General features: G+C 33.9%; 3 protein-coding genes across 4 annotated transcripts; 2 read left to right on the forward strand and 1 right to left on the reverse strand.

Moving 5' to 3' along the window:
- Window positions 1–11790: 11790 nt before the first annotated feature.
- LOC115708055 (uncharacterized) lies at window positions 11791–13005 on the forward strand. Its single transcript, XM_030636229.2, has one exon. It carries the CDS (start codon window positions 11907–11909, stop codon window positions 12498–12500), a length of 594 nt encoding a protein of 197 aa, XP_030492089.2. The 5' UTR covers window positions 11791–11906; the 3' UTR covers window positions 12501–13005.
- Window positions 13006–17821: 4816 nt separating this feature from the next.
- On the forward strand, window positions 17822–19078 carry LOC133033100 (uncharacterized). Its single transcript, XM_061107701.1, has one exon. The coding sequence runs from the start codon at window positions 17822–17824 to the stop codon at window positions 19076–19078; it is 1257 nt and encodes a 418-aa protein (XP_060963684.1).
- Window positions 19079–50738: 31660 nt separating this feature from the next.
- LOC133033162 (uncharacterized) lies at window positions 50739–56302 on the reverse strand. Of its 2 annotated transcripts, XM_061107780.1 has the most exons (22): window positions 55951–56302; window positions 55462–55541; window positions 55270–55356; window positions 55123–55173; window positions 54910–55027; window positions 54736–54792; window positions 54383–54447; window positions 54107–54190; window positions 53737–53787; window positions 53550–53612; window positions 53406–53452; window positions 53021–53090; window positions 52868–52930; window positions 52618–52707; window positions 52490–52528; window positions 52205–52354; window positions 52012–52092; window positions 51829–51914; window positions 51664–51712; window positions 51490–51570; window positions 51295–51388; window positions 50739–51133 (listed from the first exon to the last, which is right to left on the reverse strand). In XM_061107780.1, exons 1-22 carry the CDS (start codon window positions 56066–56068, stop codon window positions 51069–51071), a joined length of 1689 nt encoding a protein of 562 aa, XP_060963763.1. In that variant the 5' UTR covers window positions 56069–56302; the 3' UTR covers window positions 50739–51068. The 2 variants fall into 2 exon arrangements, with proteins under 2 accessions (XP_060963763.1, XP_060963762.1); XM_061107779.1 differs by having other exon boundaries at window positions 51054–51388; window positions 55951–56228.
- Window positions 56303–60948: the final 4646 nt, after the last annotated feature.

The following is a 60948-nucleotide window of genomic DNA, read 5'->3' on the forward strand; positions in this document are numbered from 1 at the left end:
TAGTAATAATCTTAAATATAAATATTAAGGAAATTAATTTAAGTTGAATTAAATAAATAATTAGCAACTTAAAAATTTCCTTTGAAAATATATTTATTGGGTTTCGAAAAAATTAAGTATATATTAAAAATATACAATTTTCGAAAATAATAAAAAAGAAATAAAAAAGAAATACTTCAAGCAAAAATATCACCTATCTAGATTTTCTTTTGACTAGTTAATTCAATTTCTAATAATATATATATATATTTTAAATTAATCAATTAAATGAAAAAATCATTGACTTGAGTTGGTCCAAGAATTAAAATAAATAATTAATTTACAACTCAATCTATTTTTCAAGATAAAAAAAAAATCGAAAATGTTGCATAATTAAAATGCAAATTTTGAAATTGATTAATAAAATAAAGAAAAATATATATATTGAAAATTATTTAAATTTAAGTTGAAAAATTAAATTTCAACCTAAAAATAATTTTCTATTTAATTAAGTGTCATGAAAAATCAATAAATATTTAAGTATCATGATGAAAATCAACTAAGATATTTAGATTCTTCAAGTTAATTAAATGTATTAAATTCAAGAAATAATAATTAAGTGTAGAGAATGCTTAATTATTAATTTCTATTTAATACTAGGAAAAATATACTTAATAAAATTGTACCAAAATTAATTATTTAAATAATTAATTTCACAAAGTATAATATTTTCCTATTTAAATATTAGAAATAATAAGTAGTCTAGAAATTACTATCTAGAAAATATCTTATTTGACTAAGTATCTTTTCAAAAATTTGAAAAAATATCTAATTTAAGTTAGATAGAAAAAATCTAAAACTTAAATATTTTCAAATTTAGATTTAATTAAATATCAAAAATTAAGTTGTAACCACTTAATTTGAAGATATCTTTTTAAAGTTAATATTTTAAAGGATATTAACCAAAAAAAATATCTAAAATATTTCATTTTAAGTTAATATTTGAAAAGATATTAACTTAAAAAATATCTTAAAAATCTTTAATAACTAATGCCTAGGATTCCTCAACTTGATTTAAAATTTAAATAAAATATTCAAATTTAAGTTAGATAAGAAAAATCAGTTGATACAACTAATTTATAACTTAAATAGGAATATTTAATTTAAATAAGCTCAAGAAAGAATCTTAGTTAGTTAAAATTCTATATTTAATTAAATACAAGAAAAATACAAATAGTTTGTCTAGAAATAATATCTAAACTAAAAGTGTTTTTCTTAAAATTAACTTTAAAATATTAAAATGAAAATAAATTTTCATATATTTTAAAAGTTAATTATGTTGCTAATTCAATTTTATTAGGTCAAACTAATATAATTAACTTAGTACAGTTATTTAAATCAGGCAAATGGGCCTTCACAATTGGGGTAGTTCATGTGAGGGGGTGCTGGGTTTAGTATGTCGTACCCACTTCTATGGCTCCCAACTCTCACACAAGGCCCAAAAGAGAGGAATTTAACCTTAAGATAAATAACTGTTATTAATTGAATAGGTCCAATAACTAAATGGACCTAAATAAAATCTATCATGGTGTGACATTTTATTTAGCAACAACCTATATGTATCTATATTAAAACAAAATAAACATATAGGCTCACACAGGCACACTTTGGATGGATCCTATCATGTTGCTAGTTCATACACAGATGAAAGAAGATTGTAAAATTTACCTGTTACAAATTATTAACTTGACCAAGGGAGCCATCAGATCATTAGATCTGGCAAAAAGTAACCATGGCTATTTGCAATCAAGTAACAATAGGTTTTGAAAAACTTACACACAAGCTAAAACCACATACTCCTGCAACAAGGTTAGCTGGATAGTTGGAAGTAGGATTTAATTAATTTTAAATAAATAATTTCGAAAAATAAATAATTAAATAAAAAAAATTTAATTTTTCGAAAAAATAAAAATAAAAAAAAATATTTTTTTTAATTTCGGAAATAATAAAAAAAATATTTGAATTTCGAAAATTAAAAAAAAATATTTAAAATTAAACCTACTTTTTGAAAAATTAAGTTTCAACCAACCTAAATATCATTTCAAAATTTGCTAACTACTTTTAAAAATTAAATGTTATTTTAAAAATAAAAATTAAATAAAAATTAGAAAAGATAAATGAAATATCTTATCAGATTTTAAATTTAATTTAAATAAATAAAATAACAAAATTTAAAAGTTAGGAAAATATCTTACATCTATTTAAAATTACATGATTATAAATATCTTATTTTAAATTTAAATAAGGTCAAAATATCAAAAAAAAAGATTGATTTTTTTTAAAAAAAAAAATATATATTTATAAAATCTGACCTTAAATTTAAAAATAAGATAAGATATAATCAAATTTAAAAATAAGATAGATTTTTAAGCAAAAAGATAGATACTAATTCTATTCAAATTTAAATTACACTAATATCTTGAATTAAAATTAAAAAATATTAAATTAATTCAAAATGATAATTAGAATTGAATTAGGAATAGTAACAGTATATATACAAAACTATACAAAAAATCGGAAGTTAATTCCATGAAAAAGTATGAAAAATCGAAGAAAAACGAAAAAATTGTGAACTGTGCGGACAGATTTGCGATCGCAGGAAAATTTCAGCACAGCCCCGATTTTTTCAAATCTTCAAAAATTCATAACTAATTCAAATAAAATCGAAATTGAGTTATGTAAAAGGCTAACTTGCTTAATTTTTTCCATACTATCCAATAAAAATAATTCCAGAGACAGAATCACAATTATTTTTCACGAAAATTTACAAACATCAATCAATCATCAAATAACACTCAATACAACATGATACCATCCAAAAACAAACAAACAATCGTTTTAAAGTCCAAATTTCATGTAAGTAAATCAATTACCATGGCTCTGAGGCCAGTTGTTGGAAATTATTTTACCAGGATCTTAGATCTACTCACAAGTATGTTGTTTAAACATCCTAAATATGAACTTTCTAAAACGATAAAGTAAACACATATAAAGTTAAGGAAACCTTACATTGATGCAGCGGAATTAATGTCTCCTTCCACTCAGATCTCTAACCCTTGATTCCTTTCTGTAGCAGAGTATAATCAAGATCTGAGCCCGAATGTCCTTCTTCTTCAAGTTTGATCCTTCACAGTCTTCCAATCTATGATTGAGTTACTGCTTGCTGTGTGTGGGCACTTACTCTTTCACTAGGGTCACGAAAAAGATGAAGGAGAAAAGAGGGAGGTATTTCGGCCAGGTATAGAAAGTGGGGAAGGCTCAGTTTTTCTGAAGAGAGAAATTTCTGTCAGATTACTAATGAAAGCATGTTATGTGACTGAGCCATCACTTTCTATTTATAGGCAACTACTAGGTTTAGGTTAGGATTTATTTGGCATTAAAATAATGAAAATATTAATTTGAAAAACCTCATCTAAGTGGCCGGCCATATGGTGTTTAATGGGCCTCACTTGATTTTGCAGTTTTATCAAATTTTTATCTCTATTTTCTCAAAAAAGCCAATTTTCCAATTCTAACCTTTTAAATGCCAAAACTAATTATTTAATAACTAAAATAGATTATTAAATAATATTGTCATTTAATTTAATTATTAATTAAACATAAAAAGTCCATTAATAAATAAATAAACCTAGAAACTCTTTTCTTTACAATTTCACCCCTGCTTAGTGAAAATTCATAAAATTAGACATAGTCTAACTTTAGAATTATAATTGATCAATCACGAATCAATTAATGAGTCTTACAAGCAGAATGTTCTCAACTAGAATGGGGACCATGGATCTATATGCTGAGCTTCCAATAAGTGAACCAAATTTACCAAGTAAATTCCTACTTATTAATTCTTCGTTGAATCCACTCTTAGAACTTAGAATTGCACTCTCAGACTTATATAGAGCATATTGTATGTTCCACGATATCAATATACTATCTCATTTAACCATTGTTATAATCTTATTGTGATTTAAAGATCCTCTATATAGATGATCTACATCGAGATGGGATTTCTTTACCGTTCTCACCCCTCAATGTATTTTGCCCCTTAAAACACTTAGCTACCTGTAAATGGTGTTTAGTGATCTAATAATTAGTCAGTTAAACAAGAGCTCATCCATTTACTTCTATTTGCTAAGCTCGAAGGGAATCATCACTTGACTTCTATACACCAGTAGAAGCTATAGATTCCATATTTATGTTCAGCACTCCCACTCAATCATACTATCATGTTCCCAAAATATACGTATCACCCTGACCCAAAAGTAGGCTTAACTAATAAATCAAAGAACATGAATAGCACTCCTGAGTTGAGCCTAAGCATATCAGGATTTAGATTCTTTTAATCTTAAGATCAACTACTGATATTGACTTGGAAAGATATGTATAACGGTAAGTTTGTAATATCTTAACTTAGTTGCAATATCGGTCCAGTCCAATGTATACTTCATACATTCGAAACTAGTATACTTTACTAATGTCCTGGAAAGAACATAACACTTACTCCAAGTGTAAGTACACATCATCGTTGATTATCACATTAGTGTAAATCCAATAACACTGATGAAACAGGGACCAAAACTTTTGATTCATATGATCACAATCACATTCCACTGTGTTGACGATACTGTAATTGTGAATAAACATATGATCTGGATTTAACTGATTTTGTGTGTATGAATGTAATAAACATATTAAACATATTAAACCATTAGCATGTAAAATTCATGCAAACATCAATCACTTCGAATTTCTTATATTGATAACTAATCAGATTGTAAAGAGTTTTATTTAGGGCATAAAACCCAACAGTTTGCACACAAAATCTCTTATCTTTGTATTCTCTCAATCTTGATTTATCTCCTCTTCCATTGAAAAGGAATAAGCTTTTGATTGTTAGAGATTTTATAACAATGAAAGAAAATCAAGATTTATTACAACTCTATTGTAAAATTATACAAGGACTAAAATAAGAGATTGATTAAATATATGTTACAATACATATATATACACTATATATTATATATATATGAAAGGTAGAAGAGAAGATTACAACACATGTAATATAATATATGTATATATATAACAAGAGAATAATATATATATAAACACTCACTCACAACCTTGAGTGTAGATTAGTGGGGATCACCATGACTTGAACAAGGTATTACACCTTTGTCCAAAAGCTTATTTCCCCCTATCTCTAAGCACTAAGGGAACTCTCATGGAAATAGCTTTGGGAATTATCAAGCCTTTTAGGGTTTTCTAGCAAAGTGCTTAGTGTTTAGATGATCACTCTCAGGATTCAAAATACCACCTCATTTCTCTCCCATAAATGAGTATTACATTTTGTAACAACTATATCATCATAATTTTGAAATCCTTAAACCAAATTGTGTAACAACCCTTTTATTACACTAATAATGTGTGATCAACACAAGAGTTACAAATGACAACAAATTGTAACTCCTCTCCAAGTTACTATGTAGGTTACAAAAGTGTAGGTTAAATTATAGGTTACACATTTATTTACCATACACTTAATATATATTATTCACATAATATTATATATTACCACATTTTAATCTACATATTATTATATTAAAAATAACATAACAAAGTATAGATTTCATCTAATTTGTGCACAACATTCTAGTTCAAGAATTAACACTTAAAGGAAACTAGCATTCGATCCGTTAGGAAAGTCAGGATTCTATAGTGTGAGGGTGGGCTAACTAAAATTTGTACTAAAATTTAAAATAACATTTTATTTTTTTTAAAAAAAAAAAATATGTATTACATTTTTTACTCGTTTCTATACTCGAAATTCAGCTGTACTTCAGAGAGTGACACGTGTCGAACTAATGAAATATGAACCACCAGATATAATAACGATTATGCCATTAAATACAAAATGGAATAACTCATTAAATATAGAATTAATAGAGTATATTCATAACTCACTGACTAAATAGTCTTCGGGGAGACAAGGATACACAAACTACTAATTTGTGTGTTGACGAGAAACTATCCTGCCTAAGAAGGCATAATCCCGAGGGAACTACGGACAATGCATAGTGAGACATATACCTCGCAACATGTAGGGAAGTATTGACGAGGCGAATTGGTTGTTGAAATACTTAGCGTATAATCCAATATTATATAACTAAGTGTAATAGCTTGGGAGCGCAGAGGACATGATTATCCAGCCTGCAAGACCTAATGGTCAAAGAGCAGTTCTGAAGTTTGCTCAATACACTGGTGCTCATGCCAGTGCTGGAAGGCATATGAATAAACCAAGTCATATGTACAAAGCGAGATGCCTCTAGCAAGACGCTCCTGCCCCACGTCATTGTCCACTACCTTAAAGATAAGAATAACAGCGAAATTTTAGCTCTACACGTGTTAAAATAGAACGTGGTCAAAGCTCACGTTTCGCGAAAATAGTTATGTGAGATTAATTCTTTATGGATCTTATTATCCAAAAGTATCCTAATTTTATTTTCTTATGTAAGATTATTTGTAGTAAAGAGGTTATCGAGAGATTCAGGGCACGTATTGGTTATGAGGAGTGATATTGCAATGTTCTAAAAGGCTATTGAGAAGGATATGGTACTTGTTCATTCAAAAAAAAAAAGCCACATAGATGTGGCTATTTCAGTTAGGATTCTGGCAGCTTTGAGGCTAATAGGCTTATATGGTGAGCTGAATAGGAGGTTTAGACGGGATACTTGGGATTTGGTTCTTACTTTGAAGAATCATTCTTCTCTTCCGTGTTGTATTATTGGAGATCTAAATAATGTGGGGAGTAATGATGAGAAGAACGGAGGAAAAGCATGCCCTAACTAGTTATTGGATGGATTTCGTGGTATGTTAAATGACTGTGAGTTGATTGATTTTAAGGTGAGTGGGTATCATTTTACTTGGAAATGTGTTCGGGGTATGGATGCATGGATTGAGGCTTGCCTTGATAAGGCTCTTATCATGCACTTTTGGATAGATATTTCCAAGGAAGCTCATTAGGTTAATCTTGAGTTGTTAGTGTCAGATCATTGTCCAATTTTTTCAGAACCGTGTTTTTAACTATTTAATCAGTGTGTTAAGCAATTTAAATTTGAAAACTTATGGGCACGGGAGCCATGTGTGAGTAGCTAGTGAGAGGTGTTTGGGAGGGTAACATGGAGGATGACATCTTTGAGAAGATTTCTAAGTGTGGGGCAGTTTCGGTGATTGGGGTAATAATATTACTAGTTGTTTTAAGGAGCGGCTGTTGAAATGTAATAGAAGGTTAAGGCAGCTTCATCAAAAAATTGATGATGATTCACAAAAGTTGTATGAGGAAGAGCAACATAAGTTTGTGAGATTCTGACTCAAAAAGAACTTTTTTGGAAGCAAAGGGTGAAGCAATTTTGGTTGAAAAAGGGTGATAAAAATAATTGTTATTTTCATGCGGTGGCGAGTGCTTGTAAATAGTAAAATTAAATTTTTAAGCTGCAGGATGATAGTGAAGCTTGATTTACTTGGGATGATGGCTTTCTTCAGTTAGTAAAAGACTATTTTCATGGTCTTTTTACTGCTTTTGGAAGCTGAGTGGGGTAATATGCTTGATGATATTGAAGCTTCTATCCCAGTTTCTCAAAATAATGATCTAGTTTGACTTGTTTTGAATGAGGAAGTTTGCAAGGCATTGTTTCAAATACATTTGGACAAGGCTCTGAGTCCTGATAGGATGAGTTTGAGATTTCATTAGAAACTTTGGCATATTATGTGTGCATGTGGTGAATTTGGTCTAACAGGTTTTCTCTTTGGGAAATTTTCCACTTGGTATTAATGATACTAATATTGTCCTCATTTCGAACAATAAGAATCCTATGAAGATGGGTGATTTAAGGCCAATTTATTCGTGTAATGTGGTTTATGAGATTGTTTCTAAAGTTATGGCCAACATATTTAAAGTGGTATTGCCAAAGGTAAGTTTTGACACTCAAAGTGTTTTTTTATACCATGTCATTTAATTTATGATAATATCATGGTGTCATTTAAGATTATGCACTACATGGAGCAGAAGGTTTCTAAGAAGGAGGGGGTCATGGCTTTAACGCTTAATATGAGTAAATCGTATGACAAGGTGGAGTGGAGTTATCTTAGACTCATGCTTCAAAAACTTGGTTTTTCATAACATTGGATGCAGCTAGAATCTGGTTGATTTTCAACGGCGAGGTATTAGGTTGTTCATAAGATTGAGCCTATTGTTCCTTTTCGTGAGATTAGGCAAGGACCCTTTATCTCTTACCTGTTTTTGATTTATGCTGAAGGTTTCTCGGTGTTACTTAGACGATATGAGTGGAACAAATTAATAAAGAGGTGTTGTATGGCTAGGGGTGCCCCTTTTTTCATTTGTTGTTCATCAATGATAGTTATCTTTTTGTCCAAGCTAATACAGGATGGGCTCAAAGGGTGATGGAGATGCTATATAGTTTTGAGAGGATGTCATGACAAAAGATTAATGTGACTAAATCTACTACTTTCTTTAGTAGAAATGTGAGTGGTGCCATCCGAAAGGTTATTTGTGCAATTTTAAATATCAATAAAGCTGGCGAGAATAGCATGTACTTGGGTCTTCCAAGCACAATTGGTAGAAATAAATACAATTGGTAGAAATAAATCTGTTGTCTTGGGTTTCTTGAAAAAGAAGATGTGAAAAGCGTATACAAAATTAGGATGGTAAACTTTTGTCTCATGCTAGCAAGGAGATTTTGGTTCACAATGTGGCTCAAAGCCTTCCAACTTATTCCATGAGCATTTTCCTTCTTTCTGTGGGAATGTGTCATGATTTGGAAAAGCTTATGGCTAATTTTTTGTGGAAGTCGTCTACGAATTACTATTAGGGCATTTCTTGGTTGAGTTGGGAGAGGATGTCGCATAGCAAGGAGGTTGTGGGAATGATTTTTTTAATCTATTCGTGATTTCAACCTTTCCATGTTGGGTAAAAAAGTTGGTATTTTTTGACTAAGTCTGACTCGTTAGTTTTTAGGGTGCACAAGACCCAGAATTTTAAAAATAAGAACTTTCTTTCGGCACAGCTTGGTAATAATCTAAGTTATATTTGGAGAAGTCTCATTGAAGTGCAAGATTTGGTTTGTAAGGGGGCGAGAAAGGGTATTGGTAATGGAGAGGAGAGCCTTTTATTTCATGAACTGTGGCATCCTAATGGTTAAATTTTGAGTCTAGTTAGTTTAGATCCTGGTCTGGATAATGCAAATTAAGGTTACTAGTCTTTTAATGGTGGGTGAGAAATCTTGGAATGTTGGTGTTATTAAGGATTTGTTTGATGAGAATGAGGTGGCTAGTATTCTTGGTATTCCTCTATCTAATTTGTTTGAGGAATTCCTGGCATTAAGAGTACTTTTAAATTATTATAGGCAGACCGTGAGGATGGTAATGTTTTGCCATTTTGGAAGAAGTTTTGGAAGCTAAGAATTCCTCCTAAAGCAAAAAAAAAATTGTGTGGAGAGCGGTTAGTGGGTGTATCCCGGCAAGAGTTCAATTGAACACTATACATGTGGATATTTATTTGTCACGCCTGGTTTGTCATGAGACAAGTGAATCAATTTTTCATTGCTTAGTTTCTTGTGATTTTGCTCGCAATTATTGGTGGGTAGCTATTTTGGCTATGATTTCGTTGGATGCAGGACCGTTTGGGGACTAGTTTTTTTCAATTTTTTTCTCGGCTGGGTGAGGAACAAAGTGCTCAAGCGTTGATGTTGGCGTGGAGGAATTTGGTTTGTGCAGAATCAACTCTTGTGGAAGGGTAAGGAAAGTTGGGTGAAGTTTGTTGTCAATATGGCTCGTATCACTCTTGATCAATGAGAGAAAGCTCAAGAAAGAAATTCGTTTCCATTGGTTGATACTTGGTATCTTTCGAATGTGTTCTTCAGAGTCTAATTTTTCTTCTGATATTATTGTCATTATTAAGGTCGAGTTTATTTGATTAAATGAAATTTTCAGTTAAAGAAAAACATGAGTCATCGATCTGAGTGGTATCCAAGTCACTCCATGCACTATATACATATATAAGTCTATAGCACATCATTATTAATAATACACATAATATTAATTTTTTTCTGCCATAAACCCTAACTTCGTCAACTCCCCAAATTCATAAAAGAAAAGAAAAAGTTAAATAAAAATACTCATTTTTAATTTTATATAATGAGATATATTTATTAATTAATTTCTACAACATCAAATTCGTATAATTTTTTTAGTATTTTATAAACAGATTTCAAAAATATTGGATACAATGATATTATGAAGATAATTAATTCATAAAGAAATATACATACAATTTTATATGACAGATCATCAAACAAGGTTTCAGAAAATTCCAAAATTATTAACGTGAACTTTTAGAGCTCCATATTATATTTCGATCTACTTATCAATAAGAGCCTTTTACAATACTCAAACTGTAATTATAAACAAGGATGCAGCCAAACCTCATATATATAATTATTTGGCTTTGCCTATACGGAACCAAAAGACAAAGTGAGAATCGGTGATCTATAATTAATTACGGAAATGAAAACTAAGAGCGTTGATTTCGTGTGTGAGTATATATATGTTTTATATGGAACCTTCCTTGATTTTGAATACTGAGCTTGATTATATATGTACAAACATTTTTTAAATACCCAAATTGACCTTTTCAAATAGCCAGACTGTTTGATAGGATTCCTACACTTTATTATAACACCATTCTTTATTATTGTTTTTGGGAATAATGAAGAGATGATGGTGTTGGGAGGCTACCCATTTTGGTATTTTATTGCTATTATACACGAATATGTTATTGTTCAATCATTATGAAAAATAAAGCTAGCTTCGTAATAGTGAGGAAGAGATTTAGAAAAGAAAATTAATTATGCAAAAAGCCATTCCACTTTTCTTTTCTGGATACTGAAATTCCTGGCGTACCTTTTTTGTTGCTCTTTTATTTTTTTCTTAAAAAAATGTAATAATTAATGGTAATTCAAAATATAAACGGTGTATTCATATAGTGTTAAGCAAATATATATTCATATTATTGTATGTTCACATCAATATAAATTTATTATCTTACAAAAAAAAAATATATAGATAGTGTAAGATTGATAATTTATATAATAGTATTATTAGAAACTTGCCAAAGAAAAATATATTTTTTAAAAAATTATTACTATTGTTTTTTTTTTTTAATTAAAAACTTATTTATTACTATGTAAAGATATGCACCTTCCTCCACATGTTCCCCAATTAAAACAAAGCTTAAGCTCCCCAACTACCCACTTGACTCAACTCAACTAATTACTAAAATCACTTTCAAACATATTATGATAAATGTTTTTTGTGTCATTAATCTTGAACAAATTTTCACCTAGAAAAAGAAAAAAATATTTAAAAAAACACATTTAGGTTGGTACAACAGAAATAACATAGAGAAATAAGGGGTAATAAGGGAATTAAGTCAAACTCCACAGCACAGCTTTTGCAATAATATTACTCTTACTCGAACCCGCGTACACGGTACAGCCCTATGTCCTCTGTCCTCTTCTGGTGGACCCCACTCCACCTGAGTTCACACACCTTAAACAACAATGCACCAACCAACCCACGCTACCCTTCTCTCTCTCTCTCTCTCTCTCTCTCTCTAAAACAAAGATAGGAGAGAGAAAACCATGCGTTACACAACATTTCCAACTCATATATAAACCCTACTCCCACACCCACCACTTTCAAAAATCACAAACTGTCTCTCATTCTCAATCTCATTCCTTTTCTCTGTCGTTTTTAATCTTTCACTGTCGTTTTGTTTTAGTACTACTACTCACATTACAATGCCGAGGAAAAGTAATGACGTGGCAGGGCGAGCTTGGAACATCCTCCGTTTAGCGCTGTTATGGGCGAGGAAAGGCGGAGTGTTTAAACGGCGTTTGATGACGGAGCTCCGTTTGTTACCGAAACTCATGAAGAGTATCGGCCACGACACTCCCAAGGACAGAATCCGTTACGGCGAGCGCCAGCTATCGTTCGATAAGACCCCGATTTTCCCGGCCATAAAGATTAACGGATCTTCGTCGATGAGACACTTCCACATCCCTTGCCTGAACCCGCCCACAGTAGATTTCGACTACGACTTTGACGGTCAAGACGACGACGTTTATTACGGAGGCTATTGTAAAAATAACAGTAATAATGATGATAAAGAAAATGATGGTGGTAGAAAGAGTTTTCTGATCAAGGGTGGAGATGGTGATGTTAATAATGATGATAATGAATTTGTACCGTACGATCAGGAAGAGAATATTGATACGAAGGCAGAGGAGTTCATAACGAAGTTTTATCAACAGATGAAAATGCAAAGACAGATTTCTTATTTGCAGTACAACAATGAGACTATTACCACAACTCCCAGAAGAAGCATTTGTTAAGTTTTTATTGTTACTAATATTATTTTTGGGTTGAGGAGGGTATTATTGTTATGTTTTTATTATTATTGCGGCATTTTGTAGATATACTTCATTATTATTATTTTTAATAATAATGATAAAAATGTAGAGAGAATAAATAATGTTTTTTTTTTTTATGTTCAATCGAGTTTATGTTTCGTAAAGATCAAAGTCTCCAACAGAAGAAATTATGATAGAAAAAGGTTATGATTTGGTTGGTTAATTTGGTGTTGGATTGGAATTGGAATTGCACTGACATTATTTTGTTTTTGGTTGGGACGTTAAATTTGACAGCTCATATAATAATATATAATATGTTATTTGAAATGTTAATAGGATGGTCACCTTCCAATTTAATATAAAATGTTACTCATTTTAATTTAATAAAATAAGTAAATAGCATTATAAATACTTATAATTTTATGTTTATGTTTGTAAGTGGCATAAATCAAATATTTATTTTTAACAGCATAAATACTCATTATTTGTAAAACTGTAATTTTATCAGTACAAATTTTGTTTATGATTTATTAAAAGAACATTTAGAAGTAACTGATACTACATTTCTATCTAGACCCAATGATAAAGAATTTAGGCATTATTATATGTGGTTTGTTTAAGACAATAAGAGAGTCTCACAAAATTAGAGAAAAACTATAATTTTACAAACATTAGGTACTTATACCACTAAAAATAAACATTGAGTTTATGCCGCTTACAAACATAAAACTTTGAGTACTTATGTCATTATTTACCCTAATAAATAATATAAAAAACTACTAATAACTACTTATAGACTCCGTTTGACACAATTCTTCAAAAAACTAAAAGTTGTGATAAAAAAAGTATATGTTAAACAGTTCAAAAACTGCTTATTAAAGAATTTATGGAGAAACTATAGTTAAAGGCTAAAACTGATACAACCTAACTTTTAAAAAAAAAATGGTTAAAAAAACTCTATCATAAATTTATTTAAACTAAAAATATATATTTACTTATTTAATATATATTAAAAAATTTAAAATAAAAGAATTATAATAAAATAAAGAATATTTAAATATCTTATTTTTTTTATTGGGCTTTTTTAGTTTTAACCAAAAAAAAGTAACAATATTACAAAAATACTTCCAGCTGGCCAAACAAACAAATATATAGCCCAAATAAAAAAAATTATACAAATATCACTTATACACACCTTAAACCCAGGATCCATGCTTTTGGGCAACTATCGCGCAACCATTGCGCAACTACGCAGCCACCCAGCGCAACTAAAACGAAAATTCAACCAGAAAGAGAACCACCATTAATTTCGGCGACTTTACCTGAAACAACGACCAGAATCAATTAAAACAGGTGCTGTTTTAAATTCATAAAAAAAATGTAGAAAAACTACTGCGAAACTAAAATTCAACCGAAAATCTAATTTAATTTACATAAAACTAATGTCCTGACTTCAATTTTTAGATCCATGAAAGGCAGATCTCAAAAAGTTGAACTGCAGTTCCAAAACAATCCAACTCAAGTATAATCCAAAAAAAATTACATCAATACAATAGTAAAATGTTTATCCTTGCGTATTTTTGTTGTTCTCCAAATTTCTGATGGTGAATTTGTTCATATTAAATCATAAAGAGACATGTAGATAGAGTTACGTATGTGGAAATACTGTTCTGATTTTTAATAATTCACAATAGTTGCATTACAGTTGTATAAATATTTTGCTAACAGTTATTTCGTCTGATTGAAACATTCGTCTGATGCAATCTTCGGCCAACCACCCAGAAACTTTCGTCTAATTAAAACTTTCGTCTGATGCAACCTTCGCCCAACCACCTAGCAACCACCCTTCAACCATCGTCTGATTAAAACTTTCGTCTAATGCAACCACGCAGCAACCACCCTGCAACTATCGTCTGATTGTGTAAGTGATAGTGTAAGTGGTATTTTGGTAATTAAAATCACATAAAAAGTATAAATATTATCTTTACTTTATGGAAGTATTTTTGTAAATATAGTGTCAATTTATATTTTCTATGTAATAATTCCTTTTTTATTTTGTCTTAAAAATATTTTACATTTTATATTTTTAATATTAACATTCTACATCAACCTAGAGAATTTTATATATTTGAGTTTCTAATTTTTTTTACATGTGATAAAAATATAATTTAAATTATTATAATTTATTTTTATCAAATGCATATTAAAAATTTATATAGCATAAGTTTTTATATAACAAATTAAATTATAACATTATCATTATCATTATAATAGAATCTTAACAACTAACATCACTTTGATATTTATAATTTACCAAACACTCTCACTACAACATTTTTAGTCTATAGCGGCGGACCCCCTCCGCCGCTAATAACAGGGGTATTAGCGGCGGAGAGTGGGGTCCGCCGCCAGGGGCGGACCCACATTGTAGCGAGGGGGGGCAGTCGCCCCCCCTGAAAAAAAAAATCGAGAAAAAAATGTATATGTATTTTAATTAGTTACAACATATATTTGTATTAAAAGATGATATTTATAGACATAATAGTAACCTTGGTGTAATGGTTAAGGTAGTTGGTAAATAGGTTAGAGGGTAAAGGTTTAAACCCCACTAACTACACTTTATATTATCTTTTTAAATTTATTTACGCCCCCCCTCACTTTAAATTCTGGGTCCGCCACTGTCCGCCGCTAATGTTGGCCGTTTTTTTTTTTTTTTTGAAAACATATTAGCGGCGGGCAGTCCGCCGCAACTGCTCCGCCGCTAATACTAATAGCGGCGGACCCGCCGCTATTGCTCCGCCGCTATTAGTATTAGCGGCGGAGCCCGCCGCTAATAGTCCGCGGCTAATGAGTGAGCGGGAAAATTCCCGCCCGTTACATTTGAAAGTATTAGCGGCGGGGTATTAGCGGCGGACCCCACCGCTAATAGTAATCAGTTTTTTTTAAAAAAAATAAATAAATAAATTAATTATTATTAGCGGCGGGGTCCGCCGCTAATATGCCTATATAAACCCCATCAAACCCATTTTTACCATTTTTCGTTTTCTCTCAAAAAAAATCAAACCCTATAAACTATTTTCCCTCCGCCTCCCCCAACCGCATCAGCCCACTCCGAAGCCTCCGCCTGCCCAAACCGCCTCCGGCCGACCACCCTTGCTCTGCCACTGCCGCCTCCGAAGCCTCTGTTTTAAGGTATTTATATTATATAGATTTATATTTTTTATAACTTTGTTATAATTTTAGATTTGTATAATTTAATTTTTTGTTTTATGTTTGAAATTTTTTTCGAAATATTAGGAATTATAATGTATAATGTATATATTGTTTTTAAAATTTCGTATTGTGTGTATATATATAAATTTGTGTAATTTTTAGGTTATATAAATTGCAATATATTAGGTGTTTTAGAATGTGTATATATATAAATCTGTGTAGTTTTTAGTATATATAATTTGTAATATAATTATTAGTATATATATATAAAGGAATAATATATATTGTGTATATATATAATAATCTGTATTTGTGTATATATATAATAATCTGTATTTGTGTATATATGTTAACTGTGTATATATATATTTGATTTGGGTATTTTTTGATTTATTTGTGTATATATTTTCACTGTATATATATATTTTTGATTTGGGTATTTATTGTTTTATTTGAGTGTTTTTACTTCACTGTATATATATATAATTTTGATATATATTGTTTTATTTTGGTTTATATATACACTGTGGATATATATATGATTTTTGGTTATATTTTTGAAATATAATGTATTATTTGTATATTATATATATAATAATGTTATTTTTGTTTATATAAGTATATATTATATATATATTATTTTAGTAATATTATATAAGCTAAAAGAGTATATTTTGTATAGTTTATATAAATATTTTATTGTTGTATTTTTTTTTTATACATTTTTAAATTATTTTGTGGAATTGAAATTATTTATTAATGTTTATTTGTTGTTGTTATATTATAATTTGTATTTGATGTAATTAATTTTGTTTAGTATATTAAATATGAATTATCATGATAATATAGTGAGAATAGTGAAAAAATTATCAAATATAATTTTAGGATGTAAGTTTTGTAATTTCACATATTTTAAATAAAGAAAAATAAAAACAATGAAAAAAATAAAAAAGTATAATAAAAATGAAAAAGTTAAATAAAATGAATTTTTTAATTTTAATATAAATTGTAATTGAATTAATTAACTTTTATGTTTGGTATTAAGAGAAAACATGTTAATGGAATTTTATTTTGTGATAATTTTATTATTTTAAAAAATTAAGATTAATAATGGAATTAAAAAATTATAATTTAATATAAATTTATTTTATAAAAATAAAGTTTTAATTTTATAAATTAAATATTTCTCAAAAATAAAAAAATTTAAAAATTCAATAAAAAATTGAACTTTTAATTTTATAAATTAAATAAAAAAAATTAGTTTAAATTATAATATATTATATAAATTTTTAAATAATATATTTTTTTAAAATAAATAATTCATAAAAAAGAGATTAATTATTTTTTTTAATTTAAAGTTATTGGTAATTAAATGAATAAAGTTTTTTTAAATAAATTAGTTTAAACTATAATAAGTTATTACTTTTTTTTATATAAATTAATAAATAACATAAAAATTAAAATTTTTTTAAAGAGTAATTTGTTCATTTTTTTAATTTAAGTTGTAAATATTAATGAATAAAATTTTTATTTAAATGTGTAATTCATAAAATATTCATAAAATTTTATTAATGTGTAATTCATAAAATATGTAAATCATAAAAAATTCACAAAATTTTATTAATGTGTAATTCATAAAATATGTAATTCATAAAATATTCATAAAATTTTTATTTAAATGTGTAACTCATAAAATATTCATAAAATTTTTATTTAAATGTGTAATTCATAAAATATTTCATAACACTTTACAAATTATTCAAATTTGTAACACTTTATTTGTCGCCTAAATTGTAGATGGCGACAATTGATAAGTCTTGGACCAAAATCAGAAATCGTGGTTGCCATGAATTTTGGAATGGTTTACAAGCCTTTTTAGCAATGGCATCAGAACATAAGGATTGTGATGGAAGAATTCGATGTCCTTGTGTGAGATGTATAAATAGTAGGTTTGAAAAAATAGATAGGGTTAGAGCACACGTATTTGATCGAGGTTTCATGCAAGGATATGATAAGTGGATTTATCACGGCGAGCCTGAGGATGTTGTCGATGATGTAGCAGATTCATAGATATTGAATCAGAGGATGAAATGATACCTATTCTAGAAGACTTCTTTCCCCCAACAACAGAGGATGTACAAGGAGAAGATGAACAACCAACCACAAACCCTCAGTTTGATGACTTATTTGAGGAAATTGAAGCTGAATTGTATCCCGGTTGTGATTGGATTTCGTCTCTCAACTTTTTAGCAAAGCTATTGCATTTAAAAGTTAGGGGAAAAATTCCTAATAACATCTTTGAAGAATTATTGAAGCTTTTAAAGTTTGCGTTTCCGAAGGAAAATAATATTCCATCAACTTACTACGAGGCAAAAAAGAGATTGAAGAAATTAGGCTTGGGTTATGATAATATCGATGTCTGTTTGTATAATTGTTGCTTATTTTATAAGGAGAATGCATCCAAGGAGGCTTGTCCAGTTTGCGGAACTAGTCGTTGGGTTACTTCCGAGAACGGGAAAGGAAAAAAAGTTCCTTGCAAAGTCATGCGATACTTTCCGTTGACACCTCGACTTAAAAGATTATATAGTTCGAGGATTACAGCGAAAAGCATGATATGGCATCATACTGGAAAATCAAAAGATGATGGGGTGTTGCGACACCCGGTCGATGGTTTAGCTTGGAAAGACTTTGATGCAAAACATCCCGAGTTTGCAAGGGACCCAAGAAATGTTCGACTTGGGTTAGCTGCTGATGGATTTAATCCATTTGGCAACATGAGTCTTGCATACAGCATGTGGCCAGTGGTGGTAGCTAACTATAATCTACCACCTTGGTTATGTATGAAAGATAATTATTTTTTGCTATCTACCCTAATTCCTGGTGCAAAATCTCCAGGTAAAGACATGGATATATTTTTAAGACCTTTGGTGGATGAATTAAAGGAGTTGTGGAATAATGGGGTAGCAACGAGAGATAGTTCGACCAACTCGATGTTCACCATGCGTGCTGCGCTTTTGTGGACAGTGAATGATTTTCCTGCTCGTAGTAGCTTGTCTGGGTGGAGTGGTCAAGGTTATAAAGCTTGCCCTACTTGTAATGAAGACACGACGTCCATTCGAGTGATCGGGAAGACATCATATGTTGGTCATCGAAGGTTCTTGCCAAGTAACCATGCAATGAGAAGGGATACTCGATTTGATGGTAAAGTTGAAAGAAGACCTCCTCCAAGACGATTTACTTGTGAAGAAATATTATCACAAGTTAATGCTCTCGAACCCCAAATTCCCGGACATCATGAAAATTTTGGGGGCGTGAAACGTAGAAGAGTTGCAGAAAATTGTAATTAGAGGAAAAAAAGTATTTTCTACGAGTTGGAGTATTGGAGCACGAATATTTTAAAACACAACATTGATGTCATGCATGTTGAGAAGAATGTGTGTGATAGTCTCCTAGGAACCATCTTAAATAATGATAAATCAAAGGACACAACCAATGCGCGCCATGATTTAAAGAAGATGGGTATTAGGGAATCGTTGTGGATTTATGAAGATGGGAATGGGAGGCTAATGAAACCGCATGCTCCTTATGTTTTGACTCGTGAGAAAAGACAACTTTTTTGTCAGTTTGTTAAAGGAATAAAGTTTCCCGATGGCTTCTGTTCAAATTTAAAGAGCAAAGTTTCTCCAGATGAGTCTAACATTATTGGGTTAAAATCCCACGATTGTCATGTCATTATGCAGCGAGTACTAGCGGTTGGTGTCCGTAAATTTCTACCTCGTGACACTGCAACAACTATTACTCAGCTGTGTAATTTTTTTCGACAGTTATGCTCTAGAACTCTAAATATAAAAGATATGGAGGATGCTCAAAATAATTTAATTCTGTTATTGTGCAAGATGGAATTGATTTTTCCTCCAGCTTTTTTTGACATAATGATACACTTGGTATTGCATTTGCCTGAAGAAGCGATATTGGGTGGCCCTGTAACGCCCTAATCTATAGGAACGCCACGTGTGTGAATTTATAAAACTAGTTTAATACTAATATAGTAATTAATTATTAAAAACTGTGAGGATAATAAAAACTTGACTAAAATAAAATACTAAAAACGGACATTATAACGGCAGTAAAAAGGAGTTCCGGAATTCCCTGTTATAAAAGATTTATCCAAAAGATGATATACAACAACAGTTCAAAATACAGCAGACACAAGACACAGCCAGTCTAAAACAACTCCTGTCAACTCAACACGCAAGCTGGTGGGGTCAATATGTACATTGCTGGAGAAGATCGCCATCTCATGGTTATTCTAACTTTGCCTTGCCCTTACCTGCGCCACAAAGCACCCGTGAGTCACATAGACTCAGCAAGAAAAGTAATAAAGAAGGATACATTAAATAGCTAATTATACATTTCATTATCACAAAATGATTAAACTATAACATTCAACAGTAGGTAATATAATCAATCACATGCATAGAAACAGATATGCTCATATATTTGTATTGCCTAATCAAGCAAGCCCGTGTCATAATGCAATATCATATATAATATCATTGCATCACCTAATCAGGTGAGCCCGTGCCACAACTTGACGCTAATATATCGCATCGCCTAATCAGACGATCTCGTACCTACGCTCGGTACTCATCATATGCCACTGACGCCCGTACCTTTGCCTGGTACGTCGCCAAATGTATTGCATCACCTAATCAGGTGAGCCCATATATCGTGTCCATAGTATCATTACATTATCATTGCCTAATCAGACAATCGGTAATTTCAGAACATGTCATGCCATGTGGTACATTATACTTTTCTTACCTCAAGTTCCAGATCAGGTATGTTGGCCGACCTGCTTGGAGAACGATCGATAATCTCGGGCCCTATGTCATAACAATAGTAAATCAATAAGTGTTTATCCCAAAACACCACTTAACACTCGCGTAAGACAATCTAGGATTTTCTACCAAACTCTGTGGTATAATACACTAAAATAAAACTTATATTTTGGCTCTAAAATATACACCATATTGTAGAGCTCGTCGCAAGCTTCGAAACGGTATATAGAACGTCCAAAATAGACACCCGAGTGAAAAGTTATGATAAAAATACGATTTCTGATCTCTTATGAATTTCTAAAAACTATGAAACACGAAAATCTCAATTTTCGCACTCACCGAAACACTACCAAAACTTATCCAAATCACTCCAAACTTCACAGGGCACATATATACCATGACTACTATCATTCTTATGTAACAGAAGTTAAAATCGAGCCCTTAAATGGAAAACGCCATTAACGCTCGGACTAAGCTTTAAAAAGTTCCAAACTCGATTTCTAACCCAAAACTACTTCAATTTCAACAAGAAAACATCGGAACTAGTCCCATGACTACCCGAGAACAATCCTATAAGGTCAGAACCTTCATAACTATTCTAATTCACAAAACCCCTATACGAAACCAATTGTTATTAAACTTAAAACGAAATTAAACCTTACCTTAAGCTTCTCCGCTCTGAGAATTCGCTATCCTGCTACTACCGGAGCTTAGATCGCTAAGTTTTGGATTGAAAATCAAAGAAAATGAATATAAAAGGAGAAAATTTGGTTGAAGGGGAGAAACGAGGGTTCGTCTCTCTGTTCTCTGATAAGTTATATATATAACTTAATAATATATATATACGTATTCAAATTTTCTTTTTTAACGTTAATAATAATAATAATAATAATAATAATAATAATATATAATAATATAATATTAATAAAAATTTTATTATTAATAATTATTTTATTATTTCTTAGTTACTAAGAAACTTTTACTTCTAGAGCGCTACATTAAATTCTACATATTCCTAATTATCCCAATACCTATATTATCAACTTATCAAAATATTCTCATTAATTCTATCAATTAAGCCTGTTATGACATTTCTAGCCTCCGATCGAGTCTCCAAGGTTGTCAAACCTGAAAATATTTTTATTCCACATATAGTTCATATTACATTCACACATACTATATAAATCTCCGTAATTTAAAAATCACGCTTATTTATCCACTTATAGCAAATTTAAAATTTTATGTTGAACTAAATTAGTTGGATTATCATCCCACTCATTACCTGGTTAACTCATAATATAAATATAAACCCTAATTATTAATTATTAAGCTTATTGGGATATTACAACCATCCCCTCCTTATAAGAATTTCGTCCTCGAAATTTACCTGAATAACTCGGGATACAACTCCCTTATCTGTGACTCTAATTCCCAAGTCGCTTCCTCAACTTTACTATTCCTCCATAGGACTTTAACCAGAGGGATCGTTTTATTTCGAAGTACTTTCTCCTTTCTGTCTAAAATCTGGATAGGTTGTTCATTATAAGATAAGTCTGTCTGGAGCTCAATATCATCGTAACTCAAAATATGTGTCGGATCTGATACGTACTTTCTCAACATAGAGATATGGAAGACATTATGCACCCCAGACAATGCTGGTGGTAAGGCTAATCGATAGATCACCCGGCCTATCCTCTTCAATATCTCAAAAGGACCAATGAGTCTAGGGCTGAACTTTCCTTTCTTCCCAAACCTACGTACCCCTTTCATATGTGATACTCGAAGAAATACAAAGTCTCCCACTTGAAGTTCAATATCCCTACGCTTTGGATCGCCGTAGCTTTTCTGTCTACTTTGCGAAGCAAGCATACGAGATCGAATCTTTTCAATGGCTTCATTGGTCCTTTGGACCAATTCAGGTCCAAGATAACGTCTCTCTCCAGCCTCATCCCAGTGGATAGGCGATCGACATTTCCTACCATACAACATCTCGTAAGGTGCCATACCAATGGTACTCTGATAACTATTATTATATGAAAACTCAATCAAGGGTAGGAACTTGCTCCAAGATCCTTCAAAATCTATTACACATGCTCGCAACATGTCTTCCAATATCTGAATGGTTCTCTCAGACTGACCATCTGTTTGAGGGTGAAAAGCTGTACTGAATCTCAACTTGGTTCCCATAGCTTTCTGTAAACTCTCCCAGAACTTGGAAGTAAATTTGGGATCACGATCTGAAACAATTGACTTTGGGGTTCCATGGAGTCTCACTATTTCCTTAATGTACAATTCAGCATACTGCTCCACAGTATAAGTCACTCGCACGGGTAAAAGTGCGGCGACTTGGTGAATCTATCCACTATCACCCATATGGAATCATATAACCCAGTAGTCCTAGGCAACCCCACTACGAAGTCCATAGTTATATCTTCCCATTTCCATTCAGGTATTCTCAAGGGCTGAAGTAAACCTGCTGGCCTTTGATGTTCAGCCTTAACCTGCTGACAGGTTAAACACTTTGAAACGTATTCAACAATATCACTCTTCATTCCCGGCCACCAATATATTGCCTTGGTGTCATGATACATCTTTGTTGTCCCCGGGTGTAGGGAATACGGAGTAGTATGGAACTCATCAAGAATTTCTCTTCTGATCTGATCATCTGTCGGAACACAAATTCTACCCTTATATCTTAGTAGTCCACTTGGAGTCACAATGAAATCTTTTGTAGCACCAATCTCAACTTTTTTTCTGAGTTCAATAAATTCAGGATCATTTTGTTGGCCAATCTTTATTCTTTCCAGTAAATCAGACTGCAATGTAATATTTGCCAACTTCCCGACTACAAACTCAATCTCAGCCTTGGCCATATCCTCAGCCAATCTTGGAGAGATTTCCTTCAACTCATAAACTTGCCCGGGCCTTTCCGCTAAGTGCATCTGCCACTACGTTTGCTTTGCCGGGATGGTAGAGGATTTCACAGTCATAATCCTTGACTAACTCTAGCCATCGTCGTTGTCTCATATTCAAATCTTTTTGAGTGAAAAAGTATTTCAAACTTTTGTGGTCGGTGTAAATCTCACACTTCTCACCATATAAATAGTGACGCCAAACCTTCAGGGCAAAAACCACGGCTGCCAGTTCTAGATCATGAGTGGGGTAACGCTGTTCAAAATCCTTCAATTGCCTAGAGGCATAAGCAATAACCTTCCCTGATTGCATTAACACACAACCCAAACCTTGTCTTGAGGCATCACAGTATATCACAAACTTTTCGTCACTGACTGGCAGGCTTAGAACTGGTGCGGTAATCAATCTCTTCTTTAATTCTTGAAAGCTATTCTCGCATTTATCAGTCCACATAAACTTATAACTCTTTCGGGTCAGCTCGGTCAAAGGAGTAGCAATTTTGGCAAAACCTTCTACAAATCTTCTATAGTACCCTGCCAATCCTAAGAAACTTCTAACTTCAGTTGCTGTCTTAGGTCGTGGCCAATCTCGAACAGCTTCAATCTTCACTGGATCTACCAGAATCCCATCCTTACTTACCACGTGTCCTAAGAAACTCACTTGGGACAACCAGAATTCACACTTCTTGAACTTTGCATAAAGCTTGTGTTCTCGAAGACGCTGCAATACCATACGGAGGTGTTGTTCATGAGCTTCTTCCGATTCAGAATAGACTAGAATGTCATCAATAAACACAATCACAAAGTTATCTAGAAAGTCCTTAAATACCCGATTCATTAAGTCCATAAATGCTGCTGGTGCATTAGTCAAGCCGAAGGACATCACTAAAAACTCATAGTGCCCATATCGAGTACGAAAAGCAGTTTTGGGAATATCCTCTTCCCGAATCCTCAACTGGTGATAACCAGATCGAAGGTCAATTTTGGAGAAGATGGTCTTTCCCTGTAACTGATCAAACAAATCATCTATCCTTGGCAAAGGATATTTGTTCTTTATTGTCAACTTGTTCAATTCACGATAATCAATGCACATACGTAACGATCCATCCTTCTTCTTGACAAACAAAACTGGTGCACCCCAAGGAGAGGTACTCGGCCTCGTGAATCGTAGATCAAGTAGGTTCTGTAATTGGACTTTCAATTCTTTCAATTCTACCGGTGCCATTCTATATGGAGCCTTAGAAACTGGCTCAGCCCCAGGTACTAATTCAATTTCGAAGTCAATCTCTCTTTTTGGTGGTAATCCCGGTAACTCTTCCGGGAATACATCTGGAAATTCACATACTACTCGAACCTTTTCCGACCCCTCAGGTGTATCTTTTGTGGTATCCAACACACTAGCCAGGTATCCCATACATCCTTCTCGTAATAATTCCTTGGTCCTAAGTGCCGATATCAAAGGAATCCGAGATCCCTGCACCTTTCCCATAAAAACAAATGGAATCTCACCCTCTGGTTCAAAAGTCACCATTTTTCTCTTACAATCTATAGTAGCATTGTACTTAGTCAACCAATCCATTCCCAGGATTGCATCAAAATCTTCTAAGTCTAATTCAATCAGATCCACTGACAATTCTCTCCCTTCTACTAACACTGGAAGAGACCTTACCCACCTCCTGGAGATTACCACTTCTCCAGTAGGTAACAAGGTACCAAATCCACTAGACATGATATCACATGGCCTACTCAATTTCTCAATGATTCTACTAGAAATATATGAATGTGTGGCACCAGAATCAATCAAAATAGTAAACATAATACCACCAATAGATATCTCACCTGTAACAGTCGAAGGGCCAGCTTCAGCATCTGCTTGGGTCAAAGCAAACACCCTAGCAGGAACCACAGGACTTTCTTTCTTAGCCTCGGGCTTTTGTAGCTGTGGACAGTTGTTCTTGAAATGACCTGCTACTCCACATTGGTAGCAAACTCTAGACCGGCATTCACCCAAGTGATGTCTCTTGCATTTTGGGCATTCAGGGTAAGGCTGCCAAACCTCATTTCTGCCTCGACGAAAGCCCTGGTTACCTTGAAACTTTCTGTTTGGACCAACAACCAGTGGTCCATCTGGTTTCCTTTTTCGGTCATTGGGGCTAAAGCTTTTACTCACTCCAGTACTAGATGAGGTTTTCCACACGTCCTTCCTCTGAGTACTCTTTTTACGAATCATGCTTTCAGCCCCCTCAGCAGTGAGAGCTAAGTCCACAATCTGAGGATAAGTCTTCACGATCCCTGATTGTTTGGCTGCCATAATCACATCTCTAGCAATATACTCTTCAAGACCTCTGATAAACTTAGCTTTTCTTGCAGCATCACTGGCCACTTCATCAGAAGCAAACTTGGCTAGCCTGTCAAACTTGGTAGCATATTCAGTCACAGTCATGCTACCTTGAACTAATCGTGCGAACTCTTCAGCTTGAGCGGCACGAATGGATTCATTATAATATTTCTCATAAAACAGTGCCCTGAATGCATCCCAAGTCATAGTATTCAGATTATGACCTTGGGAAACAATCTCCCACCATATCCGGGCATCATCTCGTAACATATAAATAGCACATCGTACCCGATCATTATTTTCTACCCGCATGAAATCAAAGATAGAAGCAATCATAGTCATCCACTGTTCTGCTTTCAGTGGGTCTGGGCCACCCTCAAACACAGGTGGGTTTTGTTTCCTGAACCGCTCATAAATTGGTTCCATACGATCCCCCACATTCGGTGGCACTACCTGAGGTGCCAGTATAGGTGCAGGACGAGCCTGTTGCTCTCTCAGGTCTCGAATCTGCTCCCCTTGCTGCCTAATCGTCTCTTGCATGGCAGCAAATAGTTGTTCCCAGTTTTGAGGGGGTGGAGGATGCTCTTCCCCACCACCTAACCCGAGCTCCAGCTCGCGGTTTAAACGGCCAGATCGCCGTTGCATGATCCAATATCCTGCAACCCAAAACCTTCAACGATTTAGAATTCAAACAATATCAACATCAATATGCATATGCTATTCACACACTACTTCTTCTCATCATACACTATACTTGTCTAAACAGGTAAGGCAATAGCAAATAACATAAACACTTACTATACCATGAGTCGACCTGTCCTCGCAGCAAATGTACATATTCGACCAGTCTTCAGGACCTTTAAAACCATGGCTGCTCTGATACCAAGTTGTAACGCCCTAATCTATAGGAACGCCACGTGTGTGAATTTATAAAACTAGTTTAATACTAATATAGTAATTAATTATTAAAAACTGTGAGGATAATAAAAACTTGACTAAAATAAAATACTAAAAACGGACATTATAACGGCAGTAAAAAGGAGTTCCGGAAATCCCTGTTATAAAAGATTTATCCAAAAGATGATATACAACAACAGTTCAAAATACAGCAGACACAAGACACAGCCAGTCTAAAACAACTCCTGTCAACTCAACACGCAAGCTGGTGGGGTCAATATGTACATTGCTGGAGAAGATCGCCATCTCATGGTTGTTCTAACTTTGCCTTGCCCTTACCTGCGCCACAAAGCACCCGTGAGTCACATAGACTCAGCAAGAAAAGTAATAAAGAAGGATACATTAAATAGCTAATTATACATTTCATTATCACAAAATGATTAAACTATAACATTCAACAGTAGGTAATATAATCAATCACATGCATAGAAACAGATATGCTCATATATTTGTATTGCCTAATCAAGCAAGCCCGTGTCATAATGCAATATCATATATAATATCATTGCATCACCTAATCAGGTGAGCCCGTGCCACAACTTGACGCTAATATATCGCATCGCCTAATCAGACGATCTCGTACCTACGCTCGGTACTCATCATATGCCACTGACGCCCGTACCTTTGCCTGGTACGTCGCCAAATGTATTGCATCACCTAATCAGGTGAGCCCATATATCGTGTCCATAGTATCATTACATTATCATTGCCTAATCAGACAATCGATAATTTCAGAACATGTCATGCCATGTGGTACATTATACTTTTCTTACCTCAAGTTCCGGATCAGGTATGTTGGCCGACCTGCTTGGAGAACGATCGATAATCTCGGGCCCTATGTCATAACAATAGTAAATCAATAAGTGTTTATCCCAAAACACCACTTAACACTCGCGTAAGACAATCTAGGATTTTCTACCAAACTCTGTGGTATAATACACTAAAATAAAACTTATATTTTGGCTCTAAAATATACACCATATTGTAGAGCTCGTCGCAAGCTTCGAAACGGTATATAGAACGTCCAAAATAGACACCCGAGTGAAAAGTTATGATAAAAATACGATTTCTGATCTCTTATGAATTTCTAAAAACTATGAAACACGAAAATCTCAATTTTCGCACTCACCGAAACACTACCAAAACTTATCCAAATCACTCCAAACTTCACAGGGCACATATATACCATGAATACTATCATTCTTATGTAACAGAAGTTAAAATCGAGCCCTTAAATGGAAAACGCCATTAACGCTCGGACTAAGCTTTAAAAAGTTCCAAACTCGATTTCTAACCCAAAACTACTTCAATTTCAACAAGAAAACATCGGAACTAGTCCCATGACTACCCGAGAACAATCCTATAAGGTCAGAACCTTCATAACTATTCTAATTCACAAAACCCCTATACGAAACCAATTGTTATTAAACTTAAAACGAAATTAAACCTTACCTTAAGCTTCTCCGCTCTGAGAATTCGCTATCCTGCTACTACCGGAGCTTAGATCGCTAAGTTTTGGATTGAAAATCAAAGAAAATGGATATAAAAGGAGAAAATTTGGTTGAAGGGGAGAAACGAGGGTTCGTCTCTCTGTTCTCTGATAAGTTATATATATAACTTAATAATATATATATACGTATTCAAATTTTCTTTTTTAACGTTAATAATAATAATAATAATAATAATAATAATAATAATAATATATAATAATATAATATTAATAAAAATTTTATTATTAATAATTATTTTATTATTTCTTAGTTACTAAGAAACTTTTACTTCTAGAGCGCTACATTAAATTCTACATATTCCTAATTATCCCAATACCTATATTATCAACTTATCAAAATATTCTCATTAATTCTATCAATTAAGCCTGTTATGACATTTCTAGCCTCCGATCGAGTCTCCAAGGTTGTCAAACCTGAAAATATTTTTATTCCACATATAGTTCATATTACATTCACACATACTATATAAATCTCCGTAATTTAAAAATCACGCTTATTTATCCACTTATAGCAAATTTAAAATTTTATGTTGAACTAAATTAGTTGGATTATCATCCCACTCATTACCTGGTTAACTCATAATATAAATATAAACCCTAATTATTAATTATTAAGCTTATTGGGATATTACAGGCCCGGTCTTTATGAGATGGATGTATCCTTTTGAAAGGTACATGAAAAAATTGAAGAATTATGTGGGAAATAAGGCACGTCCTGAAGGGTCAATTGCAGAAGGTTATGTTGCTGATGAGGCAGTAACCTTTTATTCAATGTACTTTAAAGGGTGTGAAACAAGATTTAATCGGCTTGATCGAAATGAAGATGCGCCTTCTGTTTGTCGCTATCTCTCAGTTTTTAATTCTCAATCTCGTCCTTTAACTAGCGGACTTATCAAGCCTCTTGATCATACCAGTCGTGAAAAAGCTGAGTGGTACATTCTTCAAAATTCTCCTGAAATCCAAGCTTACTTAGAGTAAGTTTGTTACATTTTTATAAATTATTTTATTAAATTTTTAGTTTTTATTTTCTATCTCCTTCTATCGTATCTTGACATTATCATACTTCACAGTGAACATTTGGACAAGATCAGGCATGAATATCCTAATGGTAATCACGATGCCTTGCATAGGCAAACTTTCCGTCCGTGGTTTCACAAGAAGGTATAACGACAAAATTGTTAAGTTTTAATTCAATCATTTATATTCCTCTCATATTAATACATTTTATGTATTTAGATATATGAGCTGCACAAGCTTGGAACTTTACAAAATGGTGATGAGTTACTCGCTCTCGCTTCCGGGTCCGATTACTTAGCAACATTTTACGAAGGTTGTGTAGTGAATGGTGTTCGGTTTATTGCATCAAAGCGAGACCAAAAGTGGAAGACACAAAATAGTGGTGTTACTGTTGCTGGAACTGAAGGGTTTAATTATTACGACACACTTGAAGATGTAATCACTATATCTTATACTGGTGCATATACAGTGTCATTGTTTGAATGTAAATGGTATAACACTAATCCATTAAGAAAGAAGACAATCACTGAAAATAATATAACTAGTATAAATACTCGTGGATATTGGTATCAAGATGACCCGTACATCCTTGCTAACCAGGCGAAGCAAGTTTTCTATCTTGAAGATCCACTCAGAGGTCGCGATTGGAAGGTTGTTGAAGATATTAGCCATCGACAAATTTGGGACATTACTGACAACGAAGATGAGACTGATGTAGATGCTGTTAGTGATTCTAACTCTGCCAATTTTGTGTTGACGGTTGATCTTGGAGAGTTGATTATGCAATCGAATGAACCTCCAGTAATTGTTGAATCGTCCGATCAGTTAGTGGATTCTGAGATAGAGAATAATGAACTTGATGAAAATTATGTTGCTGAAGAAGTAGATGATTTACTAGTTGAACATGTAGAGGATGAAAATGTAAACTTAGTGAATGATGGAAATGATAGTGATTCTTCAGTGTAACTTTTATTTTGTAAACATTTGTTACTAAAATTTTTTACAATTAAAGGAATATTTAATTTCTTTCGTATTAACATTTTAAATACTTATATTTCAATTATGTGTTTCACATTTGTGAATTCTTACATTTTTTTCCGTCTTCAAAGTAAAGTAAAATGTCAGCTACGTTAGCGACATACCACGGTGGGGATGGTGATGGCAGGGATCCCCCTGATCCTTCTAGGGTACCGTCGTCTTGCGAAGCAGGTTTTCATATTTTTTGAAATCTACAATTGTTCTGAATATAAATAGTGAATGTATGATTTACTAATAAAATTATTTTTCCCTCGAATATATATAGTTCCACCTCCGGTCAGAAAGGGTCGTGGGGTTGCCGCAAACGCTAATCTCGAAAAAAAAAAGGAGAGAAGCTGGTAAGCTCTTACCGGTGGAGGTAGATCTTGAAACCGGCAAAGTTGTTGGCACTGAAGCAAGCAATTATGTTCGATTTCTTGGCCAACAAGTGAGCATGTTGTGCCCGGGTGGTCATCTAAATTTTTTCGATGTACCCCAACAATACAAGGATCAAGTGCTCAATCGAATTAGAGTGAGTGATTTTTAATTATTAAAGGTTGTAATAATTTTATGTCCTCATTTATAAATTAACATAATTTTAAATTATTTTATTAGATAGTACTATTTTGATATCGATGGGAATCCCCATCGAGACCTACTTATGGGGACTTTATATTCGGTGATGGCGGAGCGGTATAGTGAGCGAAAGACGCTCAGACACAAGCATTTCAAACAACATTACAAAAAACCAGAAGATTGGGACACAGTTCTCAAATTCCCCCCTGACTACTTGAATACCGAGACTTGGAAACCAGTTTGCGAATTGTTCGTTAGCGAGGCATTTTTGAATCGTTCAACTAAAAATAACTCGAATCGGCAACTAATGAAATATCCAACAACGCAAGGGACAAAATCGTTGGCGTCCATACGCCACGGAATGGTATGTATTAATTCTTTAATTGTTAAATGTTTCATAAAAAAAAATTCTTTAATAGTTAATAATATTTTTTTCTTATAATAAACTAATTTAATTGTTTATATTTGTATAGGGGGGTCCTCCTGGAGAGCATGTAGTTGAAGCATGGAAGGAGATCCATGTGAAAAAACCGTCTGGAACTTTCGTTAATGAATTAGCTGCAAAAGATTATGCAAGTGATTAAAATTATTTATTATTAAAATTTATATTTTATATTAATTACATATTCTGATAATTTTGATTTAAATAGGAGGAACTGATTAAGGAGCTTGATAGGAAGCGACTGGAACGACAATCCCAGAGCGATACTGGGACTGAATCTGAATCTGATACTGGTTATCAGTTTGACGTTATGGAAACAGTTCTAGGCCAAAGATCTGACTATCAAAGAGGCGTGGGTAAAAGGCTCAAGGGCAAAGGAAAGAAACCAATCCCTCAAACTCAATCAACGGTGCCTCCCCAACCAACTACTGAAATGATGAGCACTGTGGCAGATATATTCTCAGCTATGCGTGCCACTTGGGGGGGTAATTTGACGCCTGAACAACGTGCCCAAATATTTAACCCACGCTTTGACAATTTCATTCAAACGTATAGTCAGTCGCAGTCGCCTGGTGGTTCGTCTTCTCAGAGTCATGCCGCTCCACCGGAACAGCAACAACAACCTCCTTCGCAACCACAATTTCAGCCTTCCTCGCAACAACAATTCCAAAATTTGTCACAGCAGCAATTTGAAAATTTTTTGCAGCAGCAACCCCGATCTTTTCCTCAGCAGCAACAACAGTCTGCTCCGCCAATGGGAAATCAGTTCTTATACCGAACACCGTCAGAGTCTCCTCCGCTCGGCTCAAACTTACCTGATTTTGGATTATTTGGGAGTTCATCGCAGGATAACCAATTTTTTTCAACTCCCATTTTCAACCAAGCTGAGCTCGGTAATTTGACGTTGGGTTTATCATCAGACCAAGCGTATGTACCTTCTCCGCCACGGGCTTCGGGGACTCGTACCGAAAATAATCCAGATCAAGACTTCATAATTAGAGACTTGAATGAAGATGTTAATGAATAATTTATTTATGTTTTGTAATAATTTAGTTTAATTTTGAGACAATATTTTATTAGGATTAATATGTTAAAGTTAATTACTTTGGAGACAATTTTAAATTATTAATAAATTTTATGAAATTGTTTTAATTATATTAATTAGATTTATTTATTAAATATTTAATTATTTATTTATATATAATATAAATAAATTTTGTAAAATAATTAATATTTTTTTTTTATTATTGGGTGTTGTAGCGGCGGAGCAATAGCGGCGGGACCCGCCGCTATTGCCCTGTGTCAGTCTCGAAACACGAAACTGACACAGGGCAATAGCGGCGGGGTCCCGCCGCTATTGCTCCGCCGCTATTAATAGTATTAGCGCAGACCCAGTTTTTGGCCGCTAATACTATTAATAGCGGCCAAGCAATAGCGGCGGACCAATAGCGGCCGAGGTCCGCCGCTATTGCCCTTTAGCGGCCAGATAATGGACCAATAGCGGCCGAGGGGCCCGCCGCTATTGCTCCTTAATGTTGTAGTGTCTGCTCATTTTTTTTTCACAGTTCTATTGCAGTTATTTTTTTTCACAACACGGCTACAATTGTTTATTCCCACAAAACAGTTGTGCCAAACTAGCTCATAGTGCGTCACATTAGTATGGTATTAGCATCTTAAAATGCCTAATCCAAAATTTGAGTGGAAGTGTGTTTTCTAATCGCATGAGTTTCTTAAGTCTACGGTTCGTTGGGCAATAGGTTATAGTGTGAAGGTTGATATTTTTCATCAGCCATGTCTTTTGGATGATGTGTGTCATTTTGTTACTTCAAATGCACAAGCTTTGGTCGATCTGTTAGGAATATTTTACCAGGATCTACATTTACTGACAAATATGTTGAATTAACATCCTAAATATGAATTCTCTAAAATAATGAAATTAAACACATAAGGGTTTAAGAAAATCTTACATTGATTGCAGCTGAATATAATGACTCTTTCTATTCAAGATCTCTAGCCCTTGATTGCTTTTTGTAATAACTTTAGACTATACACTCAAAAGTGACATAATTCAAGATCCCAAAAATATTTTACAAAATAGTACAAGTCTTTTCACTAGCCGTCCTAAGCGGCAAAATTAGAGCTACAAAAGTACATCGCTGGTAGACCCCAACTCGCTTGGTCTAGTGTGGCCCGAACATGTACAAGCACCGCCAAGCTCTCGCACTCATGGCTGATCATAGACAGATTTACCCGTTCCTGCATAGTAGAGCACCTGTGAGCCAAGCCTAGCAAGACAGTAAAAATATAAATAACCGGAATTAACATATCACATATACAATAATGCCATTTCACATTTGTCTATTTAGCATAGACCCGCGTGTTACACTCACACGCCTATTTATGTCTATGTGGCATAGACTTACGTGTTACGCTCATAGGTGTAAATATAATAAGGCCTTAGAACGGTTCATCTCGGTTCTAATTATCGAGTCCAACCCGATTCTGCCTTGAACGCATAATCCTTATATTCAAAAATATATACAACATGGCATAACATTTACAATTTACTAGGGTAATAACCATAGGCCCATAAACCACTCACTTTAGGGTAATAACTCTAATTCCGGTTTCTAATTACTCACAAATATCACATTCAATATAAGCAACACTGCGCATAACTCTATGTACCTGATGTCCCGCAAACGTGGAGATTCCAAATCCCCGGGTGCTCCTGACCAAGTACTGGTAATCTTAGTCATAATTTCCGCGATTCAAAAGTATAGGGTTAATCCCTAAATCCACTTCCACAAATTATATAATTGGCATTCAAATTATAGATAATCACATAAAGCTCGTAACGAGCTTTTCAACGATATATACAACTCCCAAAACGGAGTCCAGATAACAAAGTTATGAATATTTGAAAATATGTATGAATCTGTCCAAAAATAAAGGGGTGGGCCGCGACACTTCCACATGGGGCCGCGGCACCTGGGTTCGAATCCCAAGCCACCAACACGGGGCGGGCCGCAGCACCCAAGGACTAGGGTCACGGCCCTTGGGTTTAAAACCCAGGAAACCCCAAACTCAACTTCGAAAATACCTGCTCAAACACACCTACTTCATCCCAATCATGCATAAACCTCAAAATCATACTCCAAAGATTAATAGGTAATAAAACAGAGCATCAAAACACATATATCATGCTTAATCTACAACCAACATTCATCAAAAAATTCAGATTAACAACCTCAAATTAAGCTCCAAACATTGAGCTAGAATTCCACATAACATCAACTCAACCATATGAGTAACAAGCTGAAATCACAAGCTTAAACTCCAAAGAATCCACTTCAATTTCAGCAACTAAGAATTCTCAATTTCACAATTTAAAACCCACACAAAGCAATAACTACCGATTCAAACACAACTATGTCTACAACATCATAATCAACTCCAATCCCACAAGCATGCAATTTAAGAACCTAGTCCATGGCTTCACATATATTTTTACTATAAAATTACAGCAATGAAACTCAAAATAAAAATGGTAGAAATACTACCTTAAGCTCTTCGAAAAGCCAAACATAAAATTCTACAAATTCAACCTTAAATCACACCAATTTCTCACAAATTATCAAGTGAAGGAAGAAGAATATAGTGAGAGGGAGAGGGTCGATTTTGGGGCTGAGCAAAACCAGAATTCTAATTCTAATATGCTAGAAATTGCATTTTGTTACAAATAACACAAATGTCAAAATGGCACAAATGCCCCTAGGGCCATATAACATACATACATTTAAGGGCAATCAAATCATCACTCACTCACACAATATTTAAATAATTTCAGAATATTCAAATAACCATCAAATGCCAATATAAAATTCTGAAAGTGTATTTCAGCCCCGAACCCAGTTCGGCCCGAAATACTCGATTGTGACTATATCGTGCTGACCTGTCAGAAAGCACCTAAAAAATGACACAACAAGTATACTATATAATAATATAGTCCATAAGCACACAATTAAATTAAATTCACAATTTTACCCTTCTCGGGTCATAATTACGTAAATGCCCCTGGCTCACTAACGGGGTGTTAACAAGTCATTTATCAAATTAATTCACATGTAATTAAATATATAATAATATAATTCCATAATAAACATACATTAACTAGTTAGGGGTTGCTAATCTATTTCCTTTATCTTAGGGTATTACAATTACCCCGTCTTTATAGAAATTTTATCCTTAAATTTACCTGAACAACTCCGAATATTTCGGCTGCGAATCTGTCTCGAGTTCCCAAGTTGCCTCTTCAACTTTACTGTTCCTCCATAATACTTTTACCAGTGCAATAGTCTTATTTCTCAAGACTTTTTCTCTTCTATCAAGTAATTGCATCGGTTGTTCCTCATATGATAGATCTGGTTGTAGTTCCAATGCTTCATAACTCAGAATATGGGACGGATCTGAGACATACTTTCGAAGCATCGAAACCTGGAACACATCATGTATAGCTGCCACTATTGGGGGCATAGCCAACCTCTACGCTACTTGTCCTATCCTCTCAAGGATTTTAAAAGGTCCGATGAACCTCGGGCTAAGCTTTCTTTTCTTACCAAAGCGTTTAATGCCTTTCATAGGTGATACTTGGAGAAATACCATGTCCCCGATCTGAAAATCAATGTTCTGTCGCTTTGGATCAGCATAACTCTTCTGTCTGCTCTGACCTGCGAGCATTCGTGCTCTGATTTTATCAACTGCCTCACTTGTTCTCTGAACAGCCTCGGGACCTAGGAACATCTTTTCACCCACTTCATCCCAGTGAATAGGTGATCTGCACTTTCTTCCATATAAAAGCTCATAAGGAGCCATCCCGATTGTTGCCTGATAGTTGTTGTTGTACAAAACTCGATCAAGGGAAGGTACTTTACATATGATCCTTCAAATTCAAGCACACATGCCCTAAGCATGTCTTCTAGGATATGAATAGTCCTCTTGGACTGTCCATCCATCTGAGGATGAAATGTTGTGCTGAATTTCAACTGAGTACCCATAGCTCGATGTAGACACTCCCAGAATCTTGATGTGAACTTCAGATCTCTATCCGAAACAATAGACTTTGAGACACCATGAAGACAAACAATTTCTCTAACATATAACTCAGCATACTGATCAATGGAGAAGTTCGTCCGAACAGGTAAGAAGTGTTGGAAATTATTTTACCAGGATCTAGATTTACTAACAAGTATGTTGGATTAACAACCTAATATGACTTCTAAAACAATGAAAATAAACACATATAAAGTTAGAAAACCTTACAGTGGGTGCAGCGGAATAATATGACTCCTTCCGTTCAGATCTCTAGCCCTTGATTCCTTTCTGTAGCAGAGCATCACCAAGATCTGAACCTGGATCTTCTTTTCTCCTTCTTTGATGCAGAAATTCCATAGTCTTACATACTATGATTGAGATACCACTTGATGTGTGTGGGCACTACTCATTCACTCAAAGTTTCGAAATTTAGAGAGAAGAAAAGAGAGAGAGGCGTGTGAGGCTTTTTCTGAGAGAAACAAAGTGATCAAAGATGTGTGTATATTTCCTCAAGCCAACACTTTCTATTTATAGAATTCCCTCTAGGTTTAGGTTAGAATTGCATGGCATTAAAATAATGGAAACTACAAATGGAATTTCCTATGCATAGGGCCGGTCATACAAAGGGTATTGGGCCTCACTTTGCAACTTTCCCATTTTGTTATTTTCCATTCCCATTTTCTCAAAAATGCCAATTTTCCAATTTAACCTTTTAAATGCCAATTCTAATTATTTAATAACTTGGAAATAATTATTAAATAATATTGTCATTTAATATATTTATTAATTTAGACATATAAAGTCTCTTAATCAATAAATAAACCTAAAATCTCTTTTCTTTACAATTTCGCCCTTGCTTAGTGAAAATTCATAAAGTAGACATAGTCTAACTTTTAGAATTTTAATTGATTAATTAAAATCAATTAACTGAGTCTTACAAGCAGTATGGTCTCAACTAGTATGGGGACCATGGGTCTATATAACCGAGCTTCCAATAAGTCGAACCGAATTTACCAAGTAAATTCCTTAACTTATTAATTCCTCATTGAATCCACACTTAGAACTTGGAATTGCACTCTCAGTCATATAGAAACGCTCTATATGTTCCACGATATAGACACGTCATTAGTTATCCATTGTTATAACCCTAATGTGATCAATGATCCTCTATATAGATGATTTACACTGTAAAGGGATTAAATTACCGTAACACCCTACAATGTATTTTATCCTTAAAACACTTAACCCTGTATAAATGATATTTCACCTAAGTGAAATGAGATCTCCACCATTTATCTTCGTTTGGTTAAGCTCGAAGGAAATCATCCTTTACTTCTATTTGCCAAATAGAAGCTATAGATTCCATATTTATGTTAGCGCTCCCACTCAATTGCATTACCGTGTTCCCAAAATGTACGTATCACCCTGACACAAAACTAGGCTTAACTAACAAATCAAAAAACACGAGTAACACTCTTGAGATTGAGCCTAACCATATCAGGATTGAGATCATTTGATCTAGGATCAACAGGTGATATTGAATTGAATAGATATTACGGTAAGTTTTAACATATCTAATCAAAGTTCAATATCGGTCCCTTCCGATGTATACTCCATACATCCGATACTGGTAAACTTTGCCAATGTCCTGGAAAGGACATAACACTTTTCCAAGGTGTAAGAATACCTATCGCTGATTATACCATGTCAGTCTAAATCCAGTGTTCTGACAAATCAGGGAATAAACTTTTGAACATATTATTAAGATTATATTCCACTGTGTTGACAACACTATAATCTTTAACCAACTCATATGTTCTGGACTTAAAAAGAATTCATACATTATATACTTATAATCATGAAATAAATCATGTGAACCATGCAACATAAAATGTTATTTTTGATCTTTATTAATAAGTAAATCTGATTATATGAAATGAGTTTTATTTAGGGCATAAAACCCAACAAGAAGTGCGCTGACTTTGTAAACCTATCAACTATGACCCACACATAGTCGTATTGTCCCGTGGTCCTAGGCAATCCAACCACGAAGTCCATGGCAATGTCTTCCCATTTCCACTCTAGGATATTCACTAGCTGCAGCAACCCTGCAGGCCTTTGATGTTCAGCTTCACTTGTTGACAAGTTAAGCACTTAGCAACATACTTAGCAATATCATTCTTCATGCCTCGCCACCAGAACATGGCCTTGAGATCTTGATACATCTTTGTTGATCCTGGATAAACTGAGTATGGAGTCGTATGAGACTCATTCAAGATTTCTCTTTTAATATCATCATCCATAGTCACACAAACACGATACATAAATCGTAGCATTCCCGTATCATCCACTATAAAGTCACTAGTCTTCCCAGCCAAAACCATATCTCAAGATTTCACTAACTCTAGATCTTGCAATTGTGCTTCTCTGATTTGCTCCAAAAGAGTATAGTGTAGGGTAATATTAGTCAATTTCCCCACAACTAACTAAATTTTAGCTTGGGTCATTTCATCTGCTAACTGTTCAGAGATCTGTTTCACTGTATTTATCTGAGTCTGGCCTTTTCTACTCAAGGCATCAACAACAATGTTGGCCTTACCAGGGTGATAAAGGATCTCACAATCATAATCCTTCACTAACTCTAGCCAACGTCTCTGTCTCATGTTCAGGTCTCTCTGGGTGAAGAAGTATTTCAGACTTTTATGATCAGTATATATCTCACATTTCTTGCCATATAAGTAAAGCCGCCAAATCTTTAGCGCAAATACTACTGCTGCGAGTTCTAGGTCGTGAGTAGGGTACCTCTGCTCGTACTCCTTTAACTACCAAGAAGCATAAGCTATTACCTTTCTAGCTTGCATAAGAACATAGCCCAAACCCTGTCTCGAGGCATCACAATAAACAATAACCTTTTCCTTATCTGACGGAAAAGTTAACACTGGAGCGGTAATCAAGCGCTGCTTTAACTCTAGAAAACTTTTCTCACAACGATCAGTCTAAATAAACTTTACGTTCTTTCGGGTCAACTCCATTAAGGGTACAACAATCTTTGAGAAACCCTCAACGAACCGACGATAATACCCAACTAAACCCAAAAAGCTTCTATTTTCAGTAGTCGATTTTGGTGTTGGCCAATCCTGAACAGCTCCAATCTTGGCTGGACCAACTATGATCCCAACTTTATCCACTATATGCCCCGAGAAAGAGACACGAGATAACCAAAACTCACACTTTCTGAACTTAGCGTACAGCTTGTGGTCTCGTAACCGTTGCAACACCAATCTGAGATGTAACTTATGTTCCTCTTTTGATTCAGAATAAACCAAGATCTCATCGATAAACACGATCACACATCTATCCAGGTAATACTTGAATACTCGATTCATGAGGTCCATGAACGTTGCTGGGGCATTGGTGAGTCCAAAAGACATCACTAGAAATTCATAATGTAAAGCCCGCTTAGTTAATTTGGAAATTAGCAGTTGTTTATGATTAATTATGAAATTATTTATAGCTATTTAAATAATTTATTATACTGTTATTTATGGAATTCAGAAATGCATGGTTATGTTATTCAGTAGTTTTCATATTTTGCATTTCCGGTGCCCGGTATTTTGGAACTCGGCGTTTGGCTCAGTAAAAATCACAACTTAGTATGTTATTAGTTTGGGACGGGTTTTTAGACATTGGGAATGTCGGGAATGGCCGGGAATTTAGAATTTCCCAAAAATACCCCTTTAGTATGATTTATGTGATTTTATGGTGGAGGGGCAAAATGGTCTTTTTGCCCCATTAGTGTTTTGTCTTATGTGAATTTATTAAATGAAAATTAATATTTATTTAATGTTTACTTGGCTGAAATGAAATATGATAAGTGGATTTATGTTTATTTCTTTCATTTTTACAAAAACACTTAGAAAAGAAAAATAGAATTTTCAAACACTCTCTCTCTTTTTCCTCTCTATTTCGGCTGGTTACTTGGGGTGCAAAGGCTGGGTTTTTCTTCAATTTTCAAAGCTAGATTCAACCTATAATTGTGAACTCTTGTTTGTGGTATGTGATCTCTAACTTTCTCTCTTTAATTTGTTGGAAAAAATGATGATAATGGTGATGCATGCATGTTAAATTGAGGTTGTTGCTGCTGTGTTTTGCTGTTGATTTCTGAGGTTTAAAGTATGACTTTTAGTTGGTAATTAAGCTACTGTGAAGTATGATTCCTAGGTTGAGCATGCTAGAGTTTTATTATGCAAAAGTTTGATTTTCAACATGAAAATTGTGTAATCTGTTTCTGTGATGTTGCTGTTGTTTTTAATAGTTTTCAGAGGTGATTTTATGCTAGTTTAAGTAGAATTAAGCTAGTGGAATGCATGATTAGGTGGTTTTGCTCAAGTTTGAGTTTAGAACTCAAAGCTTGAGCTCCAATGGCATTTTTCGTGTTTGAGGTTTCTGGGTTGTTTTGATGCCTTGGATATGTTCTAGGGAAGGTATAGAACAGGTCTGGAAAGTTTGAATCAATTTGGGATTGAATTGGTCGAGTTATGAAAATTTGATGTTGCTGCCTGCGAGGAACCGGAATTCCGGTTGTGCATCCGGAATTCCGGATGAGGGTCCTGAATTTCCCAGAACCGGAATTCCGGTTGGGCAACCGGTCTACCGGTTGGGGAATTTTTAGAACCCGTGTTTTTCCTCGTTTTTATGTTTTTAGGGGTATTGCCATGCTTTTTATCGATAGGGAAACTTTTAGTTCCTAGTTTAAGTCCCCGGGAAGTGATTTAGCGTGTCACTTATAGCGTTGTGATTTTTATGGTTTAGGAGCCAGTAATCCGCCGCTCAGCTTCAGTTCCAGTCAGGTTGACCGGCACACCTGAAATCGGAATCCAGGTAAGATTAGTATAACAGTATGCATATGTAGATTACATGTTTAGCGAGCATGTAGGAAGCCTATTAGATTACATTAGTTTTATGTTGGCTTCGAACCATCCAACCCTGTCACGTCGGTACAGGCTGGAGTATGACCAACAGCCGGAGTATGACCGGTTTGACCGATCAGGCTGACACTTGGTTGGTGGTTCCATACTATTGACGTATCCCGTCGGTACAGGCTGGAGTATGACCAGCAGCCGGAGTATGACCGGTTTGACCGATCAGGAGGATATAGTAACACGTCGGTACAGGCTGGAGTATGACCAGCAGCCGGAGTATGACCGGTTCGACCGATCAGGTTGTTACGTGTCAATAGTACCGTCCCTATGAACGTTCAGAACTCAGTACCATGTTGGACATGGCAGTAGTGGCTCAGTACCATGTTGGACATGGCAGTAGCGGGACTCAGTATCGTGTTGGACACGGCAGTTAGAATTATGTATGAGTATTATTATGCTTTTCTTACTGAGTCTGTCGACTCACAGTTCTACGTTTATGTGTAGGTAAAGGCCAAGGCTAAAGCTGATGGACCGTGAGCGAGCTTGTGAAGATTGTACATGTCGGGGCGGTTAGGCCTGGAGCGTACAATCATCGGGACAGCGAGGCTGAGTTTTTGTAACTGGTCGTTAGACGACGTTTATTTTGTGTATCAGTTAAACAGTTAAATCTTTTGTAAATGATTTTATAATCGGGATCCCGAGTCTTTTGTAATATTATTTTATAAGTTTAATTAAAAAGCAAAATTTTAATTAATCACGTTTTTCCCATAAACCTCGTTGATTAGCAACGAGCTGCACAGTATGTTTAAAAAATCACGTAATACGCCTATGTTAGTTAAGGTGTTACACATAATGTCCATACCGAGTACGAAATGCAATTTTTGAGATGTCTTCCTCTCAAATTCTCAATTGATGATAACTTGAGCAAGATCGATCTTAGAGAAGACCGTCTTCCCCTTCAGTTGATCAAAAAGATCGCCAATTCGAGGTAAAGGATACTTGTTCTTAATGGTAAGCTTGTTCAACTTCCGGTAATCAATACACATTCGTAGAGACTTTTCATTCTTCTTCACAAATAATACCGGAGCACCCCAAGGAGAGTAACTCGGTCTAATGAATCCCAGATTCAGTAAATCCTATAATTGGATCTTTAACTCTTTCAATTCTACTAGAGCCATTCGATACGGTTCTTTTGATACTGATTCCGCTCTCAGAACTAACTCAATTACAAATTCAATCTCTCGGGTAAGTGGCGATCACTGTAGATCTTCTAGAAAAACGTCAAGGAACTCACACACCAATCTTGTATTCTCATGTCCAAATATCACAGGTTGGCTGGTATCCACTGCAGTGACTATGAATCCCAGACAACCTCTGCTCATCAAATCTTTAGCTTTCAAAAGTGTTATCCTTGGTATGCGTGTCCCCTGAACTTTACCCACAAACACTGTCGGGTTAGCACTACCAGGCTCAAACACAACCATCTTTTGCTTGCATTCAATCGTTGCCCCATACTTAAACAGAAAATCCATTCCCAAGATTAAGTCAAAATCAGACAGTTGTAACTCTATTAGATTGGCGGTTAATTCACAACCGTCAATCCAAAAAGATAAGGACCGAATCCACCTAGTGGATACTATAAGGTCTCCCGAAGGTAATAGTGTACCAAATCCTAAAGCATATATATCACATGGTTTATGAAAACTTTTAATTACTCTACTCAATACGTAGGAATGAGTAGCTCCCGAGTCAAACAACATAGTATAGGAATAGTCATTTATATATAATTGACCTGTCACCACTGACGGACTAGCATCTGCGTCAGCCTGAGTCATGGTAAAAAGTCATCCTGAGTTCTGAGTAGTATTTTTCTTCGGCTCCTCATTCTTGGCGTGAGGACAATCTCGGATAAAGTGGCCCACCATGCCACACTGGAAATAAGCCTTGGCTCGACATTCACCCTGATGGTGTTTCTTGCATTTCAAACACTTAGGATAAGATTGGAATGAACATCCGCGGCCCTGACGGCCACCTTTATTTCCTCGAAACTTTCTATTACCCCCTGATGTTCTGGAAGCATCAACTTTTCGCTTGTGATCAAGGTTACCACCGTCGATCCCCTTACTGATATTACCAATTACAAGAGGATTCGATGCCGTGGCGGCATCCTTTGCAGTCTGCTCCTTTGTTACATGTTGCTCAGCCTCATCAGCAATTAAGGCCAGTTCAACCACTTTCTTGTACAAAGTGTCATGGGTAGTGGTAATCTTCACGTCCCGACTGATTGTGGCGTTCAGTCCTCTCATATACTTCTGTTTCCTAGTGAAATTTGTAGGCACAATATTACCAGCAAATTTGGACAACCGATCAAACTCCAGAGTGTATTCGGCCACAGACATTTTCCCTTGAGTCAGTTTCACAAAGTCTTCCATATGTGAGGTCCTCACAGTGATGTTACAAATTTTTTCCTCAAACAGACTCTTGAACTCTTCCCAAGTCATCACACTAACATCCAAGTCTGCCCCACTATATCCCACCAAACGCGGGCATGATCTTGTAACATAAAGGCAGTACAGTTTACTCTCCATGTTCCCGTCACCCCCATATTATCAAGGATACGGGTGATTGTACTCATCCATTGTTCAACTTTAATTATATCAATACCTCTAAGAAGAGTTGGAGGTTGCAGCTTCACAAACCGCTCAAACACTGAATCTCTATGCAGAAAGATGAACCCCTGGTTACCCACCACTAGCACAAAAGCTGGTGGTAACACTTGCTCAACAGGGGCAGCCGGTGCCGGTTGCCTTAACCGACGCAATTATTCCTCTTGATGAAATATGATACCTCGCATTACTTGAAACATTTGCTGCCAGTCAGCAAGCGGATTAGCATTGCCAACCCCCGCATTATCCCCTAGATTCTGTAGAGGCGCAGGCGGTGCTGGTGGATTGTCTGGTCTGCACCAGGCTCTACTTGCTCGCCCTGTGGTCTAGATGATTGCGAATGGTCCATTTTTACAAGTACCCCTATAATCAACAACCCTAGCGAGTTAAGCACCAATACCACACTTATGCACTTATTGCCTTAAATCCTAACTCAACTATTTCATTCCAATTAAATAAACATTTATCATATAACATTCTAAGTATGGCATTATATATCACATAAATACTCTATATGCTCACATACTGTATAAAATGGAAAGCGATAAACAAATAATCATATAAGCAGTAAAGCGTTTACTCTCAACACTTATTGCACCACGAGCCGAGCTTATCTCTAACGATGATTGTACATGTTCGGCCGGTCTACAGGAAGTTTAAAAACCTAGGCGCTTTGATACCAAACTATAACACCCTAATAATTAGGCACGCTATGCCAACTGATTAAAAAACCCGAATCCCCTTAATTTGAGATTACTAGAAAGATAAGCGCGGGAAATTTAAATTTTTATCTAAAATAGAATGAAAATAAAATTTGTAATAACTTTAGACTTTACAATCAAAAGTGACATAATTCGGGATCCCAAAAATATTTTACAAAATATTACAAGTCTTTTCACTAGCCATCCTAAGCAGCAAAATCAGAGTTACAAAAGTACATCGCTGGTAGACCCAAACCCGCTTGGTCTAGTGTGGCCCAAACATGTACAAGCATCGCCAAGCTCTCGCACTCATGGCTGATCAGAGACAGATTTACCCTTTCCTGCACAGTACAACACCCGTGAGCCAAGCCCAGCAAGACAGTAAAAATATCAACAATCGTAATTAACATATCACATATACAATAATGCAATTTCACATTTGTTTATTTAGCATAGACCCACATGTTACGCTCCCACGCCTATTTATGTCTATGTGGCATAGACCTACGTGTTACGCACACACGTCTAATTACAATAAGGCCTTAGAACGGTTCATCTCGGTTCTAATTACTGAGTCCAACCTGATTATGCCTTGAACGTATAACCCTTATTTTTAAAAATATATACAACATGGCATAACATATACAATTTACTAGGGTAATAACCCTAGGCCCATAAACTGCTCACTTTAGGGTAATAACCCTAATCCCGGTTTCTAATTACTTACAAATATCACATTCAATATAAGCGCCACTGCGCATAACTCTACGTGCTAACTACTATCTTACTTGATGTCCTGCAAACGTTGAGATTCTAAATCCCCGGGTGCTCCTGACCAAGTGCCGGTAATCCTAGTCACAATTTTTGGGATTCACAAGTATAGGGTTAATGCCTAAATCCACATCCACAAAATATATAATTGGCATTCAAATTATATATAATCACATAAAGCTCGGAACAAGCTTTCCAATGACATATAGAACTCATGAAACGGAGTCCGGATCACAAAGTATTGAATATTCAAAAATATGCACGAATCTGCCCAAAAATAAAAGGTCGGACCGTGGCACTCCCACATGGGGTCGCGACACCTGGGTTTAAATCCCAGGCCACCAATAGGGGGTGGGCCGCGACGCCCAAGGAGCAGGGTCGCGGCCCTTGGGTTTCAAACCCAGGAAACCCCAAACTCAGCTTTGAAAATACCTACTCAAACACACTTACTTCACCCTAGTCATGCATAAACCTCAAAATCATACTCCAAAGATTAATAGGTAATAAAACAAAGCATCAAAACACATATATCATGCTTAATCTACAACCAACATTCATCAAAAAATTATGATTAACAACCTCAAAATAAGCTCCAAACATTGAGCTAGAATTCCACATAACATCAACTCAACCATATGAGTAACAAGTTGAAATCACAAGCTTAAACTCCAAAGAATCCACTTCAATTTTAGCAACTAAGAATTTTCAATTTCACAATTTAAAACCCACACAAAGCAATAACTACCAATTCAAACACAACTATGTCTACAACATCATAATCAACTCCAATCTCACAAGCATGCAATTTAAGAACCTAATCCATGGCTTCACATATATTTTTACTATAAAATTATAGCAATGAAACTCAAAATAAAAATGGTAGAAACACTACCTTAAGCTCTTCCAAAAGCCAAGCATAAAATTCCACAAATCCAAGCTTGAATCAAACCAATTTCTCACAAATTATCAAGTGAAGGAAGAAGAATATAATGAGAGGGAGAGGATCGGTTTTGGGGCTAAGTAAAACCAGAAATTCTGATTCTACTATGCTAGACATTGCATTTTGTTACAAATAACACAAATGTCAAAATGACACAAATGCCCCTAGGGCCATATAACATACATACATTCATTTAAGGGCAATCAAGTCATTACTCAGTCAATCAATATCCAAATAATTTCAGAATATTAAAATAACCATAAAATGCTAATATAAAATCCCGAAAGTGTATTTCGGCCCCGAACCCAGTTCGGTCTGAAATACCCGATTGTGACTATACCGCGCCAACCTGTCAGAAAGTACCTGAAAAAGGACACAATAAGTATACTATATAATAAGTCCATAAGCACGCAATTTAATTAAATTCACAATTTTATCCTTCTCGGGTCATAATTACGAAAATACATCTGGCTCACCAATAGGGTCTTAACATGTCATTTATCAAATTAATTCACATGTAATTAAATATATAAGAATATAATTCCATAATAAACACACATAAACTAGTTAGGGGTTGATAATCTATTTCCTTAATCTTAGGGTATGACAGTAAATTTGTCCCTACTTGATGTAGATTTTCTATAGAGGATCATTGATTATTAGGATTATAACAATGGATAATTCATAGTGTATTTATATCGTTGAACATATAGAGCGGTCTATATAATTAAGAGTACAATTCTAAATTTATAGTGGTGCAAGGAGGAATTAATAAGTTAGAGAATTTACTTGATAAATTTTAGAGCTACTTAGTAGAAGCTTGATTATATAGGCCCATGGTCCTCGCACTAGTTGAGACAATACTGCTTGTAAAACTCAATTAATTGATTTTAATTAATCAATTATAATTTTAAAATTAGACTATGTGTTTATTTATGAATTTTCACTAAGTAATGACTTAATTGTGAAGAAAAGAGATTTTAGGGTTTATTTGTTAATTAAGAGACTTTGTAAAGTCTAATTAATATATAAGATAAATGATAATTTTATTTAATAATTAATTATAATTATTAAATAAATAGTTTTGGTATTTATAGCATTAAAATAAAAAATATGACATTTTTGAAATAAAAGATAATGGTAGAAAAAATGCCAAAATCATAACTAGTGGGGCCCATCTATATGGCCGGCCATTATTGCTTATTTTTTGCTATTATTTTATCATTTTTTATTTCATATAATTTAAATCATAACCATAGGTGAAATAGTATAAAGGAATAGGATGGTCTCATTATCCAACACAACTCATATAACCTAATTTACATTCTGTGAGACAACTAGAGTTTTTGAGAGCCTTCATTCCTTCTTCTTCTTCTATTTCAAAATCTCATTTATTGTTCTTCATAAATTTCGAGTCTATAGTGAATGAGTGCATGCCCACCCATAACAAGTCTAGTACTCAATCATAGTGTGTAAGACTATGAAGAATCCAAAACTTGAAGGAGAATCGGGCTCAGATCTTGATATTACTTTGCGACAAAAAAGAACAAAGGTTAGAGATCTGAGTGGGAGGAGACATATTATTCTGCTGCAATCAATGTAAGGTTTCTTAACTTTATATGTGTTTAAATTCCATTGTTTTAGAAATTTGTATTTAGGGAGTTAATTAACATACTTGTTAGTAAATCTAGATCCTACTAATATATTCCAACAGTCCATACACATAGGATAGGAGCCACGGATGTGATGGAGGATCCGAAAAGACAAGACTAGAGATGTGATTACGAGAGATCTTCAAGCATTGAAACTCAAAACCAGCTTTCCAAGCCAAAATAATGCCCTCCCACAATGCCCTCCCACAGTCTCCAAAGCAAGAACAAAAATGTAAAAATAAAAATGTTACTGGTTAAGAATACGTACAAATGGAGTAGCATCAACTTTAAGTTTTGTTAAAAAATGAAATAAGGAGAGCGCGACCGAACTAGGGACTTAGGTTACATGACTGTAGAAGTCTGCCCCAACCATCTACAGTTCCAAGCCATACATCTCATGTCTCCTGTGGAGGAGGTGAATCATTCTCCTCCACAAGGGTACCAGAGTGAACAAACACACAAGAGCTAACATCCTCCACAATTGCCAAGTCTTGCATCAAGTCTGCCAAGTCTTGCATCAAGTCAACCAGATGAGAAAAATATTCGGATTGACCTCAACCTTTTCACGAACCAAAGGAAAAATGTTACAATGACCTCCAACCTGACCATTGCTAATATTGTCTCAAGGGAAGTCACGCACAATACGAGGATGTTTACGAAGAAATTTTGATAGTCGAGACAAAACAAAAGTGGAACCATCAGTAGCTTTTCTTCTTTTGATTGGAGTAGTTCTCGCGTTTACTTTAAAGGTAGTCTTAACTCCAATATCTCCTCCCATTTTCGGAACTGCATGGAGGTCCATCTCACCAAAAAAATTTAATTCTTGCAAAATAGTCACTTGAGCCTTAAAAAAATTAGAAATGGCTCTATTTTCATTTTGCTGGAAACTAACTTCCCGGCCCAATCCCGAACTATTGTGGGAATTAACATTAGCTAAGGGCTATTTTTAAAAATATGGGAAAAATTATTAAGGTTATGATAAATATAGCATAAAAAGTAAATGCCACTAAATATGGCATTATCTAACCAATCAAACTTAAAATATGTTTTTTTTTAGAGAAAAAAAACCATATAAAACATTAAAAAGAAATCTGAATTTAAAATTCATAAAAAATAAAAACTTAATTAAATTACCATAAAAAATATTAAAATTCCCTTCATATTTATTTTTTAAAAAAATAAAATAAATAAAACTATAGTGATCTCCGAAGTTGTCACTCGTGCTGGAAAAGTCACCGGAGTTTACTACCGGCACCGGAAAAATCGTTGGAGTAGCCGTCGGTGCCGAAAAAGTCGTTGAAGTTGTTGTCGGTGCCAAAAAAGTCGTCAGAATTAGCATTGTCGCTGGAAAAGTCACCGAAACTGATTTCTTGGTGATTTTTCCGGTAATTTTACCGGTGACAATGCCAAGTCCGACGACTATTCTGGAGTTTAATGTTAGTGCCGGAAAAGTTGCCAGAGTAGTTGCTGGTGTCAGAAAAATTGCCGAAGTTATTGTCGGCATCAAAAAAGTCGTCAGAATTGGCATTGTCACCAGCAAAATCACTAGAAAAATCACCAAGTGGTTTTTTCATCGAGAAACCGGTTTCTTCACCAAGAAAGTAGTTTCTTCATCAATGAACTAATTTTGTTACACAACAATAATAAAGATTATGAAAATAAAATAAAAATAATACACTGAAAATAACTGAAACCAGTTTCATCAATCAACCAAATAGAGAAAAAAAGTACAAAAATAATTACCAAAAAACGGGTTTCTTCATCAAGAAATTGGTTTCTTGACAAAGAAAAAAAACCAGCTTCTTGGTGATTTTTCCGGTAATTTTTTCGGCGACAATTCCAATTCCAACGAATTTTCCAGAGTTTACTGCCGGTACTGAAAAATTCACCGGAGTAGATGTCGGTGTATTAGTCATCAGAGTTGCTACCAACACCAGAAAAGTCATCAGAATTACCATTGTCGTCAGAAAAATCACCGAAAAAATCACCAAAAAGCTGGTTTCTTTCTTCATCAAGAAACCAGAAACCAGTTTCTTGGTAATTTTTTTAGTGAAAATGTCAATTCTGATGACTTTTTCGAAGTTTGTTGTCGGTGTCGGAAAAGTCGCCGGAGTAGCTGCTAGCGTCAGAATTGGCATTGTCAACGGAAAAATCACCAAGAAACCGGTTTCTTAGTTTTTTTCAGTGATTTTTCTGGCGACACCAATTCCGACGAATTTTCTGGTGCCGGCAACAACTCAGGCAACTTTTTCGGCACCGACGACTTTTTCAGCACCGGTAGCAAAATCCGGTGACTTTTCTGGCATCAATGACAAATAAAACTTCCTAAACAAATAAAAACATTAAATATGAGATTTGAAAACCTAATTACATATATATTGCATATCAAATACCATAAAAAGACCTAAAAATAAAAAAATCAAAAAAAAATACCATATAAATTGGTCAAACTTAAAGGTGTCATATTTATCGTAAGAACTTTTAAAATCTCATACTAAGTGTAATTGGTTAAACTTAAATGTGTCATATTTATCATAAGAACTTTTAAATGTGCCATATTAGAAATGGCTCTATTTTCATTTTGCTGGAAACTAACTTCTCGGCCCAATCCCGAACTGTTGTGGGAATTAACATTTTAGCTAATGATAACATATGATAGAGTGGTTTACTATAAAAGGTATAATAAATCAAATAAAAACATACAGTCATAGTGGTTGTGTACAAAAGGTACCAAAAAAAAAACTATCATTTAATTAAAAAAAAATGAAAAAGTTAAATCAATCTAACTTCTGCTAGTATCTGCTTTTTTTATTTTATTTTTTTATGTATTTAACTTCAAACCAAAGGAGCAACATAAATAAATAAAAGCTTGAACAAGATTATGAAAAAAAAAAACCACGGTCGACTTGGTGTCCTTCCTCCATTTTAAAAAATAAAAATAAAATTAAAATTAAAAAATTAAGACAGAAAAGAAAACGTAATCAGCTTCCATTTCCGTGTGTGTTAAGATACGTTTCCAACTTCCCTGATCCAGCCAATATAAGACCTACAGTAGAAATTTTCAAAATGTTACATACAATGCAAGTGTTATAATACCATTGTTCTTAACTCAGCCATTTTCACAAGAATCATAAGTGTTGAATTCATACAGATTGTAATGGTTGAAACTGTTTATGAGATATACAGCACTAGTTGTATGCAAAGTACCTAAGAATAGTGGGGAGGGTCTTGCCGGCCGCGATTTGAATTCTGGGTGAAACTGCACTCCAACATAGAATGGATGATTCGGAAGTTCCAAAATCTGCACATTTGATATTGGAACACGGCAATAAGAACAAAATCAGCTTCAACGTTTTCAAGTTCAAGTGGGTCATCCTTGAAACACGGCCATAAGAAACTCACCTCCATTCGCTTTCCACTTTCATCTTTCCCGACAAATTTTAACCCAACTTCTTCAAGAATGCCAATGATTTCCGGATTTACCTACATCATGTAATAGCCAAACAATATATATTCTACAACAAAATATGCCTGCCAAATACACTTCAGCCAAATAAAGTCTTATTAAATAATAACCTCGTATCTGTGTCGATGTCGTTCATCCACATACTCCGAGTTATGGTACCTAAGAAATTTTCCCAACAGATGAAAAATAGTCATGTGCATGAATGGAATAGCCTGAGTGGTAATACAGACACACACACACACATGTATATACAGACATAAATGGTGAGCACATACAGCTTTGAAGTAATACAATCACGCGTCTGCAACAATGTTCTCCTAGATCCTAGTCTCATTGTGTTTCCTTTGTGTGTTGTTGAACCCTAATGTAGACAAACAATAATGAAATAACTAAGAAGCATTTAAACTTTACATATTTTATTTTCAGAAGAGCATGAGAAGCATCACAGTAATGTGTACCTCAGGCATAAAAATTACAACGTGGTGAGATGACTCTGAATCATCGAACTCCATGCTGTTTGCCCTTTCCATACCCAAAACCTAAGCAAGTCATTTTAAAAGTACTACCTGTGATTCTTCTACTTTATTTTTTTTCCTTCATATAAATATATAGAGGAGAGTGATGGAGAGAGTGTACCAACACATCACTTACCGTTCTAGCAAACTCAATCACAGATATCTGCATGCCCAAGCAAATCCCAAGATAAGGAACCTTGTTCTGCCTAGCATACTTTGCTGCCAATATCATGCCTTTCACACCACGATCACCAAAACCCCCAGGCACCAAGACGCATGCTGCATTCTGTACAAGGATAAAAGTTCTACACCTTTGATAATGAATTCAATCGCATTGATACTGCCACTCCAGATTCAGTATTTACAGGAAAAAGCCATGCAAAATGGTAAATTATTCAACAGAATAGTAAAAAGGCTTTACTTTAAGGGTCTCCCATGCACGGGCATGTACTTCTGGTGTCTGATGAAAAAAGAGAAATTAGTTTTAGGTAAGATAAATTTAACAGAGATATCCACTAATACTCAGACATTGCAGTTTCTATGCAATACCATTTCAGCACAATCATCTTCCAGATCAGAAGCTGCAATCCAGTCAATTGATGGCTTTAGAGAACAGGCAATGCAAGCATGAAGAAGGGCCTGCAGGCACAATTCAGCATTGTTAGTACACCCTGTGACTTAGCTTCTTTGGAATTAGAGACCTAGCTTATCAAAATCACTCGGAAAAAGAAAAAATTATGTATTTATCAATAGGCTATAATAAAATGTACATAAGAACAGACAAGTGCATATATAATACCTTCACAACAGACAGATATGAGTCTGTTAGACCAACATACTTCCCGACCAATGCAATCCTCACCTGAATGTTAAGAGAATATTATCACGTTGTGAACCGAAAAAAGAACTGTATCAAACATTCACTACAAATTGGTAATTATTAAACACCAACCGAATCGGTGAGATTATCATAAGTCTCTGCCATCTTAGTCCATTCTCTTAAATCAGGTGGTGTAGCAATACTGAAATATGATTTTGTAATAAAGTTAATGCATGACATGTGTAGTATTGATTGATGATGCGTCTGATTCTATTAGTAGCATTACTAAATTACTATTTAATTGTATGATTTGTATATTAAATCATACTCCAGTCACCACTCCAGACATTGAAAAGAAAGAAGAAAACATAATCAATGGTAACAGCCAAAGGTAGAAAGAAATAAAATCAAAAAAAACAAGAGTATTATACAGCTTACTGGCTATGCTTGACCAATTTGGAACAGATTCTAAAGTAATAATCTAATGTTCTATCTGGAGAAGATCATAGAAATTTACCTGAGTAAGTTTAGTTGTCTAAGAATTGAGTTATGTGCGTTTTGATTCTGAACAAAAACCATAGAAAACATCAAACACAATAATTTTAACTAAAATAAACACATTTAAGTATAAGAAGAACGAAAGAGGCTTAACTAAACCCACCCTAAGCAAGAGAGGAACATGCCAAATATTTGGAACATCATGGATATTGAGAATATTACCAGCCTGAAAAAGACCGGATGAACATGTATATATCAAGTACTGAAGAAAACAAAGTAAGCTAATTTGCAATAGTATAACAATATTATTAGCAGTAACAATATAAAAATGATCTTCATTAGTAACTTACTGGAACATGGCAAAATTGAGAGAGTTTATCCTTGGTAGTTTCCAGTAGGGGCTGCATTTTGGTCCCCGGGAAGAAATTTTTATTCTCAGCATAAGAAAGTTGCATAAAAAACATAAAATGCATGAAGACACCCAAAAATATAAATTTCAAACAGTACTTCAAGCTCTATATAGTAAGAACATACAACCTGGTAGTATGGCACAGTCAGTAATACTATATTGACATAGAGGATACTTTGCCACATGTTTATGTAAATAGCTCAAATTTCTTAGCAAGGTATATGAGGATTTACACAATCTACATGACTAAAGTTGTCCTAATTTGTTTTCACATTTAATGGTCAGTGGGTCCGAAGTAGGTAAAGAGATACCTGAGAAGAGCGGGATGCTAACAAATGAGGCGTCAAGCCTAATGCTCTGAGTTCCCGAACACTGTGTTGCGTAGGCTTCGTTTTCTGCACAAAAACAGATTATTTTCACCAGAAAAAAATAAAATAAATATAAGGAACACTAAAAAATAAAAAAACCCAAGAAATACAATCTAGAACACAAGCATTGTAAATCTACTCACTTTGATCAATAAATAAAAGTATATACTAAAATTCAATAGTAGACCTCAAATCTAATATAAAATTTAGCGTGCTTACTTGCTCCCCAACAACACCCAATACTGGTATGAGGCTCACATGAATGAGACAGAAGTTATCCTGTCCTGATAAGAAAATTATTCCCACGTGAACAGCAATTACAAAAATATTCAAGAGAAGGAAAAACAAATGTAAGGATATGGAGAAAAAATGACAAGAATATTAATTCATTACTCTCAATTTCCATATGCAAATCGAACGCGCATATCATAGCATCAGTAATATGAACAAGTTTTAAACAAGTAGTAGAATGGCAAATACTAGATATCCCACAATTTGCGAAAAATGCTCAAACAATAAGAAGCAACTTTCCTAAAAAGAAAGAAAAAAAAAACATATTTTTGTGGTCTTACCAACAGAAAAGGACAGCTGACGCAGAGCCTCTATGAAGGGCATTGACTCAATGTCACCTGAGAAATGGAATAATACAGAGAAATTCTTTTACTAGTAAAAGAAAATATTAAGAAATGCATAAATTAGAAAACAAAGATAAAATATCAAACGTGTAAGTGTTACCTAGTACTTACCCACGGTCCCTCCCAATTCTATAACACAAACATCTGCTGGTCCCTCTTTCCCATCTACTGGAATAACAGCAACGGATTCGATCCAATCCTTAATGGCATCAGTGATGTGTGGAACAACCTAGAATTCAGCCAAACATAAGAGGATCCCATACATTTGACTTTTTCTAAGCAAGCAAACAAGAAAACATGAATCCAGTGAATGAGTATCCTAACCTGAACAGTCTTCCCAAGATAATCGCCCCTACGTTCCTTCTCCAAGACAGACTGCTCATAAACAGAGATATGTGATGGTTACTTGAAGCAAATTCAAAGTGAGGTCAAGTCAAGAGCATACATCTTCATTGATAAAGTATAAGATACCTTGTATATTTTCCCAGTGGTAATGTTGTTATCTCTTGTTAATGTCACATCTAGGAAACGTTCATAGTTTCCCAAGTCTAAATCAACCTGTCAAAACATTACCCCAAGTACTCAAAATTAACCCACATCTCACATCGTTGCAAAAGGGTAGCTCTCAATTTCATTTGCAAGCAAAAACAAGTACTGATATACCTCTCCACCATCATCAAGAACAAACACCTCCCCATGTTCAAACGGAGACATGGTACCAGCGTCCGTGTTCAAGTAAGGATCTGCAGATGTTCAAAGAAAATTCCCACCATTAAAATCACAAAATTACAGTTCAGAGATGATGCCTTACTCCCGAAATGATCACAGTCACACTATCTAGTATGCAAGTACCAAAATGCAAACATTCTAAGAGAACCCGACTCTAGAAATTCAAACAATTTTCATCCCTTTCCTTGAGGAGGGAAAAAAAAAACAGAAAAGTAAAAACTTTGTATAAAAGCTCAAATATTTTCCTCCGTTTGTTCCTTGAATAACAGTGAATATAGAAATCCAATAAAAGACCACAATTAACAATTAACAGCAGATACCCATATTACCAAAAGGTATAATATAATCAAACCAAACATGGAACGGGAAAGCTAAGAAAGCGAAACAAAAAAAAAAAACAAGTAGCAAGGCAAAGCAAAGGACCAATTTTGATGGAAGTGACACGAAGGCCGCAGGCCTTGAGGAGGACGCCTATGCTGCTGGCAGTAACGCCTTTGCCGAGGCCACTGACCACGCCACCGGTGACCAAGACATACTTCATTGATTCCCAGGACCGAATGTAGCCAAAGCGTTTGTGTAAATGCCCGAATGAGCAGCAAACGTCCTATAAACACAAAATTCGTGTCCCGTAAACAATCATACGAATTAGAAAGTAAGAGAGAGACGTGACAGCTCTCAATGCGACACAAGGGCAAGGGGGTTATATTGTTATTATAATTTTGTTTGGGGAAATTAGATTTTTTTTTATATAAAGTTTTCGGATATAAAGTACAAGTTTTTTTAGTTTCGCAAGGAGTATTCATCTGAATTTATAAGAAAAAAAGGTTATCAAATTTAGTAAAATAATAGATGAGAAAAAAAGAGAACATAAATTAGAAGTTAGAACCCCAAGACTCATAAGTTATTTCGCTACCAAAAAAAAAAAAGAACAAAACAAAATATATTGGAGGTGCTTCTGTGGGGGTCATGGGATTGAATCATGTAACACTTCTTTCATAAAAAAATCTGTTAGGTTGGATGATATTTTGTGATTAATCTAACTCATTAATATTCTTAAAAATTAAATAAAGGATATTCTTCCAAAAGCTAGAAAATATGTTTTTTTTTTTTTTTTTGCGGTGATCAAAATCACACATGATTAAACAAAGCAGCAATCCACAATCAGCGGAGACACCTCCTCGAACCAGGATAGCTCATCGTCTAACCGAAGGGCATGCTTTGCCAAACCATGTGTTGTAGAATTCTTATCTCGAACCACATGGGACAAAACTGCCCCCGGAAATTTAGACAATCAAGTTATGTCTTCAGAACAGCACCACATCACATTGAAAAAACACATTCCCATTATTAATAATTTTCTCTAGAGCTAGCGAAACTGAAAAAATAATGCAACACCAAACCAAAATACAGTTATATTAGAATGACAATTTTCAAAATAAAAAATTAAAAATTAAAAATAAATATACAAACTAAGAAAATAGCACGCAACTCATATCACTAGCTCAACAATACTAAAAAATAAAAAACAATAAAATTACTAAGAATAACTAGCCAAAGGTATTACCTTTTGGCTTGTAACAACATACTAACACCTAAATATAAATTGTTGAAAATCAAAATCAAAAAATTATATATAAAATTAAAGTTATGAGTAAATTCTCTATTCTTGTAGGCCCTCCAAAAAATAACCTGTTTAAGGTGAAAAGGTCGTTGAAGTAGAAATCATGAGCACAAAAGAAATTACTTCTCTTGTCAATTGAGCATACCACAAAACTACTCTAAACAAATAGGGACAAGCCATAAAAAGCACATAAGAAAAAAGTATTGTAAATTCATATGAATTAAAGTAAAAAAATATTAACTAAATTTATTAATTGATTTATAAATAAATTGAAAAATAATTAATATAAAAATATACATAAATAAATCAATTACAAATATAATTAATTATGTAAATGTTCTAAATAAATACCCAAAAATCACAAAAAAAAATTCACCTTTCAAAACTATAAACTTGTAAAAACCAAACTTAGAAAAAATTATATACTTAAATTATTGTTATTATAATTAAAATTGCTAATTGGCTGTCAATAATATAAAGAATTTTAAAAGAAATAAATAATAAAATATAAATAATAAAATTGACTTAAAATTATTTAAGATTTTAAAAAAAGTGAATGAAATTAATACAATTACAAAGACATAATTGACGCACAAATCAACCTGTCAATTACTAAATATAAAAAATCTAATTGATAACAAAAGAATAATTTAATGTAAAATCATTTGAAATGAGTACAAATTTTAATAAAATAAAATATAAAAGGTAATTACTTAGCTTAATTTTCTCCACCATTTAATTCTATCACATGCTTGGTCTTAAAAATAATGGTTTTTTTTTTAAAAAATATATATATATAAATTGATTATTTTTTCCTTATATAAAATAGAATTAATAAAACAATCCTATACGATCAACTAAAATATACTAATTAAATAAATTAAGTTTTGGGATAAATTAAGTTTTGGGATAATAAAAAAAGTTATGAATAAATAGTAATAAATTAAATTAAATATATAATTAATAAATAATTATTCCAATAAACTTACAAGTAACTCACACATATACTATAACAAAACAGATCCAACCTTCAACTCATACATGGCCATTCCAAATCTAAAATTTTCTCAACATTAAAATTAAAATTTCCTAAATTAAATTAAATATATAATTAATGAATAATTAGAAAATATGTTTTGAATAGTAAAGAATTAAAAATTATTAAGGTGCCGTTTGGTAACACTTTTGTTTTTTAATTTTTTAATCACAAAATGAAAGTAAAATTTTTGCTTTTAAAAAAATTATTTTTAAAACAAAAATGTGTTCTGTAATCACTTTTGTTTTTCAATTTTAAAAACAGAAAACAAAAGTGTGTTCTGTAAAGTTCATTCTCATTTTTATTTTTGATTTTATTTAAGTCGGGTCAAGATCTGGGGTTGGATTCTGGTTCGGGTCAGAAGCCGAGTTCAGCTCCAAGGCCGTGAGGAAGGAATTTGGGTCCGGGTCTGGTTGTAATCCAAATGATTCATTAAGAAAAAAAAAAAAACTGTTTAAAAAAATTTTGGAAGTGATTTTTTTTTTGTTTTTAAAATTTTGATTTCTAATTATAAAATTGAAAAGTAAAAACAGTTTTATAGAACATGTTTTTGAAAAATATTTTTACTTTTTCACTTTTAAAAACAGAAAACTGATTAAAGAAATGTTACCAAACGCTACCTAAATTAATGTAATCATATTAGTTTTACATTTCTGCTCACAAGGAGGAACATTCAAATTTAAATCCTCCTCTCTCAAATGTCAAGAAATAGTAGACTAGTCGATTTTCTGTAATTTTTTTGTTCTGTATGAATTTCATTTCCAAAAAAAAAAAAACCAAAAAATATTCAATTACTTTTTTTTTTCCTGAAAACAATGCAATTACATTATTTACTATGCTTTTCCGATTGTTCTTAACAAACCATTTACAAATCAATGACTTCAATTTTTTATTTAGGGTGCGTTTGGAAAGCCACAATGTAATTGGATTTGTGTGTAATTGAAAGTAATTACACCATTTGGCATGTTTGTCTAACCATGTAATTAAATTGTAACTGTGTAATTGAAAGTAATTGAGGGGTTCTAATTCAACTCTCCAATTCTCATGGCCCCCATGAGAATTGAATGTAATTACAGTGTGTAATTACTAAAAACTTTCCATATTAAACATTAACTACTAAAAAATATTATTTTCCCATGTAATTACTAACTATTTTACCAAACAAGATTATCCTACCTAATAATTATCCTACCTAGTAATTACACGGTTACTTCCAAACACACCCTTAATTATTTTGTTAGATTTCTTTTACAATTAAAATAATTTTGTTAGACTTAATTCGACAATAAATAATGTGTAGAATGATTTTTTTTATCAGAACTTAAGAGTGTGGTATAATCGCAAAAGATAATATTTTAATTAATGTAATGAATTTAGTAGGAGAATTATACCAATATCTTTTATTTTTAAGGAATAATTACATAAGACACTATTTTTTGTAAAATATTTACATTTTTACGTTTAAAGAATGTTTTTTTTTACATTTTTACGGTTTTCCAAAAAATAACACGAAAACAACATAAAATCAACAAGAAAACAACATAAAAGTAACATGAAAATAACATCAAAATAACAACAAAAAAATAACAAAAAATAACATACATATAACAAAAAATTAACAACAAATGAACAAAATTTCAACATAAAAAGACCGTATTTTATGTAAATAAAATCAAAAAAATCGTAAAAATGTTTAAAATTCCGTGAAACCGTATTTTTGTTGTTTTTTTGTTGTTTTTGTGCATTTGTGAAATTAACCCTTTTTTAACTTTTTTTTTTTAAATTTACGGTTTGAGTTTTTAAAGTGGTTGCAGCGCTAGTTGCAATAGGAGTTTCTATACGATTTTTTATTGCAATTTAGATTGCAGCGCTAGTTGCAATTGGGGTTTCTACGTAAAATTTCGTAAAAATGCAAAAAAATGCAAAAAAAAAAAAAAAACAAAACAAAAAAAACTGTTTTGAGGTGTAAAAATAAAAAATGCCCTTTAGTGATGAGTATTTATAATTTTATAATTCTCCAAATAATTAAATTAAAAAATGTAAAATGTGATACTAAACTAACAACCTTTTCACTTTTCAATAACCTGTGCATATAGTTACACTTGGTCCATTAAGCGTTGCCTCAATCGAATACCATTGCGTGTATTGTATTATTCTCTTGGACTTGAGACCTCATATTTACTCACAAGCTTTGCTGCTCCACAAAGAGTACTTATCCCAAGCACATTCTCTCAGCCATAAGAAAGATTATCCCAAAGAATCTCTCTTCTCACTCTTTTGTACGTTTGAAAAATAAATAATAGCATTAAAAGAAAAAAGAACACTTATCAGTGATACCTGTCCTCAATCGAATAACATAAAGAAAAAGAAACTTGGTCTGGTCTCCCATGGAAACGACATGTTAGTGATTTGGGCCTTGGGGTTGCACAAGGGGCCCATTTTCTGGCCCAGCTATAGACAATGACGGCTGGTTGACTAGCCGTTACAACTTAGCTGTAGTAGCTTATAACACATCCCCATGTTTCAAGCTTACCAATTTTTCGAAAGATAACCGTTGAGGATAGAAAAATGACAGAAAGCCGAAGAAAAAGCGTGTGCATACTTTCATGGGCTGATGAGGTTGAGAAAGAAGAAGAAGCTCAAGCTGACCTCCTCTGTCAAACAAAAACACAGAAACCAAACCCTTTTGGGTCTGCAAGGCCTAGAGAAGTTGTGCTCAAGGAGAGAGGGATTGATTGGAGAGTTATTGACCATGGTCAATGTC

This window comes from Cannabis sativa, unplaced genomic scaffold (genome assembly GCF_029168945.1).
Source record: "Cannabis sativa cultivar Pink pepper isolate KNU-18-1 unplaced genomic scaffold, ASM2916894v1 Contig3, whole genome shotgun sequence".
Classification (NCBI taxonomy): domain Eukaryota; kingdom Viridiplantae; phylum Streptophyta; class Magnoliopsida; order Rosales; family Cannabaceae; genus Cannabis; species Cannabis sativa.

Excerpts from the sequence above, each read along its gene's own strand:
- LOC115708055 (XM_030636229.2), top strand. The coding sequence starts at position 11,907 with ATGCCGAGGAAAAGTAATGACGTGGCAGGGCGAGCTTGGAACATCCTC.
- LOC133033100 (XM_061107701.1), top strand. The coding sequence starts at position 17,822 with ATGATACCTATTCTAGAAGACTTCTTTCCCCCAACAACAGAGGATGTA.
- LOC133033162 (XM_061107779.1), bottom strand. The coding sequence starts at position 56,068 with ATGAAGTATGTCTTGGTCACCGGTGGCGTGGTCAGTGGCCTCGGCAAA. Across the intron at positions 51,915-52,011 it reads TTGTAATTTTTATGCCTGAG|GGTTCAACAACACACAAAGG; the intron begins GTACACATTACT and ends TGTCTACATTAG. Across the intron at positions 51,571-51,663 it reads GACATCGACACAGATACGAG|GTAAATCCGGAAATCATTGG; the intron begins GTTATTATTTAA and ends TACATGATGTAG.